The sequence below is a fragment of the Limulus polyphemus genome, unplaced genomic scaffold (genome assembly GCF_000517525.1).
Source record: "Limulus polyphemus unplaced genomic scaffold, Limulus_polyphemus-2.1.2 Scaffold611, whole genome shotgun sequence".
In the NCBI taxonomy this organism is placed as follows: domain Eukaryota; kingdom Metazoa; phylum Arthropoda; class Merostomata; order Xiphosura; family Limulidae; genus Limulus; species Limulus polyphemus.
In genome coordinates this window covers 332,630-388,677 of record NW_013666221.1, presented here as the reverse complement: position 1 = coordinate 388,677, position 56,048 = coordinate 332,630, and the positions used below count along the sequence as shown (strand labels likewise).

General features: G+C 34.1%; 2 protein-coding genes across 2 annotated transcripts in view; both read right to left on the bottom strand.

Annotated features, from left to right (window-relative positions):
• The window catches only part of LOC106459454 (TRPM8 channel-associated factor homolog), a 5,507-nt gene extending 3,946 nt beyond the window's left edge, over window positions 1-1,561 (bottom strand). The window contains exon 1 of the mRNA XM_013919077.2: window positions 1,523-1,561. The gene's annotated coding sequence lies outside the window, so the exon portion shown is untranslated. The remainder of the gene's footprint in view (window positions 1-1,522) is intronic.
• Window positions 1,562-19,976: 18,415 nt separating this feature from the next.
• LOC106459453 (serine-rich adhesin for platelets-like) lies at window positions 19,977-38,666 on the bottom strand. The gene is made up of 10 exons (XM_013919076.2): window positions 36,680-38,666; window positions 35,213-35,401; window positions 29,766-34,700; window positions 29,422-29,549; window positions 28,564-28,834; window positions 25,474-25,611; window positions 25,002-25,077; window positions 24,456-24,502; window positions 22,010-22,266; window positions 19,977-20,588 (listed from the first exon to the last, which is right to left on the bottom strand). Exons 1-10 carry the CDS (start codon window positions 38,664-38,666, stop codon window positions 20,409-20,411), a joined length of 8,208 nt encoding a protein of 2,735 aa, XP_013774530.1. The 3' UTR covers window positions 19,977-20,408.
• Between the last annotated feature and the right edge of the window lie 17,382 nt (window positions 38,667-56,048).

Below are 56,048 nucleotides of genomic sequence, written 5' to 3'. Positions count from 1 at the left end.
AGGAGTTGTAACGTTGAAACATGTAGAGTCGTCAACTTTTTGAAGGCCATAGATAGGCCTAAATAAAATGTTTTTAATTGTGTACGAGTTTAACGTTGAATATTATTTATGATTTTAACTTTATACACAAGTACCAAAATACTATAATTAAGTTACAAATAATTGTAATAAAATCTACAATTCTCTCTGAGTTAGCTAAAATTAGCTTTAATGCAAAAATATGAGAAAATCGAAGATGAGATGTATGCTGATAGTCGAAAATTTGTTGATGAAATCCAACATCTACAACTTCAATCGTTCATGCTTTCCTAAATATCCGTATTTCATAGGACAGAAAAAATAAATTCTGTTCGATTCGCATGAATAAAATCTATACTATAAGATAGCTTGAGTCTGTTTGTCTGTCCGTAACGAAAATGTTCCAACTTCTCTTCCTCTGATCATTATGAATCTTTCAGGAGTTTTTGAGTATATTATCCGAGGGATTCCAAAACACCCTTACCTTAATACGTAAAAACTGACAGTTCTTGTGCAAAGATGTTAAATAAAATAATACAACGAAGATCAACCTTTTTTTTTATTTGCACAAACATTTATTTGTAAAGTTAAAAAATTTCAAATATACAAGCTAAAAGAAACCTAAAACTCTACATGTTTGCTAATTATACACATACCTTAGGTTTATAAGTAGTGTTATGTGTACTTCTTGAGGGATTCTCCTGAAGATGGTGTAATTATTTACATCGAAACATGTAGAGTTTTAGGTTTCTTTTAGCTTGTATATTTGAAATTTTTTAACTTTACAAATAAATGTTTGTGCAAATAAAAAACGTTGATCTTCGTTTTATTATTTTATTTAACATCCTTACCTTACTAAATTCTTCATTTTTTTTACAAATTTGACACCAGTTGAAGTTTTTCATTTTTCTACTACCGGCAAATGACCTACAAACACTCTGTCCTTTATGTCTTTCCTTTTTCTACTACCGACAAATGACCTACAGACACTCTGTCCTTTATGTCTTTCCTTTTTCTACTACCGACAAATGACCTACAAACACTCTGTCCTTTATGTCTTTCCTTTCTCTACTACCGACAAATGACCTACAAACACTCTGTCCTTTTTCTACTACCGGCAAATGACCTACAAACACTCTGTCCTTTATGTCTTTCCTTTTTCTACTACCGACAAATGACCTACAAACACTCTGTCCTTTATGTCTTTCCTTTTTCTACTACCGACAAATGACTTGCAAACACATTGTCCTGCACTCATTGTGAGACAACAAAATTTCGCGCCTGGAGCACGTACCTCTGCTGGTTTGTGAAAATCATGAATTCCAACTACTTTTTAAATAGTTTAAATGTAGGGCCTTTTTATAAAAAAAAAAGGTGACAAATAGACAAAATAATAAACTCATATATAATGTAAACAGATTCAAAGCAGGAATGATTGAAAATAAGGTAATAGGGAGATTATATTACTATAAATAAAGTTTATAATATTCATCATAGTACTCACTTGCTGTCCTTCAGCTCAATACTGCATCAAAAAAGAAGACTGGTTTTTATTACTGGCGATTTCAGTTATATACTGTTGGTGTCGGTTTCAGTGTTGCGCAAAGCAAAATATAAAAGATAACACTATCAAGTGACTTTTATATTTTTGTAGATGATGTATTTAGTTTATCAGTTATTTGTTTTACAAATTAGGACATTGCCATCGCTGCCGGATAACAATAATGAAATCAGAGATATTTGACTGAAGTATTTTTAATTAATAGCTTCATTACTTAAATTCTTGGTTTCTACGGGGTAGTTACCATGAATTTCATCACATTATTAAACAATTCTCATCATACGAATCATGTTAATAAAAGCATTTTATACTACAAAAACTCTGATACTTTTGTTTTTATTTTACCTATTAATATCCAGTAATTGTACACTTAGATTGACTTTTCGTTGTATCATAACAGTTATGAAATATCAAATATTTTGGATGCTCCCAATGCCTCAGGGATTAGAACTGTATATGATTTAAAGTTTTATATTTTGCAAAGTTTACCAGTATGTCGAAACATAGATTTGTTTTTATTAAGCTCAAGAATGAGAAAATAGAGCTGGGACTATCTGGAATGACTTCAGAATAAAAGAATAGGAGTGTCGGATTACTGTTGTTCTAGCATTTCTTAGAAATTGTGGATACTGTGCAATCAGAAAATAACTTTCTTAGAAGTTGAGGATGCATTGCAATCAGAGAACACGTTTCTTAGAAGTAGTGGAAACACTGCAATCAGAGAATAAATTTGATGATTTTTTTACTTTGTTTAGTTGTGTCAACCTTGTTATTTTCAGAGAAAATTTAATATTACTCTTTTATTTTCCAATATCATATTTATGCTTAATCATACGATTCGTAATTTTGTTGTTGTTGTTCTCTTAAAGAAATTGAACTGTAGAATTAGCATAACCAAGCTAACATATAGCATAATCATGAACATAATTTTCAACCTGAAAAGCAGCTTATACGCAAGTGAACTAAAACGTCATGTTCAGAAACTCCTGTGGTTCAGGTACAGTCGTCGGCAATTTTGAATTACTGACCGAAAGAAAGGACAAGACGCCAGACAGCAGCGCTCGCCGTTACAAGAGTTTTTTCTCCGTCTCTTTGCAACAAATAACGGGACTTGCTGTCACTTTTGTATTGCACCCACACTTGAAAGTGTGGAGCATGTCCAGCTGCATCACGTTTCAAACTTTGTACTGTTATGTCTGCAACCCGACTGTGTAATCACTAGAACAAGTTTGCTGTTATGTCTGCAACCCGACTGTGTAATCACTAGACCAAGTTTGCTGTTATGCCTGCAACCCGACTGTGTAATCACTAGACCAAGTTTGCTGTTATGCCTGCAACCCGACTGTGTAATCACTAGAACAAGTTTGCTGTTATGTTCGCAAACCGACTGTGTAATCACTAGACCAAGTTTACTGTTATGTCCTCTAAACCAACGTTGTAAGCAGTAGGTCAAGCTTGCTGTTAGTGTTATGTCCGCAACCCGATACTGTAAGCACTAGACTAAGCATGTTGTTAGGTCCGTAATCTAGCACTGTAATCACTATCCCAAGCTTGCTGTTATGTTCGCAAACCGACACTGTAATCACTAGACCAAACCTGTTGTTAGGTCCGTAATCTAGCACTGTAATCACTATCCCAAGCTTGCTGTTATGTTCGCAAACCGACACTGTAATCACTAGACCAAACCTGTTGTTAGGTTCGTAACCTAGCACTGTAATCATTAGACCAAGCTTGCTGTTATGTCGGCAACCCAACACTGTAATCACTAGGCTTGGCTATTGTAAACAGAAAACTTACTGTAGTCTTTAAATTAGAGGATCACTCTGACATAAAACAGAATTGAGGAAAAACAAGACAATTCTACATTTCACAAATAAATCATTTATTACGACCATGGTTTCGCCAAGTAATTGATGATGCCTTTACTGGCGAAACCATGGTCGTAATAAATTATGTGTTTGTGAAACGTACAACTGTCTTGTTTTTCTTCAATTCTGTGATTATGGTTTGTTTGTTATGGATTTCGCGCAAAGCTACACGAGGGCTATCTGCGCTATCCATCCCTAATTTAGCAGTGTAAGACTAGAGGGAAGGCAGCTAATCATCACCACCCACCGCCAACTCTTGGGCTACGATTTTACCAACGAATTGACCGTCACATTATAACGCTCCCACGGCTGAAAGGGCGAATATGTTTGGTGGGACGGGGATTCGAACCCGCGACCCACAGATTGCGAGTCGAGCGCCTTAACCACCTTTGATTATGAAGTTTCACCAAGTACCGACAGTTTCAAGTATCAGTTATATAAAACTTAAGCACTTGTTACTTATACAGAATTCAGGAATTTTAAGAAAGTTGAAACACGGAACATAAAAACTACAGCTTAGTCCTAATACGAAATTCAAAATTATAGGACTGTTGTAGCTCAAATTTTACAAATTAGAAAATTCCTTAAACGCGAAACTTAGAAACTACACAAAATTAGAAATTATAGAGTTGTTCTGCTTAGAATTTACCAATTTACAAGTTTATTCAAATGTGAAACTTAGAAATAATTGTTGAACTATTTTACCAAAAACCTAGAAATAAATCATGTTGAAAATAGAGGTTGTAATACTTGTAAAACACACAAGCATATCTTAACTCATTACTGTCTGACGTCAGTTAAAGTTAGAACTATCAAAAATAGTTTAGCTTAATGTTATTCTCAATTTACGAGCTTATGAGATAGCGTATCTTTTACGTTTACTGGGGTTTAGCTTTAGCTTGATGATTTTTTTTTCTGGTTGTCTATGTAAAGTTATAACAGAATATTTTATTTGCAATAATTACACAGGCCTGCGATGGTTTTATTGTCTTGAATTTTTTACATGTTCTACGGTAATTCCTGCATGGTGAATCCGAAAATGATATCCATTTTTCTCCATCACGTACAGACTTTTCACAAAACGTCATATGTACTTTTACATAAGTGAATAATTTTAATTGAAATAAGGTCACATTTTCTTATGCTTAAAATATTGACAATCACTAGCTATAGATTTCTCTAGACCAATCGCGACATGAGAGTCTTATAGATCATTCTAGAACCCAAACATAATAATAAAACATGTTCATTGTGGTAAACGAAAGAATAATTTGATCTAAATAAGAGTTTTTTTTCCCGATTTGTAAAAAATCCTTACGTGATGGAAAAAATAATAATATAATTTTCGAAGTCTACGTAACTGAATTATGGAAGATTCGCAGTTAAAACCAAAACAACTTTTATGAAGTTTAAATTCGCAGGCCCGTGTAATTGATACATGCTTGTTCAGAAACAGTAAATTTTAATTTATAGATACAGACTTAATAACAGAACGTGTATTGCTAAATACGCGTACTAGACAAAAATCTTATTGAAAAAAATAAATAAACTTAGAATTTGTTATTCCTGCGCAAAAATACCCTTACTCCAAATGCTATGTATCTATATACTGTCATTTTGAACGACAAACTAAAACAAACAAGTAACAACAACATTCGTATTCTATAATAAAGTAGATTGATCAAAAATAGAAGAAAAACCTTTTATTTACATCAATATCAAACGTATTATTTTTCAGGCCATGCGTTGTATACTGATTAGCGTGCAGGGTTGCGGACGAGAAGGTTCGGGTATATGCCGCTGAACACAGTCGGAACTGACAGCTGTGGGCGCGTTATGATGTGACAATCAATCCCGCTATTCAGTTAAGAAATTGTGTCTCTGACCGAGCAATTAACTCACGTGTCGCATAAGATGTCGTTTAGGCTACAAATGCCAACTTAATATTCCGTATGTATAATCAACCTATTGTTATAAATAACTTGTGTATTAATGGTTTTTGAACAAATAAAAATCTTGAAAGTTAAGTGGGTTTCATTATGTTTGCAGTTTATTAGTTTATTGTGTTTTGTTTGAAGTATGATACTTGGATAAATAGTAAAATAAAGCTCTTGCAAGGTAATTGTAAACCTATGATGTCGTCCAAGTCAAGACTTGAGAACAAATATCTAAATAAACGTATTTTAATCCGTAGCGTTTGGACGACAGTATCTGAGAAGCAGCTCATGGACTATAAAATCGACTATCATTTTTTCAGAAACTATCGTTATTTTAACATGAAATGTTCATGAATATTCTTCGTTATAAATCATAAAATGAATGTAGTATGTGTATTGTCAGTAATTTCAGAAAATTTAATTAACATTCTAAACCTTAAGATAGAAATTTTGATCAATGGAAAAAACTATGTTGATTACGTTTGAAAACAGAAGAGTTAAGACATGATGGGGGAAAAAATTCAAGAAATTCACATAGACCTTATCTCCCGTTGGAGTGATTTTAACCATTCCTTTGTTTCCAGATTTTGACCACGATGTATCTGTATTTGTTATGTTATATTTATCTCTAAACATAAACTAACCGACTTTTTTAGCTCGAGCAGTTTTTGCTTAAAAAAACTTGTTTGTAAATTCTTAAATAAAGTTAGATTGTACATTGTTGGTTTGTATAAGTAAACAGTATCGTGTGTTTTACAAGTGTTAACAGGTGGTTAGGTCGCTCGAATCGCAGTCTGCGGGTCACGGGTTCGAATTCCCGTCACGCCAAACATGCTCGCTCTTTGAGGCGTTATAATGTGACGATCAATCCCACTATTCATTGGTAAAAGAGTAGCCCAAGAGTTAGCGGTGGGTGGTGATGACTAGCTGCCTAACGCAGATAGCCTTCGTGTAGCTTTGCGAGAAATTCAAAAACAAAAAACTGTCTTTTCGAAGTCAAATAAAATCGTATGTCATGAAAATATTTCGATATATGTATAAGAATAGTCAAAGGTGTGAAAAATCCAGAAATGCTTAAAAAACACAGTTGGACACCATAGAAAACTTTGTGGCGTGGCTGACAAATACTTTTGATGTCACACTTTTATTTTTGATATTAGACAATTCAATGCGATACTAGAAGTGAAATTATCGCAAAATCTTCAGTTTTATCAGATTAACCGAAGGTCGAATAAAACACGTTATATGATATAATTTAGGTGAACTCAACTGTTACGAAATTAAAAAGTTAATTCCTGAGTGTAATGATCTAATCGAATCATACAAGTTTGGAATATTTAACCCTAAAATCGTTTGATGTCCGCAGTATGAATCTGAGTTGACCTTCCATAATATATTAATAGCATGTATGAACTGATTCCATTCGTAGACCTAATATACAGCGGTGATTTACCAAAACCATACGATGTTTTCGATAAGGAATACGGATTGTATTGTTAGTTATTTTTCAGTTCTCGATCACGCCAAAATGGTTTTAAAGAACATACGTTAATTTATTTGTAGACGAGTAAAATTATATATATTTTGTAGACTAACAACGACTGGCATAAAACATTTACTTTTCGAAAAGTATTAGCTGTTATTTATGAAACGTTCTTGATGCCAGAAATGAAATATCAGGAAAGTCTCCCTTTGAGATTCACTGGAATAATTTCATAGGTTTTAAGTGACATTACTTATATGTATGTATATATATATATATACAGAAGTGTTTAAAGTACTATTTTGTAAAGCTCTGTTTTAATGACAACACTAATTCTTTGCTCAAGAAATAGACGTCTTAAATCACAAGTCGATGAAGATGGTAGTCGTTGTTTGGGTTTTCTGGAACATGGTTCGCTTGAGCATATCACAGATATCGCACAAACTGGCGAAAAGTATTTCTAGCACCTTACCTGGTTGTTTATGACAACATCTACTGAAACAGATCCAATGCTGTCTAGTTTCTGGTAATCTTAATCAACTTAATCTTACAAAATCAAGTTTCGAAATCCGTCATTTGGATTGGGCTCATAATGTACTTTTTCAAACAATACTTTATAAATTTTCATCGCATAAATTGTCTTTTCGACCTGATTGAAACAGACATTTTGACAAAACCAGAAACCCTTTTTCACTTCACTTTTTCTTCAATTTGTTTTTTAAAGGAATTTAATTTCGAAGTTGAAAATAACATTCCGATTTGTTGATATTAATTATATTTTAAATTCCGTTTTTTTTTTCATAATTTGAATTTTATTTTATACATCTTTTAAACAAAGTTTAAAACATTTGTTAACAAAATTTCAAAATTCACTAAGATACTAGTTACGAAAACTTCTTAGTTTATAAATAAATATCAAGCTTAGTATTTTATAGTTAAATTACACACCACGAATATTAATTTCTAACAAATTTTTATTTGATATAGAGAACTCACGTTTCATCATAACCCGATGTAAAATAGTTAACATATGTATGTAAAATCACACATTTAACAAGTATACTGAAACATTTGTGAAAAAACTTCAAGATATACTAATATGCTGTTGAAGAAAACTTCTCAGTTTATAAAATACTGACATACACCTTAATGTAATAATACCTGTCGTATATACGTGTTCAAGTAGATTATAAGTTACTGTAAATGAAACATAAGGGGCAAGTAATAATCAAAGTTTCTTTACTTTAGAAACTATACAAAACATTTCATACATTTGAAAACTAAACTGCCTCTCCCCTGTCTTGCTGACCTTCACCTTAGAGCTTAAAACTGATGTGTTATCTTCAATATATGTAAGTAAAGACTTGTAAAGTATCACACATACATAGGTTTACGGTCTATCATTACAGAATAAACTTGGTAACTGAAACAAACTGTATGTCTGCTATACATTAACTCTGACAATGACCTTATATCAAAACAAATTTATATGTTTTTTACATTATACATAACATTACAGACAGCTAAATGTATATTCACAATATCTGATGGTTCAATAGGATATTATTTTCAACTTCTAGGTTACTACTTTTTTTTTATCTAGAACTCATATAGTTGTCATTTTAAATATTACACACAAAGTTATATACATAGTCTAACTTCTTGAAGGTATAAGCATTTAGGCACCTAGTGAAATATCAGGATGGTCCATCTTACAATTTGGACAATTTTTATCTGAGGGATAAATTCCTCTGTCAGTATGATAACCTTTGATATTTACAAATAATTCAGCTGAAATATGTATGGATTAACAAGATCAAATTAGCTTTTATACAAGTTAGTGTATAATCCTTGTTATACATCTGTTGTTATAAGATTTACGATATTTAGTAAAGTTTTCTGTAGTAACAGGAATAAATCATATCACATTATCACACAGTTATCCTTAAGTTACAGTTATCTAAGTTTTATATTAAAGAATAAAAGGTGACTGGTGAAGAAGGATGACAATTTTACAATAGTTTTGTGATCATTGATGCCTTTTGACGATAAATTAGGGTACATATTGTCAATACAGCAATATTTCTGCTAGTGAAGTCAGGGACAAAGGGAGATCTCAGTCTAAGTAAAAGTAGCAGACAAACACCGAGATAATCGGAGTTTCTCCCTTGTACAGACCTACGAAAAAAACGTATATTCAATCTAAACATACGATGACTTTCTTAAGTTAAATCTGAACGTATAATTCTATTGCTGATGAAGGGCCTCATATCCAGTACTCGAGTTCGTAGGGTCAGCTGGAAATATATCAAAGAATTTGTTAGAATAGTATATAAGTTATTAATGTTATAAAATTTATCTAGATTTAGATATGACACTTCCAGACGGCTGGAAATGTATCAAAGCATCTGTTAGAATAGTATAACAGTTATTAATTTGTATTAACACTTTAGATGAAATATTTCCAGCCGACACTACGGACATTAGGTCCTTCATCAACGATATTTTATGGTCTCTGGACTAGCTAACAAGTTATTGCAAAAAGACTTGGTTATTCTCACCCTATGGATTTTCTACCAAGCATGTAAGTAGTCTTGAATATCAAACACTTTGGACTATGACCACGTGTACTTAATCTGTGATTCATCTCGCTTCTTTACTTATATTTCTTCGAACTGGTGTGTTTTCGTCAAACTCTGCTCTACGTCTACATTGCAACACAATCAGCGCTTACGTCGCACATTTATTAGGTTTAGTCAACTCAGATGACCGTTGACATTCTAGGCAGATGTTTTTTCTAACTTTTATATTTTCTTAAACAAGCCAGTCGGTGTCCTTCAATGAGTCAGACTTTGTGAACTGTGTGTTGAGTTAAAGGTTGGTGACATTACTATATCCAATGTACTGTAAAGAAAGCTTTACATGTCTAGTCCTTGATCACGTGTTGTCCCAATCTTTCTTCTTACAATATATGTCTATATGTGTGTTCTAGTTTGACTTCAGTTCGAGATCACAGGGGCTCGTTAGTTTTGTGTACTTATAATAGAAACAACTTGTAGAAATTTGTACGTGTGTTTTGTAATTGTATGTTTTCATTGACGCAAATTTGACTCCTTCCCCAATTCTATTTGCTTGTGCCTCGAATCCCCAGTTGGTTTCTTAAAAAACTAGAGTAGAAAGCCATGATCGACATCGTACTAAAACGCTGAAAATTCCCGCACCTCAGGGCACGAGCCCTGAATCTTTTCAGCACCCAACGACGCTTCTGGTTTTACTAAAGGATGATCTCGCTTTATAACTTTCGAAACATAGCCTTTTAAAATGTTTTATTCAATCTTTTTCGTAAAAAACAGTTGCCTTTTAGAATATAAAAATATTCATTTTGCAACATTAACTAAATTATTATTAACTGTGACATCCGAACTGCAGATGCGGGGATTTTGAAATACTATTGAAATATAGCTCTGATACCATATGTTGGTAAACACCCAAGACTACATAATGATTAACATACATTCTTGTAGTTAATATTAACCGTATTTGACTGTTGTTAAAATCAACCTATAACTACTTTTTTCCCGTTAAAATCTCTTTCACAACAAACGTAAGAGTGTAAGTAACTAGGTGTCCAGTAGCTCAATGGTAAATATGAAGTCTTATTAACACCGTATTAGGATAAGCACAGATAGTCCGTTGTGCTTACCAACAAACAAATGAGCAAGACAAACAAAGCAAGTAACAAGATAAAGAAACATTCCATAGAAACATTTTTCTTTACTGTAGTAGTGTAGGTGTCCAGTAGCTCAATGGTAAGTATGAAGTCTTATTAACACCGTATTAGGATAAGCACAGATAGTCCGTTGTGCTTACGAACAAACAAATGAGCAAGACAAACAAAGCAAGTAACAAGATAAAGAAACATTCCATAGAAACATTTTTCTTTACTGTTCATGTACTAAATTTCAGTTTTTGCACAGCGAAAATGAAATATATATACCTTTTGGCCTCTAATATATTTACATCTATGCCCTTTCAATGTTTAAGTTCAATAATCACATTTCTCATGATATTTCTTTCCTTTTTTATTTGTTTCAATAAAACTGTAACATGTTAATGATGCGAAAAAAGTCTTGAATCAATATAACCAATAAATTTTTAATCCATTATTTTTTCTAGCTCAAATAAGCTTTGCTTACAAACTTGTTTTTAATTCCTTTAATATTAGATCGTAAACGCGAACATTTTAGAACCAGTGATAAAACTACATGGTTCTTTCATATTCTGTTAATAATCAATATAGTGAGTGTTAACCTCTTTCAAACCCTTAGGGAAAATATTATCTGGAGCTTTAATCGTTCTTTAAACTTCCTAATTTTTTCTTAATCTTGTTTGATCTTGTTTCCATTTGCTCCCCAGTGGCACAGCGGTATGTCTGCAGACTTACGACGCTAAAATTCGGGTTTCGATGCCTATGGTGGGCAGAGCACAGATAACTCATTGTGTAGCTTTATGCTTCACAACAACCAAACCAAATACACGCGTATGCTATGTAAGTTGTACTCGTGCGAAAACGGAAAAGTTAAGACATCATGTAGGAAATAACTCAAGAAAGGTTTGTTTGTTTGTTAGTTAAGCACAAAGCTACACAATTGGCTATCTGTACTATGCCCACCACGAGTATCGAAACCCGGTTTCTAGTGTTTTAAGTTCGCAGACATGCCGCTATATCACTGAGGAGTTCAAGAAAGGTGCATATGTCGTTTGGCCGAAAGGTTGACCACACTATTCTTTTTCCCTTTGAGTGATTTGAACCATTTCTTTGTGTTTCCACACTTATATCACATTTTAGTTGCATTTATTATGTTATTTCTATCTGTAAACTAACCAACTTATTAGTTCTATAAACATTTTTCAGCCTGAGAAATATTGCTTAAAAACTTGTTTATAAATTCTTTAATAACATTGGATCGTAAATGCGAACATTTTAGAGCCATGAAAATATTTCGACGTATAAATGTTTAACGAATGGCCAAAGCTATGAAAAATACAAAAAAAGGAAACAAAAATAAACTATTGTTTTCAATATTTATGTCAATACAACGTTGTAATAAAAAACTTTGTGATGTTACTGATAAAAATACAACTGATATCTCACTTTAGTTTTTGATACTAGATAATTGAACACGATACTATATGTGAAATAATCACAAAATTATCAGTTTAATCGAAGGTCGAATATAACACGCTATATGACATCATTTAGGTTAATTGTCACTAAACTAATCTGTGACTAAATGTTGATTCTTGAGTACAAAGATTTGATCAAATGATATAAGTTTGGAATATCTGACCCTAAAATAGTGTGATGTACGACCATGAAAAGCCTATATGGACTGAATACAATCGTAGGACTAATAATGGTGATTTAGCAAAAACAACAGCCTGTGCTGCTAATTATTTCTTATTCAATTTTATCTACTTTTTAATTGGCTTTAATGAAAACGTTTTTGGGTTGTAAACTTAATTTTCTTTGTGTGTTACTAAAAAAGGTTCCAATTAGTTCGCACCATAAATAAATGTTTATTATTATACTCTGACAATATCTGTCTTACAATTTCACACTGGAAACATGCGGGTAAGAGAGCTTGAATTATGCCATTGTCTGGTTTCAATATATTTCTTATAAGAATTTGATCCTGGATTTCCATTGATATATTTCTACCAGTTACTTATATAAAATTATATATATTTTTATCTTTGCATAAATATAACCATTACTCACACAAAGCTCGCCCAGTAGCACAGCGGTATGTCTACGGACTTACAACGCTAGAAACCGGGTTTCGATACCCGTGGTGGGCAGAGCACAGATAGCCCATTGTGTAGCTTTGTGCATAAATTCAAATAAACAAACAAACAATACTCACACAAAAATTAAAGATACAAAAATTTAAGTCGTCATTCATTTATACATGAAAAACTTCACTGTTAAATATTAGTTCACTATATGATAATATACTCGAAGGAAAACACGTGCTTCGCGTACAAAACATTTTGTGGCATTTTGTATTTGAATGTACAAAGTTTATGAAATGTAAAACCAATCAGGACCACTTCTGCTGCGACACAGATAAGTGACCTTTACGGACAACTCATATATGAAGTTAGGTATGTAGAGTTCTGAACGAAACTAATGCTAATTGTTGTGCAGGGCGTCTCAATGACTGTGAGGTTAAAACTAAGTGGGTTAAAGCTATTCCATAGCACGTGATACCCACCAAACAGCTCTAGTGCAAAAGACATTTTGATCCAAATGGTCTGATAAAAAATGACAAACGGGTCGACGTATCTAGTAAGACACCCCAGGTGTAGTAAAGGTTTCAAAACTTGGGTGTCGGAGACAAGTATAAAATATCAGGGATGTTGCTCCAAGGTTGCTATTCAACAGTCTGACGGTACTCTAAATGTCTGTTAAAAATGAAAACATTCACACACAAACTTTAACACATGAACAATGTTGTCTGAAATTGGTCTTTGAGGGATGACAGATCCATTCCCCAAATATCTTTCCCTTTGTAATACATTATACTATCTACACCCACCCTTCCCTTACGCATGTGGTGACGTCACCCATACTTTTATTACAGTTTAATGAAGTTTGAAACGCTTACCACACACGCACACATGTTACTCTTAATTATATAGACAAAGCTTCAAACTGATGATTTCAAAATAGAGAATAGTATGAAAATTAGAAAGTTATACAGTGATAAACTATAAAAACAGTCTTCGACTTTCACAACTATCACATAATATTATGGAATACTCTTTTCACCCAACATGTGAGAACAGATCTTGTAAAGATCAAACTTACTTGTAATGCCAACCTCACATTTTGCAGTCGGTGTCGCATTTTATTGGACTTGCTCATCATCTATTATGTATTCTTGATTGAGTTCTTTCTTTAACATCTGCAGAATAAGATTTATCTTACGCGAGCTTCCTTCATTCCAATCGGGCTGAAGATGAACCCACAAAACAAAAACATTTAAGCAGCATACATTATACATGTAATAGAAAATGGCTATTTGTTTGTCTTGATTTTAGTTGAGTAGCTATTAGCAGTTGGTTAGTGGTATCCACTTCACCTTTAGTGCTATTGTAATATAAGATCACCACGACTGTTGTATTGTTGCCATTTCAGTTTCTAATATAGTACTTAGCAGCACAAGTACTTACCAATTCTTCAGACAGTAGGAGGTGAGGATATCAAATTCAATAAAAAAAGATTTAGTTAAGAACTCGGTACGTCCGTTTCAACTCTATGTTACTGTATCAAGTAATGTTAATTATATATTTGGTCATTTCTTGGCCAACTTCAGTATTGTAAAGAAATTATCACAAGTTACATTACGCTTTGTGCATTTCTAACCCCATATATGTCCAGTACAAGAATTTCTTCTTCTCCTTTTTTTTTTCGGCTGTTTTTCTTTTTTTATATATACTTGATTATTATCTATGAGATGCGTCACTGTCACAAGAAGTCCAAATTTTGATTACAGGTTTTACAGGTTTGCTTGAAATATATGAAGGGGTTTCTGCCATAGAATGTGACTGGTTCTGCCTCAAGGGTCACATTTTACGATGGTACATATTACTGCTGGGAGTCTGCGTTAAATCATTGAATATTCTTACGATAGGACCCCATTTTTCTTTTTCTTCTGCATTTTTTTTTCGTTCTTCAGCATCTTGATGAAAATGTATGAAATCTGTTGAGTGTCATTGCTTGTAGAAACATTTGCCTGCAAAAGTTCCGATTCATAAACTTTTGGATTCCTTCGTTTTTGATTTATGTATATCAACTAGCTCTACCACACTGAATAATTATTAGAGTTCGTTAAGATCTAAATATTTTCTTTTTCAATATATCACCTCCTTCAATTCTATGGTTAATATGGTCTCAAAATACAAAACACGACGTCATTAGCACTTTTTACGTGATGAAGCTCCAGTTTATGAACGCAATAGACAATTTTATTGACAGCAATTAATATGGATATCAGTTACCAAACTTTAAGTAACATACTTCATGAGTCTGGCTTCAAGTCGATAAACCCTGTCTCAATCACTATATTTAATATTAGAACGCTGCACAATCTGTTTGAAGTTTATAAAAATCACCAGATTTGGTTGGTTGTTTGGCTGGTTGATTAGGTGTTTTCTTAGTGGAAAGCTATATAACTCCGGATTTTAGCGCTGGTCTCTAGAGAGACACTAGGCTTGAAAAGAAAACTTTTGAAAGCCTGTAATTCTTCATAGATGAGTTAAGGCTTAACTTATCTAACAATAATCGATAGGTTCATGTTCGGATAGCTATAGGTGAACGATATTGTCAGTGAAATATAATTAATGTGACCATTTTGGTGACAGTTTGGTTATTGTGTGGCAATACATCCATATGAATAGACGTACAATCTTACAAGAGAAATAAAGTCAAACAGTCTTTTTTTTTCCGACATAAATAATGCTTAGTGTCGTAATGACAGGATTGTTACAAACTATCTTATAAAAGAAACCATAGATGGATTAGACAGCAAAAAAGGTTCGAGTTAACTCATACAGAATGTATTTGGGACCTATTCGGTCGCTTCGTACGTTAATGCTTTAGCTTATCAAATGACGACACAGAATGTTGTGTTATGGTTACTGAAGAGCAGGACTGGTTCAGAAATAACCGTGTTCGCCGACTTACCAGAAGAAACTGTATTGATATCAATATCGTCGTTATTTTCTTATACGATTCTTTCCCACAAGTTTATTTAGTCAGACCTCTAAGGTTACCATTTTAATTTTGAATGAAAAAGATGAGAACACGGCGAAGTTCATGTTGGTGAAACACCCTGATTTCTCCAATTTCAACCTACCCAAGATTTAAGATTTTATCAATTGATAAATTATCAATGTCAATTCTTAAGTAAAACAAAACAAAAAACACGTACTATTGAGTGATATTTGAAGTTCGAAATTCTAACAATTCATCATGCACAAGCACTATTGAACAATTTAAGTAAAAAACACGTACAACTGAATGGTATTGAAGTTCTAAATTCTAACAATTCATCATGCACAAGCACTATTGAACAATTTAAGTAAAAAACACGTACAACTGAATGGTATTGAAGTTCTAAATTCTAACAATTCATCATGCACAAGCACTATTGAACAAAAAAAAACAAGTACTATTGAGTGGTACTTGAAGTTCTAAATTTCAACAATTCATCATGCACAAACACTATTGAACAATGTAATTACGTAGGTAAGGCGATGTGTTTTTAGGAACTGGTTACTGAATATGTTTAGCGCTAATTAGTGAATTATATAGTGTCGTCTTGCTATTTAACTTTTATAATTTTCAATTGAGCTCTTTTTAATAATTTTTCAACCAATATATTTTAAATTAATTAACACACTAGTCGATGTCGTAATCAACCCAACCACACAATATCCATGTGTCGTTAGAATATTCAGTGACTGAGTCAGTGGGTACAGTTACCTGCAGTTGCTAAAGAACGTTTTCTTCCCACCGTTAGAATCTGATGATGTTATTGACACGTGTTTATTCTAGCAAGACAGTATACGTTTTTGTTCGTGAACCACTTAAAGCAAACTTACCAAATTTCTGGATTGGCTGTGAAGGACCCTTACCATGGGGTGCTGCTTTTTCCCAATCTAACGTCATTGGACTTTTAGCCATTGAGAAGCATCAAGTCCAGTGCTTAAATCTCACATCCAGTTACACGTGCCGATCTAAAGGTCGCGTCAGAGAAGTTCTGGTAACAGTTCCAGAACACGTGCTTGTCAATCAGTTTGACAAGTGGCGAAGATGCCTGTAGAAATGCACCCAGGTCGACAAACATTATGTGAAGGTGGTTATAAAACTTGTTTTCTGCATGACTTTATCCTTCGTTGTTTGTTTGTAATTAAGCACAAAGCTACACAATGGGCTATCTGTGCTCTGCCCACCACGAGTATCGAAACCCGGATTCTAGCGTTGTAAGTCCGAAGACATATTGTTGTGCCATTGGAGGGCCTTTCGTCGCTTAAAAACTATTAAGTTTAAAGTGTGTACAACCTTCCGTATACATCCTGTAAATTACATTTACTTTCATTCGGTCTACCTGAGAGACATCGGAATAAAGTCGCGATAGACAAGAAAATTATATAAAATATGCAAGATTAATTTCATAGTACAAATATCTGAGGACTGGTATGAAGAGATGAAAAAATCCGGCCATTTAATCTCAGGCTAAATATGGCGTGTTATATCAGACTCATTCGCACTATTTGCGATATAACTTCTCCTGTGTTCGTTTTTTCATTGCTGTCTTTAACATTAATTATCATGGGCACACATAAGGTACTATATAATCTTTGTTTTAGCCTTAAAAAGTTCAACCATATGTGAGCTTGGAATTCTCTACCACTATGAAGAAATGGTTTTCTCTCCTTAAACTTCAGAAAAGTGTATCAGCTTCAAGTTCGTATATTTAATGAAATATTAGAACATGAATAGCTTCGATTATGTATCTCAAAAATACGCCTGACTCTCAGAGAGCTATGTATCTATAAATATGGAAATGAAAGAGTTAAATTTTTGTTTATACATATAATAAAACAAAATGTATCACAGACTAGTTGTTCATATCATAACTCAAGAATATTGAAGTTAACACAATGAGTTTACTGTAGTAGAATGGCCTTAAATAAATGATAAAATTCTTGTGTAAAATCATACATAAATACAGTTAAAAACACCAACACTTTTCGATTTACACAATTAAAACAAATTTTGTTTGCGACTTATCTATAATATCAAATACACTCTGTATGTTTCGTCACCTTCAGACAAGTTGTTAAAGTCACTATAATCAAATATAAAACCCAATCTATCATTCGACTCGCCACTTGTCACTAGGTTTTTACTGGCTTGGTAGAATTTCAACCCTCATCAGTAACCCTGAAAAACAGAGAAATTTAAACTTTTTTTTTCTCTGTCATTTCATTCCATCCCTAAGGTCTAGCAGGCCAGCAGTGTTACGCCCTCTCTTCGGCCATAAGGTAAAACTTCAGAGCATAGTGTATTTTCTACTGTAATGAAAATAATTCCAAAACGGAAACTGAATGGTTATAAAACTCGCCAAGTGTTTAACAATGTATTTAACCAGTGTAGAAGGTAAGTGAGATAAGGTTGAGTCTTTGTGTGGTGTGACCTGGAAGTTGATTGTTGCTTTTTATGCCAGATACCTACCGACAGAAATTTAATCCAATCCACTTGACAGGTATTTTGATGTTAAGAAACCAGGAGTCCCTTTTCGCCCCACTCTTGATTTAATAGATAATTGGTATCGAGAGCAAACCGAAAGGACACAGAAAGCTGCTGACGATGATCCTACTTCCTGATTAGCGCTAAGCAAATTCTCCATCCCATCGCTTCCTCCTGAAAAGACGAGGATTATAGGATCCAACTTGTGGGTACCATAGGATCAAACTTAAGAGGGGAAGAGGATCAAACGATTCAATGTCCCCAGAATGAGATTTGGGGAGAAATGGGAGTACTCAGAAAAAAACCCACTTTCACTGGTCGAGCACTGAATATTCTACTCGAACATTGCACAGATATGAGCTTAGATTGGGAAACATTTGGTGAGACATGTAAAACTGGAGTAATAATACTTTGTTCATACATATGATTAAGAAGGTTATACAGATATCATTTGTTCTAACTGATATATACTGTTGATTAGGTTTAATGGAGCTAAGTACCTTTGTCATGTTAGAAATAAAAGTATTATCATTATGGATTGAAGTTTTGTTTGTAGCAACAGCAAGCTAGATATGAGATTCGTTCTTTTACCGTGGGCATATGCGTATTTTATTCGCATATTGAATTTTGATATGGACTGGTAATCTGTGAATTATTCTGATTGCTCTGTTTTGTTCTCTCTGTAATTTATTGCATAAGTGTTCGGACATATTACAGATTATTACTCAGTTTATTAATGGTCTGCTGTAAGTCTCTTTGTAAATGATCATGATAGAGTGACTGTTACATCTGCTTTTACTACCACCAATTCTACAGAGATGGTTGATTCTTTGGCTAATATTTTAACAAACATTATTGATGTGGTGTGTTCATGTGAGACTATTGTTTATTTGAGTAAAAAACACAAAAACAGACGTTTTTTGGTATAATAAAATGTAAAAATCTTTATTATTAGTTACAGTCAACAAATTTCGCTAACACAGTTACGAACCCTGATGAAACTAGTCGGCTGTAACTAATAATAAAGAATTTACCTGTCATTGTACCAAAAAAACGTAGGTTTTTGTGTTTCTTACTCTTAATATAGTAGTACAATGTGCCTGAAAAGAAACTGTAATTACTATTGTTTATTGTTGAGAATTATTCCAAGAGATTTGACTATACTTGTAAATTTAACCAAGGAATTGTACAATTTAAGTTTAACAGATGTCAGGTTTTTTTCCTTTACGAGCAATGCTTCTATGAAAGGGGATAGTCTGTGTTTTAATAGGATTAAAAACTACACGTCATGTATCGCACCAGATTATTGTATGGTCAAAGAAAAGTCTGAAGTCTTGAAGCGGCTGTAGGGGATCGCGAGACGTACTCCAAATAGCCACGTCTTCATCATACTGAGACGTGTATGTTGAAGTTAAAGCCGGGAAGGAAATATCATAGATACAAATGATATAGAGCAGTGAGTTAAGTATCGAACCCTGTATAACTCCATCTTGTAATTGAAATGACTTAAATATTTCGTTGTTTGTTTGTTTATTTTTAGAGCAAAGCTACATTGAGTAACCTGCTGTGTCCATCGTGGAGAATTGAACCCCGGATTCTAGTGTTGTAAGTCCGTAAACTTACCGCTGTCCCACCGGGGGATGAGTTCGTTAGATTGAAGTTATCCTGCTTTCGCTTTAAACACCAAGCTCTAAATAACACACAAAATACATTCAATAAATATTAAAATTTACCTTTATTTTAGTCCTCAGAACAATCCAATAAAAAACAACAACGTAAAACTCAAACTAAATTTCTTCGTTAATTGCTGTAATCCTTATTATCTAAAAGAAAGAACCTGAAAACCTGATCTGGTTGTTAAAATTAGTGAAAGAAAAATTGTGGCACTGAATAATTCAACTTACCAAACATTATCTACTTTTCTCTATAAAAAATCATATAGATAGATGGCGTTACTTGTCTGATACAATCGGAACATCGAATGTTTTTCTGTCCAAGTTCCGGATCATTTATACAAATATTTATATGATACAAGTCTGTTCACATTGAAGATCTGAGTACCTTATGTGGTTTATATATATATATATGCAATAGCTGCACGCTTTGCAAACACTACCTCATTATGTTTGAACTACATCACGCTGAACATTTTTTTTTCAACTCGAGGAAGCAGCCTGCACAATATGGAGGGACTTGTACACATCTTTACGAGTCTGCTTCACCAAGCGTATAGCTGCCCCTGATACACCCCATAATTTAGCTGTTTGGGAAGGTGCTGGGCGTGGTGTTTGGCGCGAGGAATGACCATTGGTGAGACGGCAAAACCGGTAGACAGACTCCGGTCTAGACTAAGTTCACTCTTTCCACTGCTCTTCTTCGGTAAGGTACTGTCTTCCAGCTGTTTACAAAGAAGGTTTATGTTATGTAGATTTTCTGCTTCTAATATAGTGGCTGTAAATATAGCTATATAACTCATTGGAAAGTAAGCTTTTTCGTAGAGTCATTTGTAGGTTAATTACAACTTTAAAGCCTCATTGGCAATTTGGATAAAGGATTAGCAGGAAATGAGGAGGAGTTTTATAATGATCATTTTAAAATTACTAATGGCTGATGTGTTAAAACTTACGCTCTTATTTTGCATAAGAAATATGAGAATTGTGAGTTGTAACCGTTGCCCCAACTTCGATCATATGGTAGTATCTTCAATTTGTCCCATGTTAAAACAGCTATAGCTGGTTTTACAGTTTCTTGTACTTAGTTATGAAATATTGACTTTTAAAAAAATGTTTTAATGATAACTTTCTCTAACCAAGATATTAATATAATTTTCTTCTCCATTAGATTGTCCACTATAAGGGGTTCTAGTTAAGTAATTTGGAGGTTTCTATTCTCAACCTCAGTTACTAAACTTTTATCTTTGACACAGGCCTAGAAAAAGTTTAAATTCTAAATTTAATGTTTTGCGATTTGACACATACAAAATTCTAAATATGTTTAAACGTATTTTAATAAGAAACAGACATGCTGATAATTAATAATGCTACATTTTCTTGACACACACATTATAATAAATGTTTATATTAGGAATAAATGTAGAGGATTATGATCTAGAAAGTAAGTTTAAAATAAAAATGTACAAAACATAAAATTAGGGCTTACTCTAATTATAGAATATAAAAAAGGTTTTTGAAGAATACTTACCTGAAATTTTTATGATGCTTAAGTCAGTAAAAGACCGATTTTACAATTTGAGTTTATTATTATTAAAGTAGTATAATCCGAATACAATCTGTATTTTAAATATGTTGCTACTGTTTTAAATAACACAAAATAAATCGATTGTAGAAATATTATCAAAATTTATATATATTTTTATTTATTAATGTTGTCATAGGGAAATATGTGTATGTATTAACATATAATATTTGTATATTTAAAACATATATTAATGTGTATGAATGTGGATATTTGTATGTGTGTGTATATTATTTGTATATGCCTATATAGATGCATACTTCAATACTAATATGTATATACCAAATTAATTATTTCAACTCAGAAGTCTTTGAAAAATAGCTATTAAGTTTTAAGACAGAGATAGATAAGACACATAGCTGTGTTAGCTGGATCTGTTGAATTAGTAATTAGTTTCACCAATATAGTTACTTTCTTAGAATGAGCTCATCACTTCTATCTCGTGGAAAACCTAAAACTGATAACGTTTCTATTTCACAATATATACTATAAATTCAATTAATCATAACTTATAAATATTAGAAGAAATGCTGTAAAAAAGTCTTAAAAATTAAAAGTCATCACCTGATAAGGACCGTCGAAACTGTATGGGTGACGAATACCATGATCAACACTGATATCACTAGAGGAATCCAGGATCATAGCTTTTTTATCTACGATGCCTTCAACAGGGCTTCCGTTATTCATTCCCATCGCTCGTATCATGGCTTTTTTTTCCGCCTTTTTGTGACGTTGGTGGCGCCAACATCGACAACAATACAGCAAGCAACAACTAAGTAGAACAAGCAAGATGACAGCGACGGGTAGAACGATGGCTAACACTGAAATATGAAACATAACTGATTTTGTAGTACAATATCTTTGCGAAAGATCAATTTAATTGCAATGTTACAGTACTAAATTGATTCAACATATTTGTAGCAGGGAAATTAAAGCTTCCAAAAATAGCTATTATGTCGAAAGTAAAACGTATAATTTGATATTATCTCGAATACTATTAGTGGTAATAACGGCAAGAGTGAGCAGGATTTATTATTATTTCATGATGCCATTTGTAGCATCCACACTGATTGAGAAATTGTGAGAAAAATCCCTTATTTGACAAATATAAAAATAATAACCATAGCAGAAGATTTGGAATATTGTTCGAAAAAAATACAATTACAATGTTGCACAATACATTCTTCAAAGATATTGTCAAACTGATGAGGACAATAACAGAGTATTCGAATATCATATCGTCAATGCGGCAAGAATTCAACAGAGGGTAAGTTTTAAATGCGTATGATACACATGGTCCAAAGTTATAGTTTTAAAACCCAAAACTCGTTAAAAAAATGTAAGAGTAGTAAGCTAGCCACACAAAATAATTTTATATTATGTAGACACTATTTTCAAATACAAATATTTCAGTGATATTCTTCGGATTGTCCTCGGGTCATCTGAACACTAAGGAAAAAAATTAAAAAGGTGTAACAGTTACGAATGTCATATGTTATACATGTGGCATCAAGGTAACACTACAAGCCATTGAAAATATAACATGATAACAGTTTGCTTGTTTATGATATTTATATAAAGATACACAAAAGCTACCTGCGCCGTCCCCATTTTTAACTGATAGACTAAAGGGAAGGCAGCTAGTCAACAACACCCACCACCAATTCTTGAACTACTCTAGTAGAATAGCGAGATTTGACCGTCACATTATAACGCTCCTACTGCTGAAAGAGCAAGCATATTTGGTGGGACGGGAATTCGAACCCGCGACCCGCAGATTGCGAGTCTAGTGCCCTAACCATGCCAGGCCCAAAATGGTGGAAAGTTAAATTATTGCCCCAAAGTACGGAGCATGTTGTTTTTTCGGTGTCAAACACGAATCATAATTCCCCGGATCCAGCACGCTAACTAGGTGAACGCGCCCGGTCTTTGACACCAAAGTTTATATTAAGCATTTTGGGTTTGTTTCAAGTAGACGCTCATTTCTACAGACAGGTATTCGTCTGGTACATAGTGAACGTCTTTTACTGTGGGTGTGCTTATTAAGAAAAATGAAAGTTCATTAAAGTATAACTTATAAATAAATAATGGTCAATAACGGGAAGAAACAAAATTTTTGACAATCTTACACTTTGAAAAGTTTATCATGAATAGCTTTATATATTATTTTTGTTTTGTTCGTTTGTAATTAAGCACAAAGCTACACAAGGGGCTATCTGTGCTCTGCCCACCACGGGTATCAAAACCCGGATTCTAGCGTTGTAAGTCCGCAGACATACCGCTGTGCTACTGGGGGGCATATGTTATTTTAAAAGGAAAACATTATTGTCATTATAAATCGATATATATATATATATTTCGTATGGATATAACAAACCAATGTCACATGGAAATTCAAATGTTTTTATAGTAATAAATATGGAAAAACCCATCATCGTTACAAAAGTGCGAAAACATAAGGATCTCGTACGATCCAATTGAAATGTCAAAGAGTATGTCTGTATCACCTAAAATACACGTAAAACAAAATCACTTTATCCGAAGAAAATGCTAATTAACAATTTCACAGGGATGAGAATTGTGTAAAGATAGCATACACAATCTCATTCACATATAAAAAAGGAGATAAAGATAAAACTTGTTTTGGATTTTTTAAAGTCTAGAGTGTTATTGACTTTGTTTGCTATGTCCATTGTGGGAATTGAGCTCCGGACTTTAGCGTTACAAGTTCAAAGGCTATCATGGACGTTAACATGTGAAAACAACTATTTAAGTGTGGTTTCCAGTATTGACATAACATACATGTATTTATTACAAAGTTGTTTGTATACAATGTAAAATGCCGCTGACTGTATTTGAATACAAAGGCTTAACATTTAGATACAGCTCGTTTTATCGCAAAAAATTAAATGTTTAAAACTCTTCACTTTCGTTGGGTGAACTCCATTTAAATCGATAAAAGTTTTGTTCTTTATTTAATGGAAAAATATAATATTAAAACTGCACTTACCAAGGCCATTGACCTCACATCGCCTACCGAAATACATTCGATGACAACTGATAAATATAAAGATCATTTACAACATATTCATAAAACTGAAACACAGACATATATATATAGTATATTTTCATATAAGTGAAAAACGCAAAAATGATATCATACTACATACGTATATATAGTATATTTTTATATAAGTGAAAAACACAAAAATGATATCATACTACATACGTATATATAGTATATTTTTATATAAGTGAAAAACACAAAAATGATATCATACTACATACGTATATATAGTATATTTTTATATAAGTGAAAAACACAAAAATGATATCATACTACATATACAGAATAGTTTCATATGAATGAAATAAAAGCATTTAGGAAATAATTCATGTTTAGAACTTCATATAAATGAAACACAGAGAAAGAATTACTGATATATACACATACAAATAAATAAATATATATATATAGTAAGCCTCGAGTTATGGTTAAATGCAGTTAAATATGAAATAAAGACCAAATAATACCGGGTTCTTCTTTTTATTTTACCTGCAAATTCTAGCACCTCCATCGGCCATGATGCAATCCCCTCGACCGTTACAATAATCGCAGCCTTTGATCTCACCTATAATATCAAGTGGATTCGTGAAATCTTTAGGTAACAACTAACCAATACTGAATAAAGCTTTCTATACAGTAGTTCTATATAGTGCTATATATAAAATGTTACTTACTTTATGAAAAATAACTATTTTATCTCAACAAACAGACTGAAAGTTTAAATATTGTGTTTTACTAAATAAATTTTATGATAATACATTTTAGTAGCTAAAGCATTTATTAGTATCATATAAACCCAAATCATTTGTTTATCATACTCTAGAACATAAAATTAATTATTTTACTATTATAGTATGTTTGTTTTAAATGTTTGCTGATTAACAGATGTTTAACGCATGTACCCTATTCAACCAGATTAACAATCAGCGCATTTCCTTAAAGTTAATAGATTTTGTCTCACCTAAACATATACGTCCCGGTAGGTCGGAATCAAGGTCTTCATACCCCTTCTTACATTGACACGTGAATGTTCCAGGTTGGTTAATACACGAAGCTGTTGTTGCACAGTCATTGTAACCTTCCGAGCATTCGTCAAAATCTATGAAAAATGGTAAAGTGGTTAAAGATAGAACATAAATCTCACTATTTTTGCATGGTAACATCAGCTGATAATACAACACATTAACAACAAGGCACAATAAATACACCACTGTGTTGTAATACCGTGATTAAAGATAAGTACAAATTTAGCCTAAACATTTTATTTATTAGATGTTATAATTGGTTTTCGCCCCCCCCCCTCCACCTCACCGTGGCTCAGTGACAAGTTTCTGAACTAAAAGCACTACAATTTGGGTTTCAATACCTATGTTGGGCACAGAAAAATAGCTAATTTTGTAATTTGTGTTTACCAACAAACAAACAAAACTGTTTGATTAAGATAGCTTCTTTACTTTTACATATGTGTATATTTTCTCTTGCTATAAAACCGAAATTTTGAAATTTTGTGTTCCGTATCATGAAAATGTTCAAATACATGGCATGGGAGTCAACAATATTCCTTTAGCCTGGTGTTCAATATGCACCCAATGTCTCCAATGTAAAGTTTATGAGAGACATAACATTATATTCTATGTTCTACATTATTATTATTATCTTAAGTTTGATTGAAATATTTTGACACGTAAAATAAAAAGATCTTATTTACTAGGTAAAAAAAAGAAAAAATACATATGCAGTTCAAAGACAAGTATTAAATGTAAACAAGTACCTATTCATTTATCACTGGACATGCACACGTATTCTAAAAATATATTTCTTATAGGGCGATAAAATTGTTAAAAACAGGAAAAGAAATATTAGGGGAAACTGTTGTTCCGGTATTTATGTAAAACTGACTTGGGGAGGAGGCAAAATATCGAATTCTCTCTTGCATTATCAACCATAAAATTTTATGCACTTTGTATGTTGGTATCTCCCCTATGGAATATGCTTAGTATATTAATTTGAAAACGTATAATACACTCTCATTGTATCTATATTGTTTTTGCTTATCACTTACAATCTTACTTTAGAAAAAAAAAATAGTAAACATTTATAGAAAATGTACTTTTTTCTAATATTTCAGTTTTAAATAGTAACATTTTTGATATGATTAAAAATTGAAGAATCCGTTTAATAAAATGCGAACGTAAAACACATCTGTATTTCGATACTGTCATTTATCTTTTCATTAACTCATTCGATCACAATGATCACTATCGTTTGAAAGTGGTGATTGCCCAAGCATTACCTGAACATTCATTCAATTATAAACAAATCATTGAGCATTGCCACTTAAAAATGGGGATTGTAAATGCTCTAAAGCTGTTTCGGTAATTTTAATGAAATAGATTTTATCTTTATAATAACTTAAAGAAGGGGATTGTAAGTGCTCTAAACCTGTTTCGGTAATTTTAATGAATTATATTTTATCTTTATAATGACTTAAAAATGGGGATTGTAAATACTCTAAAGCTGTTTCGGTAATTTTAATGAATTAGATTTTATCTTTATAATAACTTAAAGAAGGGGATTGTAAGTGCTCTAAACATGTTTCGGTAATTTTAATGAATTACATTTTATCTTTATAATATAAATATTATTAATACTGGAAGTTTTCTATAAATATTGCCCAATCTTACATTCATTCACAAGGGAAAATGAGACATCTGAATGATTAAGTGCACGTTATATATATGAACCATTATTGTATCATATTGCCTATTTTTAGACGTTAATATCCTGATGTGAAAATACATTTTTGCAAGGTTTAAAAAATTAGCCATTGTATTCATATTATATATTAACTGTTTTTGTTGCTTTTAATAATAAAATATACAGCTTAATTTCTAGCCGCCAATAAAGACAAAAGTGTATTGTGCGAACATGATTTAAAATACATCTGATAACCCAATGTCGGAAAAGGAATTCATATTTAGAAAACAATAAATAACTAGTGATATGAAATATATTCAGTACAAATAGGAATAGATTCAATATCCTCGTAACGTTAATATGGTTTTATTCTTATCTCTTTAGATTATATTGTTTTATTTTCACCTGAATATATATATATACAATATTTATTGTGTAAAGTATTAACATATTGTGATGTATTAAATATTGATATAAAATATCAAACACAGTTCTACTTTGATATTTTTTAATTTTCAAAATATCATAGCTTACACTGACAACACACGAGTTATTTCATAATAAGTAAGAATAAGAGATTCGCGAAACGAAATTTAAGTGTGATAACAACTTTTCAATCTTGAAAGTAAGTTCAATTATCACCCGTCGCCAACAATCTCCAAACAGTTATGTTTAGTATGATATTTGTTATTTTCTACTCGAACTTCACCTTATGTAACACATGGTGCTAAACCATCAGGCCAGAGGCTCCAGAGTTCAGGCATTGCTGACCAGAGGGAAGGCACTTAGTCAGTGGAAATGTGAAATACGTTCATATTGCGGACTTAAACCATAGACCTTTTGATCCACGGGTTGGTCGTGACCTTAGTGGTTAGCGTGCCCGAACCGTGAATCTTGGTTCGCGTCCCATTGTAACAAAAACGTACTTTGTATTTTAAAGCCCACTATTCGGTCAGAAAATGAGTAGCTCAACAGGTGGCGGTGGGTGGTATTGAATAACTGCATTCCACCAAATTTATCAGTTCAAAATTAAGAATGGCTATGCATTTTACTCTATATCTCATTTAGATAACAAGAAGGGTCATTCAATTTAAGGTCAATTCAATGTTTTCTATTAACTCTAAATTCAATGACCTTTTTATTTAATTTAGGCGTTTCAAAGAGCTTCCAAGATTACTCAACCATTTGAGTTTGCGTGCAACACGCTTTAATCTGTTATTGCAGGTCTTTACAAGGTTTTTATTTGAATACTTAGATCTAGAGAAATATACGCATGTAAAAAGAGAAAATCTGGAGAACACCGAAAAAATGTTGAATGAATTAGAAAAAACATAGAACTTCTTTCTTTACCAACCTTGGACGTTTTCCACACTTTGTACCAAAGGACTGACATAAAGTTCCGTGTTTCCAACACTGTAGTTGGACGCTGCGATAGAACGAGAGAGCTCTTCCTTCAAGAGTTTCTCGTCAGTTAAAGAATTACGTTTAACACGAACTGTAAAGTTCACCAGAACACCTTCGTCCATGTGGTTTGACATATTCAATTTTTTGATGTTACTAATGCTGTTTACGTCAACATTGACGTAACTCTGGTTGATTCTAGAATCTTTGTATGCTTGACTAACCTATCAGGTGTAAAAAATAAAAAAAAAATACCTGTTATTACTTTGGATCTTAGTAACAACATTTACGTAAACTTTGCGATTTTAATGAAAGCAATAAATAACTTCAAATTATTTAAGTTGGAGCGTTAGTGATCCTCATTGTACATAATTTGAATAATGACAAATTTGTTATGTATTTTATGATAGTATTTATGATATTTTTATAGTAAAAAATCATAAACCTCTACATAGGTTCATGATTGTTTTCTAAACAAAGTCTCCATTGAACAAAATACAGAAAGAGCATCAAATACATTGTTAGGACAACAGAAACTAGCAATAATATTAGTTTTAGTACGACAGTATATAAATGTCTATGTATTTTATCACAGCTTGCAATAGTGTTCTTCACATTCAAACAACTGTCATTTTTGTTAATTTAATATTTGAATGTCAAACACTTGTTTTCGGATAAATAAGAGTAAAAGGGAAATAGTCATAGAAAAAGCACTAAAATGGAAAGCAAGGCAGTTGTTAGAGTTGTTCTATAATAATGTGTTGTTTTCAACAAGAACGTTTAGAGAATACCTAACATATCAGATACGTACGCCTTTCTTCGCCAGCTTGGCGAGTTTTTGAAATACTGGAGATGCAGTGTTAGACAACTCATTTCTGTAGGTAAGGGCAGAGTCCTTCATCTTCGCCAAACGTAGCAATACAACATAACTGTTCACCTCTGAAAATAAACAACAAAACTTTCAAATATTAAGATAACACTGATTACAAGCTTTTCACTAGTAATTTAATATCTGAAGAACTGTAGAAGAAATCGCTGTGATAAAAAAACAATAGTGAACCTGAATAACAGATGAACAATAAAAAGCATCCGAATTCTTACAAAAAATAAAATAAAATAAGAGAAACTGTGTTTGATGGATATTATTAACTTTACCTTCACATTTCATGGATGTTTCTGTCCGAGCGAATCCTGGTCCACATTCACATGACCAAGTGTCTTCTATCTTCTTACACTGTTCTTTCTTTGTTCGATCACATTGAGGAATGCAGTATTCTTGTGCGCTTTCTTCCTTCGAACCTTTTCTATCCAAAGTTGCTAGTTTCGTAGACGGAGAGGACGCGTCAGAAGTAATAAGTGGGTTTGACGGGTGTCTCAATGTAGGAACTAATCCTGTAAGCTCAGTTGTGAGATTTACTAACAGATTTTCGGGTTTTGTTAAAATTTTTGGCTGTCTTGATATAGACTTAAACTGTTCTTCTCTTTCTGTGAAAGCTTCAAATGATCTAGCCGTTGTCGAAATGCTGCCTTTTAGGTTAGATGTGGTCGAATCCGTTGAAAACGTTTTAGTACCAGTGTCTTCTTTTGATACATTCACAACAGCAGTGGTTGAAGTTAAGGTGGACGTTGTAGATGGTATCAAATCTTCAGTTCGGAGAACCAGTGTACGAACCACTGTTGTAGTGATGGAGTTAAAAATGAGTGTTGTTGTAGTAACTTTGGTCGTTGACTCTGAGGCTAACGTTGATTTTTCAAACTTCACTGACTCTGTCGGCTCGAGCAAAGTGCCCAGAATTGTCTTGCTACCAATTAAAGTAGACACAAAAGTACGTGGTGGAATTGTGGTAGTGAAAACAGATGTTATGGTGAGTGGACTGTCTCTGGTATAATATATCTTAGTGGTTGTTAATATCAACGTTCGTGTTGAGGACTCCAGACTAGTAACATATCTTGTAGGTGTGTAATCAGCGCTTGAATTGTCTTCTTCTTCTGGAAGCATTGGAGCTTGACTATCTTTGTCAAAGAACGGGAAAAATATTGTTTTAGCTCCTGTTGAAGTTTTAGTTATGATTATTTGCCCATTTGAAGTAGGCGTTGAATCATTTCTACTAGATTCAGAATCAAGTGGGAGTGGCGTGGAACTACTTCCAAGTATTGTGGTTTTATCCAAAGCCTGTATTTTCTTACTAACTTGATCTAGCATGTCCAGAGGAGCTGTGGATTCTGCTTGAATCTCTTTTTGAGAAGGGTTTTTATCTTCAATATCTCTCATAGAAGTCTCTATGAATACAGTTTTGAAACCGGTTATTACAGATGTACTTATTCCTGCTTCGATTTCAGGCGTAGCAATCTTACTAGAAATACGTCCAGGAACAGTTCTAACACTTTCTTGCGATTTCAGCATGTCTTCGTTTCTTGACTCGGAATTGGAAGGATCAAGTGAAACTGTTGGTTTTGTGGTCTTTTCAAAAACAGCTGTTGGGTCAAAAAATATTGTTTTTATTCCTGTAAAGATTTGTGTTTCTTGACTATCATAAGATTTCTGTTCATAAGATGACAAATCAGAGCTTTGTGATTTTAAATTAGGATTAATATTCTCGTTGGTAAAAGTCCCTAAAAGTATTCCAGTCGGATTTATTGTTTTAACAGTACTAATAGGTTTTGTAGATGATTCCATTTTACTTTCCTCGTGTTCCAGGCTTGAGATATTCTCTGTTGTTTCACTATCACTAGGCCTTATAGATGTTTCCGTTTTACTTTCGTCATGTTCCAGGCTTGGAATATTCTCTGTTGTTTCACTATCACTAGGCCTTATAGATGTCTCCGTTTTACTTTCGTCGTATCCCAGGCTTGGGATGTTTTCTGTTGTTTCACTCTCACTAGGCCTTATAGATGTCTCCGTTTTACTTTCGTCGTATCCCAGGCTTGGGATGTTTTCTGTTGTTTCACTCTCACTAGGCCTTATAGATGTCTCCGTTTTACTTTCGTCGTATCCCAGGCTTGAGATATTCTCTGTTGTTTCATTTGCATCACCTCCTTTAATATTAATTTTGTGTAAAATACCTTTCACTGCCTCTGCCAGATTACCAGCTATATTGGCATTTCCTCCAAGAAGGTCTGACAAATCTATGACTGACCCTGACTGAATGTCATCTTCTTCTTCAGTTGATGTTTTACTATGCATTCTTAAGTCATCTAAAATAGCTGATGATAGATAAAGCTCATTTACATTTTCTACATAACCACTTGATTCAATGACAACCATTTCAGATGTATTCTCCGAAATGTTTCCTGCTGGACTCACGAGATCTGTTTCCTGATCAATAAAACTCGGTGGAATTACAAAAGTGGATGGTCCTAGTGAAATATTATAGTCATTATCTTCTGAGACGACAGTTATCGAAGGTGTGGCAGATAGTTTCAAAGACGGCTGTTCAAGACCCGGTAATATAAAATCAGTAAAGAAAACAACAGTTGATCCACCAATTATTTTTGTGGAAGTTCCGCTGTTAAAAGAAAGAGTATCACTACTTTTTTCTGTTGTAGTTATTATTTTTTTAATCTCAACAACAGGACTTTCCTCGATTGGAACCGGTGATATAATACTTTTATTCAGTTCTTCAGTCTCTGAAGGCTTAATACTAGAAATAAGCAACACATCTGCGTTTTTAAAGGTGGGTGTTACACTTTGTTTTTCGTCAGCTATTGCAACAGAGCTACTTTCTAACTTAGTGACAGTCTCTACTTTGGTGGCCACACTAGAGTCTAAATGTGATGCTACGTTGCTATCAACAGACACACTAGTCTGAACAGAAATTCTTGTTTCTACATGCACGGAAGAAGTTTCTTCTTCTGTAGAAGAAGCGTTTATTACTTCCGAAGTAGCCTCTTCAGTTGAAACAGCAGTGGATACTATAGTAACTATACTTACTATGTCTTCTAACTCACTACTGCTTGTTATTAGAGAAGTGGATTCTTTCAGACTTACCATACTTGGAGAATTTTCCGCCGTTTCACTACTTACAACCAATGAAGTAGGGTTACTGGAACTAAAAGTAGTTCCAAAGTTTTCTGCACTAGTAGTGCTAGGTGTTGAAGTTGTCGCTTTAGTTAAAATAACCGCAGTTTCTAGTGAGTCGGTAATAGTGGACACAGCGTCTATAGTTACAGGAAGTGATGGCTCAACTAATAAGGAACTTGATCCTGTTTTTTCCTTACTTGTAGCTGGGTGCATTGTTACAAACTGTGTGACTGAGCTTAGGCTAGAAGAAATTGTTGTTTTGGTTCCAGTTACAAACGTTGTATAATATGTGTAAGTGGAGTAAAAAGTCAATACACTCTCGGACGATGTCATTGGCGTTATGGATGAGAAATCTGCAGGTGATACAGTTATCGTTGATGTTTTAACTTGCGGAATAACTTGCTCATTTGTAATAGTAACTTGGTCTTCACCATCAAATAAGGTGGTGAAAAATGTGTAGGTGCTGTACTCCGTCGTGGTTCTGTAAGACACGTATGGTTTGGTTATAGAGTCCGCGTTAAGCTCACTGCTCTCAATAAGAGACGATTCTGGTACAAAAAGAGTGATGTATGAAGTTGCTATCTCTTCCTTGCTGGACACAATCGTGTTGGTACCACTCTTCAGCGTTGTGAAGTACGTATAGGTGGTAAGATACGTCTGTAAAGACGGTACAAGTTTAGGGTAAGAGATTTCAAGTAATTCTGTAGGGATTGTCTTAGAAGCAACTGAAGTTGTTGTTCTGGATGTTATTTTATTAATGGTGCTCGTAATAACAGGATTCAGGGTGATGGAACCTCTGATTGTCTCTGTGACAGTTGTCGCTAGCAGTTTGGATTGTACGTCTTCAATGGAGGACAATATTGTTTGCGTACCACTAAACAGAGTAACGTAATGGGTATTAGTTGAATAAATTGTTTGAGTTGTGGTTCTTGTGATTACAATTTCAGGTTCTTCCGTTGTTTCTGAAGTGCTGCTAACTAAGGTAGATGTATCAGGAATGTCAATTGTCGTGGGAGATGATGAAGGTATAGATGCGGGTAACACTGTGGAGCTCTTTTTCAAGGTGTTTTCGGCAGCAGGTGAAAATATCACAGCAGGTAATAAATAACTGTCTTCAGAAGATGAGAAAGTGCTAGTTGAAGGTAAGAAGCTGCTAAAGGATGGAGCCAATATACTACTAATAGGTATTGGTTGTGTGGAATTATGTGATGTCGCTGGGTTTGCAGTGCTTAATTCTGTAATTGAACCATGCAATGTAATGGTGTATACATTAGAATCAACTTCTTCGATGCTTGAAATTATGGAAGAATCTTCTTGGAACAGAGTAAGAAAGTTAGTATATGTAGTGTACTCTGTTACAGTGGAGTAGACTGGAGTAGGTATTACAGGTTTGGAAGATTTAGTTGCTATTGAAGCCGAAATAGATGGCAAAGAAGTTGAACCAAGTGTTCGAGTGAAAGTAGTGAGTTCAGTAATAGTGTAGACTTCAGAATGGACGTCTTCTATTGGCGACACAAATGAGCTTGTACCATTGAAGAGTGTAGCAAAGAAGGTGGAGGTGCTAAAGACAGTGCTAGTTTTGAGTACTTCACTTGTTTCTACCAACTTAGAAAACTTCTCAGATATTAGTTCCTTTTTAGATACTTGAGTATTAAACGAAGGTGAAGTGAGGAAAGAAGTTAGTTCTCCTGAAGCAGAAGGAGTAATAACGTTAGAAACCACCTTTTCAAAACTAGAAGTAATGGTAGAGCTTCCAGAGAAAAGTGTTGTGTAAAGAGTAAAAGTAGTGTACTGTGTTTCTAAGTTGTGAGCAACCTTGTCAACAACGGGTGATTCGGTTAGAATGGCATTCACTGTTTCGACTGCTTCGGCCAATGCAGAGGGCGTAGACGAAGGGTCATAAAACTGTGTTGTCGGTAATCCATCTAAACCACCGGTTATTAAAAGTGTCTGGTCATCAGAAATTGTGGTGGTTGGTGATTGAGAGGGAGCTTTCAATGCATTTTTGACGGACCTTTGAAGCTCAATAAGTTCTTCGGGTGTAAACGTTGGTATAGTATTCTCTGTTCCTAATAAGATAAACATATATGATTTTTTAGTAATTTTCTAAAATCAAGTGATAAAAAGTGTATTGGAAATATTTAACCAAGATACATGTTGGTTGTTAAAAATTAGATTTTTAATTTAAACGTGGCTTTAAAGTAATTATTAGTTAAGTTATTTTTGTATTTTCGTTACCAAAGATATTCTTTCTTTAAGCTCATTTCAAACATTCATTAGAAAATATTTTAGGGCTTGTTTCTGGATTTCTTACCAATAAATAACATATTTCTATATAGCCGATTCTTATTAGTAACGTAGTAACTGTTATGTAGATTGCACATCATAAACTGAATTATTACATAAAGCAAACAATGTAGAAAATGTAATTTTAATGGTTACAATAATTTCAGTGCTTAGGTCCATTAAGAAATGTTATCTTCTGCAACCAAATGCCTTGTTTCGAATATAACAAATATTGTTTTCTAATCAATGAAGAAACTTGGTTTGCAATTTTTACAGTACATTATTACATACATACCTGACGATATTAAAAACGACGATAATGAATCTAGTTTCACAAAAGAACTTGAAGTTAGCTCAGTAGAAAGGGAGCTTGAAATTTTAGGATATGCAGAACTACTAAGAAGATTGTCGACAAATGAAACACTTTGTCTAGATACTGTAGAATAGCTGAGAGATGGCGTAACTTCAAATTTAAAGGATTGCCCTAAACAAATCAAGAAATTTACTTAATTCAAAACAAGTCCAAATGAAAGTTCCAACATATGGATAATTATATTAAGAGTATTATTTAATGAAAATTGCACACAAAAAAATTACACTGTTTTCCGTAATTGTCAGTACAGTTAAATGCCACTATAAGTTATCGAAGAAATACATATTATCAAAAATTAAAATATAAACAACAATCTCTAATATCGATCAGCATTTATTTAATTGGGTGATTATTTATTAATTATCAATAGAATTCATATACACTGAAGTTTATTCTGAGTTATTCTTTTAAGTCTGTAAGTACACTATCAGTTTTATATTATATAGAAACTGTATACAACCCTTGTAGAATATAATTATTTAGCAATTCCATAAAGTTTGATAGACTTGGAATGTTTATCACGATTTTATACTTAATTTCAGCAGGTGTTTGTACAAGTTTTTTTTTATTGTGTGTGTGGAATAAAGCTGTATAGTGTGATAGTTCCTATATGCATGGTATTTACTGTAATTTGTAAATAAACATTACTTACATCTGGAGGAAGAGCCAGGGTTTTGATCCAGTATATAATTAATCATTGATCAAGGATCACACGTGTATCAGATGAAACAACAGTAACTGAGATGGTAGAAGAGTTTAAATTGTATTCTGCTGTACTGGGAAGGTAATTAATGATTTTTGTGTCATTTGTTTTCATAGCTTTCCTAAATATTGATGTATCATATGTTGTAAATAAGTTTATCAGAATTGTTTTGTTACCATGAAAAATATTGTCTTATGAAAACTTAAAATTATGATCACTTTTTCATAATAAATCAAGACAATTTAATTTATAGAATGTTCTCGGAATCAATCGAATTCTATCAAATCCAAAAGAATCGTTTTATAGAATGTCTTCAAAGATCTTCGGAACTTCAATATAATTTCTCTATATAATGTTTTTAGAAGCGTTTAGAACAGATATAGAAAAATATCCCACTTTCCTAAAGATATTCTACAGATATTATTTAGGTTTACTTAAATACATTCTACAGGTTATCTAAAAGTCAAACCTGAGTGTTTTTCCTTAGAAAATTTGTAGGATTTTGTTTTATAGAATATATTTAGATTTATTTTTGTATGGGTATTTTATCAAGATAAATTGTTATACTAGTTAGTTTGTATGCAAGAAAGCTGTAAAATCTAACTCAAATTTCACAAATAAGTTTCTTTGTTGTTTTTTTTTACTTTGAAGTTAATAATTTTCAAAAACATATGATAAATACTTACCAACAGGCTGGGTCACAATTCGTGAATTGGTTTGCTCCACGGTTGTGTACAGGGTTTGATCTCCCACTGTATAAGGAACGGTGAAGGTGGTAGTCGTGAAGAATGTAAGCACAACTGCCTCAGTCGGTTTCACTGTTTGTGGTAAGCTCGAACTGTCAGTGTAACCATCAACCCCAGTTCTTAAAATTGGTTCTTTGATAACCGAAGGTCTAAACCTTCTACTTACTTTAATGCCATATGGCCCTACTGATGGGTGAACAATACCAAGTGGGTTGGTTCTAGTAACGACATAGTACTTAGGTCGACGTGTGACATCAAGTCGAGACGGCAGAACAAATCTTGTAGTCGTTCTACTCGATTGTATACCTGTAATAGGTCTTCGAACTGTGATTTTTAATCTTTTTCTGGACATAGATGTTGTTTCTGTTTCAGATGTAATCAATGTGGGTATGCTTTCAATTGAATTATCTAAAGATGAAGTCAATGTAGGAGTTGGAACAATATTAGGAGATGTTTGTTCAATATCACTAACTAAATTTTCATCCAATTCTGCGTTTGCTAATATATTTTCTGATGAAGATACAAGAACGTTTGTTGAGAATGATAAACTGCTACTCAGACGTGAATCTAAATATGTTAAGGTACTAGGTTGAGCCGAGCCTGTGAAGTCAGTAGTTGTTCTGGCTTTTGAAGTAACAGGTTTCACTCTAATACGCACACCCGGCCTTTGGGAAAATGTTCGACTTCTCAAAGAACCAGAAGGTCGTCGTATAATGGATGTGACCACACGTACCTTAGGTTTGTCGGCTAATGCAGTAACATCTGCTTGTTCTGTGGATGGGATTTTTGGCGTAGCATCAAGTACAGGAGAATGATGGTTTGAGAAACTAGAATCTTCAACTGAAAAGTATGACGCTTGTAACTGTGCACGATCAAACGAGGAATAGTCATGTTTTGAAGAGCCAATGACGTCGTTTACGTTGTTTGATGGTAAAATTGTACTAGTGGTTTTAGATGGCTCTGGTGTGGCTATCAACAAGTCCGTCTCAAGAACAGCATTTTGAATTCCATTCAATTTCAGGCGTGTTTGAAGCGCAAGTTGAATTTGTGTGGTTGTGCCATCTATATCTGTTGATCCGAGATTTACTACACGGTTTGTTGGATCAACAGTAAGAAAGCCATTGCTATCTATCGTATTTACAAAAGAGTATTTTAGAAACTTTTCACCTGGTACTAGTGTACTTGATGTGATTTCACTACGAGTTGACTTCTGGGTCTCAAAACTATTATAAAACGTGTAATAATAAGTGAAATATGTATAGTACGTCTTAGTAATAGAATCTAAGTAGTTTAAATTTACTGTCTGCATCTCATCAAATGTTTGAGCAGATGGTGTTGCGAAAACTGCACGTTGAATATCATTGTTAAAAACTTGAACTCTGGACCCAAGATTAACTATAGTCGTTGTTCCTTCACGGGATCTAGAACCAAGAGGTGTAATTTTCTTATCTCCTAGAACCGTTTTATAGCCAGAATGACTTTGAATGATGCTCACTATATCAGGACTTGGTGTCTGTAGTATAATACTGGATCGCACAGCTTCTCTGCTGGTGTAAAGAGGAATAGTTCCTTGAAGAAATGTCGTAAAGTAAGTAAACGTGGTGTAAAAGGTCAGAGGTAAAGCAGTAGAATAAAAAAAATTATGAAATGATTCGACTTCCAAAACATTACTACTCTCTTCATTATTGACATCTCTACCGAAACTAGGTTTCCTTGTTTGTAAAGAAACAGCATTTTGTGATGGTATTTTGGAAAGCAACCTTTTGGTTACAATAATTCGTTTGTTTCCTAATGATCGTCCTAATGGGCGTTTTAAACGAATTATGCGTCTTACATTTTTTGGAGTTGAAGTTTCATCTGTTTCTTTCTTTGAATTATTTAACGGAAGAATACGATCCACATCTAATAATGTTCTTTGTAAATCCATGTTGTGCGCTGGTGTTGTAATTAGTGAAGGTAAAACCTGATTTAGCCTAGTTCTTCTTATTATTACAGGCCTGTTTCTTAGGAGTTTATTATTTACTCTACCCTCAGAAGGTTTAATTCTGCGGATAACAGTTCGGCCCTTCTTTCTCTTTCTTAAAACACTGATTCTGTCAATGGGAGACTCGTCAATCGGTGTTGGAAATTCTTCTTCAGTCCCTCCTTCTGTCCTAAGTGTAATAATTATAGGTTTTGTCAAATCATCGAATTTGTTTTTGTATAAAAGTCACACAAACCTCAGAGATCTAACTGCAAAATGGTGTTGTGGGTCGAACGTGAATCCCATTTCGGAGTCACGTTCAAACCCGCTTATTTGATTAGAGTTGTCCAAGAGCTGGCGGTTGGTGCTGTTGAATAGGTGCCTGCACTCTAGTCTAACAGCTCAAAATTAGAGACAACTTTGTCAGATGTCCCTTGTATAATTTTTTGCAAATTTCCGTAACCAATAAATTTGTTGTTTTTAGTATCTTTGAAAATAATTATTTTTTGATAGGTTTAATAAAGAAACAACTGAAAAAATGTCGACAATTTATTTCTAAGGAATAGCACAATAATTTATTAAATATATTAGAATGATTTATTGTGTTTTAATTTAATGAGTTAGAAATGAAAATTGTATTTAGTTAAATTACGACTATGAGCTTCACTTGGCTAGAACAATCAAACTCACCGAGACTTGAAGTTTCTTTCGGAGAAGTCACTGCAGCAATTGTTTTGTAGCTGTTTGTTTGCTTGTCTTTGCTCTCTATAGATATAAAGTGTTGATAATCTTCATAATCCGCATCATTTTCGTGTGTGTTAATTTGTTGAAGTTTCCTTTTCTTGAAAGAATAATTCAAATCATACTTTTCTTCAACATATTTTCGTTTTTTCATTTCCGATACTTTATTTGTTTCAAGCTTTTCTACTTTCAGCATATCTTTGGAATTTTTGGCAACATTTTTCCAAAACATGGCAGATGCTTCGTAGATTTCTCTCGTTGGACCTTTAAATATAGTTGTAACATCATCTGGAGTTCCTGTGCTTAGAACCTGGTTCTTTGCGTTTTTTAATGATTCCGTTTGGATAGCTGAATGTGTTACATCAATCATCCCACTAAAAAATCCTTCTCCTGAGCTTAACAAATTTGAATTCATTTCTTGATATTCATCTTTCTCGTGATACAGTGAAAACAAAGATTCCATAGTCACCGAGGTTTCTGGTCTTAAGAACGTACTATGCAAACTCCTTGCAACTTTCGTATGTATCATTGGTTGTTGAAAAAATGGAACTGCTACATTGGTAACAACAGGCTTTACACCACCATCAATTCCAGTTACATAAAATGTTAGTTGCGTGGTTAGCTGTTGGAATGGAAAATATGGCTGTGGAATAAATGACGGAGGAGTTTGAATTTGCGGAACCTTGATAGTTGACGTTTTAACGACAGTGCTCTCAGAGAAACTTGTGCTTGTAAGAGTTCGATAATGTGTTCTACCTCTTAAGAATACTGGAAGAACCTTTGTGGACAAAATTGTTTCAGTTGTCACAAAGGAGTTCGAGGATGTTATATAGCTCACACTATTTTGCCCAGGAGGAGGGAAAAATGGAGCAGGAAAAGGTGGTTGGAGAACAGATGGAGTTTGTATTTCCGGAGTAATAGTGCTGTATAACGTTGAAAGCGTTGTATAGACCTGATGACTCGTTACCGTATCAGTTCTTGTACTATAACCAATTAATCTCTGAACGGTTCTAATAGACTCCCATGAAGTAGTCGTTATTACTATTTCTGTAACTGTTGTATACAAATTATCGGTTGGGCCATTTAAATCAGGAACTCCAACTTTGGAAGAGTATATTGTTTTTACTGTACCATCTGACGTGACAGTCGAATACTCGGAAGGATCAATAACACTTGATTCTATAGCAGTTGTCGTTAAGGTAGCATATGATGTCCGAAATCCATGATAAATAGGTAAAGTTTTTACTTTAGTAATAACCGAACTAACAGTCACTGGAGTTTTGATACGATGAGATGATTTCAAAGTTGAGTGGTATGTAGAGGTTAAAAACGACTTTCTTCTAGACCTGGAATCAAATGATGACCGATTTCTTTGATTCCGTAAATGAAATCGATTGCGTGAGGTTACTCTATCATCTTCAGGTTCATCTTGATTCACAGAATTAGAGGAAGTTCGTAAACCATGATTGTGCTGCCTGAAAATGCTGACTTCAGGACGTCTCATTCGAACTTTAGTTTTGCGACTGTTTGATGTAAAAACTTTTTCGTCTTCATTCTTTATTCCCTCTTCATTTGTTTTAGATGTTCTTCGAAATGTTCCAAAGCTTCTTCTTCCGAATGTTCTAGATCGTCGTCTAAAACTAGTTCGGCTGTATTGTGTTGGCCTTTCTTCCTCAGTTTCTTCCTTATTAGGTGATTCTGTAATTTCATAGTCTTCTGTATTATTATCTTCCTCAAAAGCTGTGTTTTCTTGGTCAGATCTTGTTCCCACATGCGAAGAAGAAAAAGTAGAACTTCGTCCCTTTAAAAAAGGAAGTCTCCTACGTCTTCCCAAATAGCGATTTGTTGGTCTTGATAAGAAGGGGCGCCTTTTATTACTTTCCAATTGGTCAGATGAAAGATTCTGAGGATCTGCTGTATTTAATATTGCTTCACTTGCTTCTAGTTCATCATGTTCTTCAGGCTCTGTTCTGTGATCTCTTTCTAGTTCTTCATTTTCTTCCTCTGGATCTTTCCCAAAGGGGTTAAATCGACGAGTGAAAGATGGTCGACGAAGTTTCAAAGTGAAGGAAGGCTGACTTGATGATTTTATTGGTGTAAGGAATGTTGGCCTAGACCTGGAACGAAATGGTCGAATTCGGATTTTATACTTTTGTTCCTCAATAGGAGCTTCTGTACTGGTCTTGTCTTCTGCATTGTTGGAGCTCTTACTGTCATAATCATCTTTGTAACCATCATCATTTATTTCTTCAGAAGTTTTTGAATGCCTAGGAAAAGGTCGAAACCTGCTAGTACTGAAATAATTCCTTGATCTATCAAGTTGATTTCGGCCTGAAATAAAAATAACTGGTCGTTCTGTTGCCTCTTTCTCCTGCTGATTATCATGATGTTTCTCGTCATCTTTGTAATGATCGTCATCATAATAATCAAAGTCCTCTTTCTGATTATTTTGTGCTAGCAAAGATGTGTTAGAATGTGAATTTTTTAGACCATTATTAGAGGCATCACTTTCTGCTTCCCCAGTATCATCGATTACCTTTCCACTTGTGGAAAGTTCTTCCTTGTATTCATGAAAGTAATCGTAATCTATATCTTCATCATCTGTTCTTATTTCGTTTCTTTTTGTTGGTTTTAAGGGTGAAGGAAAATGTATAACTTTTTGTGAGGTTCCTTCTTCATAAACGTTTTCGCTTTTTTGCAGTTTAGGTTCTTCACTATGGTCACTATGGATTAGTTGCTTGCTTTGCTTCTTATTAACACTATCACTATAATCAATATCTTGTGGAGTTAAAGGTGAAGTAACAGAAACGTCAAAAGAACGCAGTATATTATCTGAACCTACACCCGGGCTTGGGTACAATCTAGTTTCTTCATTTGAAGTTGAGTGAGAATGAATATCTTCAATAGGTTTTGTTACAGGAAATTGTGTATCAAGTTCTTCAATTCCATTGTCTTCACTATTTGTAAATTCCATTGAAAAGCTATTTTCTTTAGAATGAAAGATATTCAGAGACAAAGATGTTTCAATTTCTGTAGTCGATATATAGATTTGGTTGTCATTTTGTGATGTAGGCATAATATCATCAATATAATAGCTTGCTAGTGTTTGATAAATATTCTTAACTTGTGCTAATTTTACAGAGTTTTCTAATATTCTGGACGTACTTTTTGCTACATGTGCATAAAAGCCATTGAAATGTGTTCCATAGATTTGAGTGGTATGAAGAGTTATAGTTCCGTCATTGATCTCACTTGAAGTTTCAGTTGATATCAATCCTGTAGTTTGACTGTTTCTTTTTGTAGGGGTTGGTGTAATGACACTAGAACTACTGCGAGCCACATGTGCATAAAAGCCATTGAAATAAGTCCCATAGACTTCTGTGGTGTAAATGGTCGTAGTATGATCACGTATTTGTGTACTAACAGTTGACGATATTATACCCTCTATATTTCGGTTATCCCCTGTTTTGTCATGTTCTTTGGATTTAATAACTGGCAACACTTCAGATGTTTGTCTAGCCACATGTGCATAGAATCCTCCAACGTATGTTCCATAAATCTGAGAAGTATGGACAGTTGTTGTCCCATCATTTACTTCTGTACTTGTAGCTGCAGACACAAGACCTGTTTTAGAAGAAACTGTGTCCTCTAATAGCGTTGGTTTAATTGGCAATATTTTAGTCGTAGACCTTTGAATGTGAGCATACACTCCACCAATAAAAGTTCCATGAATTTGATAAATATGCTGAGTTGTCAAATCGTTGTTTATTTCACTACTATAAATACTGGTAGACAATATACCAGTTTTATATTCACTAGGCCTAGAAGTAAGTATCTTTGTTTCAGAGGGTTTTGTTTCAGTTCTGGACCGTGTACGGGCTAACTGAGCATAATACTGCCCAATATAGGTGCCATGTATTTCAGTAGTATAATAAGTTGTCGTGTCTCCGGTCACTTTGGTGTTAATAACAGAAGAAACTAAACCAGTTACATGCGAAGTGTCAACTTTTGATGATTGGATAGTTTTTGATGAGGTCGTAAATGACTGTTTGATATATGAGAGTGTTTGTGACGTTGTTTCTGCAACCTGTGCATAGATTCCTTGGATGAAAGTTCCATAGATATTCGTAGTATACAATATCGTATTGGCATTGCTAACAGTAGTGGAGATATGACTTCTCACCAGTCCAGTTTTATACTTATTTACTTTTGTATTAGAATGTATGGGATTTTCTTGCACCTTAAAATCACTCCTACTTTTATCCGGGTCAATAAAACTAGAATATAAGTTTCTTGAGTCTTCAGCGGTAGCTTCTGCATAAAATTCTTCACTTTTATCATCAGTAAGATCCGAAGAAACCGTGCGATATGGTAAAAAGGATTTTTCTTTATAAGCATTACTGTTCGTTGAAAAACTATGACCATCATTATGGTTTTCATATGAAAGGTAAATGCTAGAAAAAGTAGATGCAACGTGTGCATAAAATCCACTTAAGTAAGTACCATATATTTCAGTAGTCCAGAATGTTGTGGATGGTCCATGAATATCAGTGCTAGTTATAGATGATACCAGCCCCACTGATGCTTTGTTGGAGGCTATAGACGTTAAACGTTGTTTCTTTACTGACGATGTAGTTTTCGCTATATGAGCATATATTTGACCAATATATGTTCCAATTATATTCGTAGTGTACAACGTTGTAGTTTCATTATTTATGTCGGTATTAACAAAAGAAGACAAAAGCCCAGTTCTTGACAACTTGTCATTAGTGTGGGAATTAAGACCAGTGCCTCCAATGGGTGTTGGATTGATTGATGAAATAACTCTTTTGTCAAAAGTATTTACAGCATTTGTATATGTATGAATATCTCTATGAACAATTTGTGTGTAAGAACCACTTAGAAATGTTCCATAAACTTTCGTGGCATATACTGTTGTTATTCCATTACTTATATCCTTAGCTTCGAGAGACTGAAGAAGACCTGTTGGATACAAGCTATGTGGGTCATTGATAGAACGTTTAACTAATCTTTTATGATTTTTTTTGAATGGATAAAGAAAGTTATCATCGTCCTTTTTTAAAACATTATCTTCGTTGTAACCATCAAAATCTTCAAAACTAAGAAGTTTTCTTCTAAGGGGACTCTTAACATTCTTTTGCAAACCATCATTAAAATCACCCGAAATATCATCATTATATGCATTATTTATATGAGGATTCGAAGACAGGCTATAACTTGAGGATACTGAAGGTGTTGAAAAACCTATATTTGAAACAAAATTAGTTATAGTTGCTTTGCTTACACTGTCAGATGAAAGTTCAGTGTTATGAAACAGAATACTTAAACCATTGGTTCGGTAGAAATTTCCTCTTGTCAGCAAGGATGGTTGACTAGAGTAAAAGTTATCCTTGGGTTTATTAGAGGAATATGTATTCTTTGCTACCGCACTTTCTAAAACATTTCTCCAAACAAAAGGTTTTGAAAATGTTCCAGGATTTTGAGAAGTATTTGCCCTTACTTCTTCCTTTCGAAAAACAATCCCTAATTTCTTATAGGGATCACTGAAAGAAGGTATGTAAGTTTTACTAGGAGAAGAAATCCAATATTTTTCTTCTGATGAAGATGCGTCTATAATTGAGCGTTTGTATCTTTGCTTGAATGGAACGGGAGTAGGAACTACAAGATCAGTGACAATGTTTGTTTTAGTTTCTTCTCTACTGGAAACAGATTCTTTTCCATCCTCCAGTAATGTTGTAAAGTAGGTGTACGTCGTGTAATAGGTAACTGGGGTAGGCGTGACAGGTGTTCCAGGATGATTTATCTCTGTCGGTGCATAATTTACTTTTCTGTAAGTACCAGGAGTTACATGATCTTTCACTTTGTAAATTGTTTCGGGTCTTCCATAGGAAACTCCTCGCCTCCCAGATAATAGATCCTTTACATAATTAGTACTTGATGCCCGACCTCCGCATCTTCCACTGCTTCCATTGCAACTGGAAATGTAACGAGGTTGTCCTCTTCGTCCCTGAGGTTTACTTGTTTCTGACGGGTAATAACCAGAAGGTACATAAGACGTTTCTTTGAAGCCTGGTTTATAGAAGCTGGCCTTAGTAGGGCTTGGCTTACACGTATGACAGATAATTGGCATTGTGTGTCTATTTAGGTTGGTGACTGTGTCTTTATGAGTTTGTACAAAGGCAGTTCCATCTCTGAATTTCGTTGTGTAATATGTGTAGGTTGTGTGATGCACCTTAGGTGGACCAGTATCATAAACAGGTTGGAGATTTCTTCGTTCATATTCAGGTGTTTGGTTTTCTGATATCGTTACGCTTATCTCATTAGCAACAGTTTCATACCGGGTTTTAACGACTGGCCTTCCGTTGACGTAGTGGGTCGTGTAATACGTATAGGTAGAATAGATAATATCTGGATCATGTGCCCTACAATTTATACACCCATGTTTCCCATGTCCTTGGGTTCGATAGACTATCCTGTTATTCTGACCTGAAGGAGCTTGTGTATGGTACACTGCGTCAGGCAGATATGTTCTTGAATCAACAGCATACTGCTTGGGATACTTTATGGAGGACTTCACTTCAACGTCACTTAAAATGGAGGAACCGCCATGTTGGTTTAACACTGTTGTGTAGTGTGTAGTTGTTGTGTAGAAGGTTACAGGAGTAGCTACAATATCTCGTTTGTTTCTCATTTTCTTTCCTTCTTGTGAAATATTAAGCGCATTTGCTACAAGTGTATTTGTTGTCAAAGCTTCAAGACTACCAAATAGCGTACTAGTAATCCTTGATCGGTCGATAATCTTCGGAAAAGAATGGTTTACTGCTATATCGTTCTTCAGTCTGGTTGACAAATAAGTTTCAGTATTTGAAGGTATGGTTGACAGTTCCTTTTCTAGGGATGTGCTGGTGGTGTCTCTAAAAACAGTTCTTGTATTAGTTACTATTTCTTCATTGCTAGATACAATGTTTCTCTCTTCCTTCATCAGAGTTGTAAAATAAGTGTATGTAGTGTAAAGAGTTTGAACTACTGAGATTGGAACTGCAGCAGATTGATATTTGACTTTAGCTTCTTCAGTGTTGTTTGTAATTAGATTTTTGATTATTTCTTTGCTAGTTTGAACACTTGACATACCTCCCTTAAGTAATGTAGTAAAATAAGTAAATGTATCGTTTGGAACCTGAAACGAGCTTATAAGCACAGGAGTGTCATTCCCTGATATAATTCTTTCTGTTGTCCGAGATGTTTGAGAGTGATAATTTGTCGGATCATTGGCAGTTGTTGATATTGTTTCAACAAGACTTTGTACAATGGTCGGCCTGTTATCGTAATATGTTGTGTCGAATGTGCTAGTTGTGTAAAAAGTTATTTTCTCTACTTCACTTGTATTTATCGAAAGGAAGTTTGCAGTTATATCAATACCTCTTTCAGTAACTGTAGGTTTGATGTGAGAAACGGTAATATTTATTGCCTCTTCGTCTCGACTAGTCCGAGTTGCTTTGCCATCATTTGTTGTGGGATGAGTGAAAATGTTGTGCGTTTGTTTTACTTTTTCAGACAATGACGATGTAATTGAAGGAGTAACGACGACTGGTACAGTAACTTTTCTTGTAGAGATTGCACTCGAGTCTTCTTTGTACAATGTCGTATAATAGGTATATGTTGTATAATACGTAATGGGAACGAGTGTTCTGGTAGTCTCAATATCATGTGTAAACTTCAGGTTTGCAACTGATGTCTTAATAGACGGTGTGCTTTGAAGCTGTTCGACGTCAGTAAATACTTGTGATGTAATACTTGTACTACTTGAAACTATAGTACTCTCGTCTTCGAAGCTAAAATGACGACTGCTTTTAATATACGGTTCCTTGTGGTTATCAAAAGTGCCTGTTGATTTGTCTTCTCCAGGTAGAATAAATCCAGTTGTTATAATATGAGGCTCAATTTTTTTCTCAGCAACTGATGACACTGTGTCGATACCTTTAACTATATGTTTACTAACTGTGGGTTTCTCATTTTCTGTTATCTCTTTTAATGGTATAGGTATTTCAGGAGTTACAAAGTTTCCTGTTAATATGCTAGATGATGAAGTAATAAATTCAGAGCTTTGGATAGATTGCTTACTTTCAGTTGTGCTGCTGGTTAGTATAATATCATCTTCTGATTCAATTACAAAACTAGGTAGAATAAACCCTTCTGTTAAAACAACTGACGAAAACCCTGTATGTAAATTTATAGGTACTTCTACTGTTTCTTTCGATGAAGGCACAAAATTATTTTTCTCTTTTGAATCTAAAGTTTTAGGAAAACTTTCTTCCAGAATTTCTTCAGAAATGATAGGCACCTGATATATTGTTGAAGTGCCTGGCAAAACTGTACTAATTTCGATGTCACTGTAGGTTAGTAAGCTTGAGTCATCATCCTGTAAGGAACTGGACACAAGTGAGGATGGAATTTCAGATTTTAGTTGCTGTACAGGATTTGTAATATAATTTGGTGATGTAACTTTGTTAGTATCAGATAAGCTGGGTATAAATGAACGTGTTAAAAAGGACGATTCATGCAAAATTTTGTTAGAGCTTTTAAATAACTTTGGTTCTGTGGTTGCGTGAATTTCAGTTCCGTCAGTTTGTTCCATAACAAGGTCTCCGCTGGCTATATCTTCAATGGCGATTTTATTCGTCTTCACAGAAGGAAAGTTTGAAATATCATCTACATTCACGTTTAATGGCAAAAACTGGGGAGTTTCCAGTGAAGGTAAAACTGAATAGTAATAGCCACTCTTTCGAATTTTGGGTGAGCTTCTACTGGAACTCAGAGTCTCAGTTTCACTTTCTCTAAAAGCGAAAGCTGTATCAACATTATAATCGTTTGTTTTTTGAACCGTGAAGAAAATACTCGATGTGCTCTGGATGACATGAGCATATTTTCCTTTTATGTAGGTACCGAAAACAAGTGTTTTCCACTCTGTTGTTACCCCACCATTAACATCATTACCAGTTAATGATGATACTAAACCTGTAGGGTAAATTGGGGTTTCGGTAGGAAATTCTGAATTTTCGATATTAACCTGAGTTAAAGAAGTAAATAACTCAGTTGTAATTGTACTTGTTAAACTGTAACCTTTATCGAGTTTTCCCGAATGTTCTTTTTCTTCACTTGAATCCTTCTCTTCTTTATTTAACAAAAATGATTCCGACAAAAACTCGCCTATTTTGCTATTGGGAGATATATTTATCTTGCTGGAATAGTGTTCTTCATTTTTCTTTTCTTCTTCAGTTGAACCTTTTTCTATGGAGTCATCCGTCGTTAGGTCAGTGAACTCTAAGGTGGGGAAGTTTTCTTTAATGAACAAAACGTCTGAAGTTCGGTGTCTCTCTTTATCTTCACCAACATTGTTTATATACGCTTCATTGCCGTGTATATGTTTCTCATTAACGTCTCCCTCTGTAATATGTGCCTCTTTACTATTGTCCAGCAGCTTTTCTTTTGTATATACCGTAACAGGATTATCAGACGCTAAATCATAGACATTTGTTGTTTGAGAAGTGATGACAGAAGATGGCCAGAAAATTACTTCAGTTCCAGAAATTGTTGTAGAAAATTCAGCAAAACCAAACAATGTTATCGTTGAGCTAATTTCATCTAATAAGCGTTTTGTTCTTTCAGATAAAACTTTGTCTTTCTTGTCAGAGGCAGAATAATAAGAAGTATATGCGACTTGTTTATCTCTTGTTTCATAGTCATTTACTTCAAATAAAGGATCGTAAATAGGACCAAACGTGCCAATAGTCTTTGTAAGTCTGAAATCATGTCGTGAAGTAGCTTTTAGTGGTTGGAATATTGCATTTTCCTGAGTGTTTTTAGGAGACATAAAACTTGTGTTTAAATTCTGTACAGAGTTCTTTACCACATTCTTTTTAGTGGACTTTCTCTTGAAGTACCACTCCCGTCCAAAAATGTTATCAGCCTTCTGTGTGGAAATGACAGGATCAGAAATGATTAAGTCATCATCTAAAAGTCGAACTCTTCTCCCAATTATTCCTGCTTCAGCCTTCAGTTTGCGAGTTCCTTGCTTCGAATTCTCATATGGGACTTTTCTGTAATAGTCTTCAGGATACGCAGTTCCACCTTTGACGTCTGTGGTCTTAACTGTTTCATATTTACTAACTGTAATGCTATCAGCTTTATCTAGATCAATATCTCCATATACACTGTAAGGAATGTGTGAACTGTTAATATTCATTCCACGTTTTCTTACAGTGACCTTTGCGGTACTTATAGGAAGTTCGTCTGAAATTTCTGCAACTACTCCTTGAACTGTTAACTTAGGTCCCTGAATCAACGTATCTTTCATGATTTCCTCTTCTGTTTCAGCCTGCCCAGTGATAATTTGGTATTCACTTGCCACTTTTTTACTATCACTTTCTACTTTGTATACTGCACTAGGTTGCACAGCATATAGTGCTCACCCATACTGTAACTACACCTTCAGCCACTCCCTCAGATACACTCATCTCAAGCAAGTTAGTTCGTTTCTTTAGTGGTTCTTTCGTTTGACTACTCCAGTCATTAAAACGAGTTTCTTGGATTGATTCAGTTGTTTCAGGAAGTGGTCTGTGGCCAAAGAAAAACATGTAAGTATCTTGTTGAAGACCTGCTCCTTTGATATAAGTACCCGTGAAGAGTTTATAGTTTGTTTTTAAGTCTTGATTTTGGTGTGAAAAAAGTCCTTGTGTACCAGTCACAGTGATAAAAGATTTCTTTCCATTATCATGGAAGACAGCTCCAATGTCTCCCCCTTGAAGCCCAACTTCTAAAAGGGTCGTCTTCCTATTATTGTCCTTTTGTTGAGCAAGTGGTTCAGTAAAACCATTTATATCACTATTAATTAACCTTACTGTAGGGTAGGTATCAATTTCGCGAAAGCTGTTAATAGCGAGGGGTGCAGTTCTAATTGAAGAAGTTTTCTCTGTTCGATATTGATCTTCATCATTCTGTACTAATCTATCACCCATTAGAAAAAAACCTGCTGGCACAGTTCCTAGATTTCCAAGTGGATGGTAGCTTTGCAATGTAGAGATTTCATCTGTAAAGTTTTCAGATTCATATTGATGGCGACTAGAAGAGCTCAGAGAAGAAACCAGTTCATTAATTGCAGTTTGATAAATTCTTCCAGATGTTAAAGAAGCAAATCTTTCAGCGCCGCTTGTCACTCTATATACAGAAAAATCAGGATAGACATAATTTTCAGAAGCTGGATACATGATTGTTGAAAAACTTTTCAAGATCTGAGCATACGTTCCATCAATATAATCTCTGTGAATTTCTGTTGTATAAACCGTTGTTTTGTCACTATTAATTTCTGTACCTGTAATAGTGGAGAGGAGCCCAGTAGGATATATCACTTTTGTGGGGCTTATTGTGAACATATCCCCTCCTTTAAACTTCCCATTTTTACCATTTTCAGTGATTATGGTTGCATAAGATGGTTCCTGATTGTCAAGAGGTGATTGTTTTGTAGTTTGATGCTCAGCACTAGGCATTGTGGCGTAACTGCTACCTACATTCGTATCATGAACTTCCGTTGTGTATAACGTTGTGTCACCTCTTACTTCTGAGTTCGCCATTGAGCTGAATAACTCTTGATTGACTTCATCTGAATAGAACCATTGGAAACATTTTATAACAATACGCTGAATTTAAGCTAAAACTATCAACATTATAAAAACACGATTCTTATATATATATATATATATATATAAGAAAAGCTACTTTTTAATCAGTCCTCTCTCGAATAACTTTCTTTAGTTTATTTCAATAAATATTGTTTTAATATGACTGATTTCAACCAGAATTTTTAATTTATTGGCTTAATGTTCTATTCTTCTATACCTTTAACAACATGTGTACATGAGGAACTCAGTGTTAGTGGATAGCTGATGTAATGCAACATTGCATGAGCAGCGAGGAACTCCAGGTATTAGAACATCAAGAAACTTCGGAAGTTAAAGCAGGGAAAAGCTTCCGTTATTAGAGCATATAGACCTTCTGTTATTAAACCATTCACTAAACACACAACCCGATGGAAAGTTAACGATTCGTGTTCTAACCAAGCAAAAGCACATATTTACCTGCTCCAAAGCAACATTTATCACGTGCCATAGACTATTATGTTTCAGTACCCAACACAGTGTCTTAGAATTCCAAATAATAAAATAAAGAAAACCGCCATAGCAATAGAATGAATTACCTGCTTCTCGTTTCTTTCGCTCAGCAGCCAAGAGATCTTGAAGACGGTCTTCATCTGGACACATATAAGTAGACTTGTCCTGGGACATGCCTATCAGAAAAAGTGTTATTACGTAATTATTACGTTATTAACATTATACTAACTCTGGATGTAAGTAGACTTGTCCTGGGACATGCCTATTAGCAAAAGTGTTATTATGTAATTATTACGTTATTAACATTATACTAACTCTGGGTGTAAGTAGACTTGTCCTGGGACATGCCTATTAGCAAAAGTGTTATTATGTAATTATTACGTTATTAACATTATACTAACTCTGGGTGTAAGTAGACTTGTCCTGGGACATGCCTATTAGAAAAAGTGTTATTATGTAATTATTACGCTATTAACATTATACTAACTCTTGGTGTAAGTAGACTTGTCCTGGGACATGCCTATTAGAAAAAGTGTTATTATGTAATTATTACGCTATTAACATTATACTAACTCTGGGTGTAAGTAGACTTGTCCTAGAAAGTACTTGTTAGAGAAAATGTTAATACTTAATTACTAAACTATAAACGTTATGTTAGGTGTGCATATTTCAAAACGTTTTGATTCAGGCTAATTTGCGCTTGTTTCTTAGTGCATGGCTCGGTGGTTAGGGCGCTCGACTCCCAATCTGAAAGTCGTGGGTTCGAATCCCCGTCCCACCAAACATGCTCGCCCTTTCAGCCGTGCGGGTGTTATAATTTGACGATTAATCCCACTATTCGTTGGTAAAAGAGTAGCCCAAGAGTTGGCGGTGGGTGGTGATGACTAGCTGCCTTCCCTCTAGCCTTACACTGCTAAGTTAGGGACGGCTAGCGCAGATAGCCCTCGTATAGCTTTGCGCAAAATTAAAAACAAACAAGTATTCTCAGTAAATAATATTATTTCACATTTTCACCTGGTTCCTTCCTTATGCCCCAAAAAATAATAATATCATTTTGTTTCCCGAAAGTAATTAACAAAAAAAAAAACACTGCCATAGGATATGGAATGTCTGAAAGAAAAGAGATTAAGCTAATTTAATAAGAATGTAGATAAAATAATTTTTAGTTATTCTGCAGACTAACTAATTTTGTTAGGATAATTGGTGGTTCTTTAGCTTCAGCAATAGTGAATTCATCTGAAAGTACTTTACCAACTTTACATCAGTAAAATTTATTACAATATATAGATTCCAAAGGCTTTGTTTGTTCGTTTTGAGCTTTGCGCAAAGCTACACGAAGGCTATCTGCTCTAGCCATCCTTAATTTAGCAGTGAAAGACTAGAGGGAAAGCAGCTAGTCATCACCACCCACCGCCAACTCTTGAGCTACTTTTTTACCATCTAATAGTGGGATTGATCGTCACATTATAACACTCCCACGGCTAAAAGGGCGAGCATGTTTGGTGGGACGGAGATTCGAACCCGCGACCCTCAGGTTGCGAGTCAACGCCCTAACCATCTAACCATGCCGGGCCTTATTCCAACGGCAGTGAATGAAAAGGGTTCAGCAGTATAAACCTACAGACATTTCATAAATATAATGTACACAATTTTATGTATGTAATTATTATTTTAGTTGGTCAATGAATTGATACTGAAATATAAGATTGCGGAGTTTTTCTTCTTTTTTCTTTTTGCTTTCATTAAGTTTTATTTTATAAATTATAGTGGATACGTTGGAACAATGCTGTCAAAACGTATTAAAATTATTCGTATTTTAACATAACCTTTGATATTTTACAAACCTTCGTCGGATCCATCCAGACAGTCACTGACTCCATCTCCAACGTACTTTCTATCCAAACAGCGTGGAAGTCCGCACTCGCACTGATGTTGATCTTTTGTACATTCTGGTCGACAAAGATATTCAATTATCTTACCACAAAATAATTTTATTCTATTCAAAATACAAAACGTCTACGCACAATAATGCTCTAGAACAGTTTGACCAACGTTGGAACCCGACACGAATCAATGAATAAGATTATCAATCCTTGATAATCACACTTCAATCAATTAACTTTTATAGTTATAAATACCAAAATACTTAACAGTCACCGTACATAATATAACAGAAAGTCATTAACATACACCATATACAGCAAATTATTAATACTCACCACTTACCATAGACTGTATAGCAGCTGGTCACTAATACTCAACATTCACCATCTCCAGTATAGCAGCCAACCACCAACAATATTCATCGCTTACCAAGGTATAGCAGCTAGTCATTAATACTGAACATTCACCATATCCAGTATAGCAGCCAATCATCAACAATACTCATTGCTTACCAAGGTATAGCAGCTGGTCACTAATACTGAATATTCACCATATCCAGTATAGCAGCCAATCATCAACAATACTCATTGCTTACCAAGGTATAGCAGCTAGTCACTAATACTGAACATTCACCATATCCAGTATAGCAGCCAACCATCAACAATACTCATTGCTTACCAAGGTATAGCAGCTGGTCACTAATACTGAACATTCACCATATCCAGTATAGCAGCCAATCATCAACAATACTCATTGCTTACCAAGGTATAGCAGCTAGTCATTAATACTGAACATTCACCATATGCAGTATAGCAGCCAATCATCAACAATACTCATTGCTTACCAAGGTATAGCAGCTGGTCACTAATACTGAATATTCACCATATCCAGTATAGCAGCCAATCATCAAAAATACTCATTGCTTACCAATAGATAACCTTCAACATATAGCGTTATCATATACATTATTGAAGAAGTAGTAATAAAAATCAGTAGATACTGGCTGTAGTTTTCAATATTTCATTTTGCTGATATTTGAATTTTTTTAAAATTCGTTAGGAGTTGAATTTTGATATTGTTCAACATATTTATTCTTGTAAAAAGAGTTAACTGCCCATATAACGTTTTCCATTTGGTTTTGAGAATATGAAATCGTAATTTGAAATTCAATTCCTAAAATCATTCTCTAAATTTTGGGCTTACCTTCATCAGAGCCATCCAAGCAGTCTCTCCAGCCGTCATGAATCAGATTACCAGGAATACATAACAGATCTGTTCGACACTGGAATTCTCCATGGAAACATTCTGACAAAATACATCGTAAAATCATGAAATTCACCTGCATTTTCGCCAATTCACATTTGATATTTTTTCAACCCCTATCATATCATCAAATTAATTTCTCTAAGTACTAATAAATATGGATGAATAAATATGCAATACTGTCCACGGTAGAGAGGGGAGAAACCCGGGCATACGGAGGGGACAGGAAAACTTCAGCTATTTTGCCTACGCCAGCTCGTCACGTGCTCATATGTATAAATGTAACCATGTGACAATTCCTCTAATATCAGTGTGCGCATTCATTTGGTAAGCCTACAAGTTGTGATTGTCGCAGAGAAAATGATGTTTTGCTGAACAACTCTACAGTTCGCGAAATTTATGAAAAGGGAAACTTAAAGTAGTAACTTTTCATTACTACTTTTTTTCTGACAACGCGAGACTGAAGAGGGCGCACGAATGTGTAGAACACCAGTTTTTCTAATTTCAAGTCTTCTGACATTTTGTTCCGCCATTACTGTGTAACGCCACCTTTGAACAAACAGTTTATAATATGCAAACAGATGTATCCGTGTGATACACGTTGAGAGGTTTATGAAAGTTTTTTGTTGTTGTTTTTCGAAATATGTTAGTAGCAATATAAAGATTAAAGGTATATAAGAATAAAATTATTCGTGTCCACTGGGCTTGATTATTTAAGTAACATTTTATTTTCTATTTCAGTTTTTTTTTTAAATCAAAAAGCAATAAGTAACGTGTAACTTAAAAACATCTTACTCAATATAAGTATGTATAAACAATGTCTGAAAATATATCCCTCAAACGATTGATGGGATTTGAAAATGAAAAGCAGTTGTAGAATTAATGTTTGACCAATTTTGAATATAAATAGTGTTCCTGTTTTTATCTTATGTATATTAGTAAAGGTTGAAAGTATATAGACTATGTTTACCCCATGTAAGGAAAAAGAAAACTGGAGAAATCCCATCAATACCCCTAGTGGAGAACCCCACTGACTGATCTATATTTAGCAAGAATTGAAGCTATTAAATATTTGCATTTTAAAAGGAAAATAACATCTTCTTGAAACATCCAGAATCAGACGTAATTGAATAAACCATATTTGGCAGGTCTAAATGTAAAAGACTAGGATGAAATAGGCATAGCTGTTTGCGCTACTTCTTCAATGCAGCGCCGCTCTCGCTACTGCTACAATAAGAGAAATACGGCGCCCTACTGTTGTCGCTACATATTT

What these genes read in the sequence shown, in the direction of transcription:
- LOC106459453 (XM_013919076.2), bottom strand. Translation starts at nt 38,666, where the DNA reads ATGGATTTACAAAGAACATTATTAGATGTGGATCGTATTCTTCCGTTA. An exon ending in AACATCCATGAAATGTGAAG is followed by an intron (nt 29,550 to 29,765) that starts GTAAAGTTAATA and finishes GTTTATTTTCAG; the next exon opens with AGGTGAACAGTTATGTTGTA. An exon ending in AAGTGTGGAAAACGTCCAAG is followed by an intron (nt 25,612 to 28,563) that starts GTTGGTAAAGAA and finishes CATTTTTCATAG; the next exon opens with ATTTTGACGAATGCTCGGAA.